Genomic DNA, 72,089 nt, shown 5'->3' on the forward strand with positions numbered 1-72,089 from the left:
ATAACGCTTCATTACTACGAGTTACTATGCTTGTACATGCACCCACTTGTACAAGGAAAAACTCACTCATTGCCTAAGTAGGCTGGCGACCGAATTATTAATTATAGTTAGCATCTACTGTGTGCACTTCTTGTCTATGCTAAAGGGTAATTATACTTTACATTTGCTTGACGCATCACTGTAGTTATTGGCTGAATATAAGTCCGATCTTGCTTCTATTAGGTACACGCGGTCAACTAATGTACTAAAATCCTTGTTTATAAGGTGAAGCCCGTGAACTTATTACAGTACAGGCTTTATGGAGATAACGTACGTCCGAACAGGACGGTAGTGTTACAAGTGGCTTCCCGGTAACAGGACATCCAGCTGTTGTCGGTTACAAATTAATGTAAAGATCGAACAGTGGATGTTCAGTGGCACGAATAGCAATAAAGGTCAGTAAAATAAACTGCAGTGGGAGTCAAGTATAATAGTGTGGTGTAGTTGGCATTTAGTATGGACAGAAACGTAGACGGGGTAGGTACGCCAAGCGAAATGGAGAATGCGGCTGGCAGTAGCTGGAGTTTACGCGGCCAGATAACAGATGGCGTTAGCGAAAGACAGTTGGCGTACATACAATACCACGAACATGTCAATGAACAGATTGAAAGGTTGAGATCGCCTCGGGCACAGCAAGGAATAAAACAGGAAGTAGAAGGTGATTTTGTAGATGATAGTGGGTACGTGAACGAATCCACTGACATATTTGATTCTCCACAGATAAAGAAAGAACCGAAAGAAACTTTTGAAGTAGGATCGGAACACACCGATTCCGTAGAACAAAACAGTGTGAAAATTTTAAACATGAACGATTTATTTGAACAATTAACCAAACAAATTGCAGGACAGAATGAGCAGCTTAAAGCACACGTTGATGAGCAACTCAAAATACAGAGAAGTCAGCTCAAAATACAGAATGAACAGCTTGAAACACACGTTGACGAGCAACTCAAAACACAGAATGAACAGCTTAAAACACACGTTGACGAGCAACTCAAAACACAGAATGAACAGCTTAAAACACACGTTGACGAGCAACTCAAAACACAGGTGGATCAAATTAAAGCACAGGTTGAAGGACAGGGAATTAAAATTAGTAAACAAATAGAACAGGTAGAACAAAAAGTGGGTAATTTAAGTTCTGTGGTAAATACACTGAAACTTGAAATTGATACCATTAACAAAAATATGGATACTATGCAGGAGGAAATTGGAAACATTAATAGTAGATTCGATGTTGAAATTCTCAACATCCAAGAGAAAGTAGAACCTCTGGTTGAAACTAAGGTAGACGAAAAAGTTTTCGGTCTCAAAACTGAGATCGTAAACGAATGTCAACACGGGATATCGCAATTGAAAAAGGTAGTTTTAGACACTGAAAGGGATTTAAGTAAAAAAGTATCCGGATGTGTTCAAAATTGTGAACAAAATACTACGAAAATTCAAGGCAGAATTTTCGATCTGGAGAGCAAAATTAAAGATAGGCCTGGTGTTGTCTGTAATGGCACACCAATTACGAAGCTGTTAGAAGGCGAGGAACGCTTCGATCCAGCCAAGAAACATAACGGGTGGCATCCGTTAGATTTTATTAAAAATTGCGAGAGAGTATTTCTTGAGCACTTGTCAGATCAGGAAAAGATAAACGTTGTAATTAGCGCCTTAGCGGGTGATGCTAAGCGCTGGGGAATAAATTTAAATACCGAACGAATGACGTTCGAAGAATTTAGGCAAAGATTTATGGAAGAATATTGGTCTGAACAAAAGCAGGACCATTTATGGCGGGAGTTTATCATGGCCAAACAGCATGATAACCGGGGTAGAAATTCTTTGAAAGATTTCTGTGAGTATTGGTACCGAAAATTGACACACTTAAGAGGTAGAAGATCAGATTCGGAAATTATCTGGGAGCTATATAAAAAGCTTCCGGAGGATTCAAAGAGGTATGTAGGAAGCAATCATCGTAGCTTCCAAGCATTTCTAGAAAGGGTCGAAGACGAAGACCATTTGCGCGCAAGTCGTGCCAATTATCAAAACTTTGGTAACCATAATAACCGACACAATAACGAACGAAATGACGGCGATGGATTTCGCGTCAATATAATACAGAGAGGAAGAGGCAGAGGAAGAGGCAGAGGAAATAATCCAGGTCGCGGTAGAGGGTATACCGCGCAAAATAATAACGACACGGGAAACTAATTTCCGCGAACGTTGCGGGCCAAACGGAAGCGGACAATACATACCGGACCCGATTTAAGAAAAGATACCGTACCGACCGTAATGTAATGAGACAGGCTAGGGTCGGACATGGAACGCCGCAAAGTGTTGTGGGGAAACAAGCGTCAGGTGCGAGCCAGAGTGAGTCATCTCTGCCGCACAGAGCACTACATGTTAACAGGCGAGTGGAGCATCAGAGGGCAACGGCCCAGCCTAGCAGAACATCTGTTCGGGAAGAAGCCACTATCAATATGGCAGCAGTAGGTACGAACGTAGCCGTAAGAGCTGAGGAAAATTTTACGAGTGATAATTCCGTGGCAAAGGAAACAATAAATGAAACTGTGAATACACAGAGAGGTGCGGTTAGCAGAGTTTGCGATAAGATAAAAGGCGATAATGAATTAGCAGAAGTAACTGATTGGCATGTGCAGATCGACGATCTGTACAAGGGCCTAAAGCAATGTGAGTGGGAGGATTTTAAAAGGGAGTATGAGGCGAAGAAATTAGTTGATGGAAAGAGAGATAGTAGGGACGTCCATAAAGTGACGTGGCCCAAATTTGAAGAGGGGAGAATAAATAGCGCCGCGCAAAGTACGCGTGCTGCCGATAGGAGGAAGGTTAATGATAGGAAGGATTTGGAGGATGAAATCCTCAGCATTGACGAAGAAATAACTTCTGCTAATAGTCCGCCAATAGTACAAGCTGCTACCGAGAGGCACCGTGGAGAAGGGGTAGATGATTACCTGAAAATAATTAAAGTCCACGAGAATTACACCGAATATGAAGTCACAATGGATGTGAATAAAGCTGATGATGAGGCCGTTTTGCCGAAAGAGGAGATTGAATTGAAATCCAAGCCTGACAACAATACAGAGGAAGAACTTAGTGCCTGTCTCAGAAAAGCTTTTATGTTAGAACCTGAAAGCGATCCGGAATGGTCGGATTCCGACGATAGTTCGGATGATGAAAGATACGCAAATACAGACGAAAATGAATGTACTAACGCTCCCTATTGTGCAAAAGTAGCGTACTTAAGTGAATCTGATGTTGAGGAAGAGAGTAGTGATGACTCTAGTGAAGATGAATTTTCAGGTGTAAAGGAAAATGAATATACTTTTACTGAAAGAGGGTACGAGAAAATCAGTGAAAAGAATAGGGATGCAGTTAATTGCGGTATTGTACCTAATGATGAAGAAACTTCAAAGCAAAATCCAGACGTTGATACCAGACAAAGAAAGAAAGAACCCCCGGACGACTTAGGGCTTATTTCGCGAAGAGTTCAGGTAATTAATGACTTTGAACTCCCGGAACCATAGAAACCGCCAGATATATGTGAAGTGAATGTTAAAAGCATATCTTGGGACGATGTTATTGTCTACCCGGATTTGCTCAAGGAAGACCACGGTAATGAATAACATTCGATGGTTAAACAAACTATAATACCAATTGAAATTTATAACGTGGAATTGCAAGTACTTCTTGATACTGGGTCTCAGATAAGTGCAATTTCTCAGTCATTTTTCGAACATATTTGTGATAGGCCTGGGCTAGTAATTATGTCAGTGACAGGTGTAAAAATTGTTGGTGCAACTGGTAAGGCTAGTAAGCCAGTAAAGAACCAGATTTTGGTTGAATTTAGTATAAAAGGACAAAACTTTGAACACGATTTTTTGGTTGTGCCAGACTTGAGTACTGAAATGATTTTGGGGATAGATTGGTTGGATAAAGAAAAGGTTATTATTGATTGTAGCCAGGGAGTGATCAAAATAAATAGTACATTTAGGAATTTGGAATTAAATTTTGAGGAAAGTGGGAAAGTGTTTGATTCAGAAATCGATTCTTTGTTGTTGGAGATCGACCAAGGGAATGATGGGTTGACAAACAATTACGAGGTGTACCATGTCCAGAGAATATTAAATGAGAGTGACGATCAGGGGCAGGAATTTAAGGGAATGGTGGAAAATTTAGAGGGAATATCTCCCGAACAGAAAGCAGAATTGCTTGAAATTTTAGATAGTAACCGCCCCGTATTTTCGGACAAACCTGGCCTAGTTAAGAATTTTGAATACCAGATTGAGACCATAGAGCATAAACCTTTCTTCGTAAGACCGTTTTCGATACCCATATCAAAGAGGCAGGCTGTTGAAGTGGAAATAGATAAAATGATAGAGTGGGGGGTAATCGAACGAAGCAGCAGCGAGTATAATAGTCCCCTTATCATAGTGAACAAAAGGGATGGGGGAGTGAGAGTAGTTATCGACGCCAGGACTTTGAACAAAATTGTAAAGAAGGAAATAGACAGACTTGAAAATCTGGACGAAATTCTCCAAAAATTTTATAACGTGAAGTATTTAACCAGTCTGGATATGACAGCTGGATACTGGCAAATCCCATTAAGTAAAGAATCCCGTAAATATACCGCTTTTCTATTTGCCGGGAAATGCTATCATTATAAAGTAGTGCCGTTTGGGCTTAGTACTTCTGTGGCAGTATTTATTAGGGCACTGGACTTTGTGTTAGGGAGAGAACTGAGTTCCCGGCTAACCATTTATGTAGACGATTTACTGATTGCTACAGAAGCATGGCAAGAGCATTGCGAGTTATTGCGGAAAGTTTTTGTTGCTCTACAAGCAGGGGGCATGACACTTAAGTGGAAGAAATGTGAATTTGTGAAATCGGAAATAAAGTGTCTGGGGCACATTATTACTACAAACGGCATTGGCAAGGATCCGGGAAAGTTAAGTGCAATATCACGATGTCCAGCTCCTAGAAATAGAAAACAGTTGAAAGCCTTTTTAGGTTTATGTGGGTTCTATAGAAAGTTCGTCAAGGGGCAAGTTTTTAATAGTCCTCATCTGAATAGTTTACTTAAGAAAAATAGTGCTTTTGTGTGGACTGAAGGGTGCATGAGAGATTTTGAAAAATTGAAAAACGAACTTTTGAATGACAATATTTTGCATCACCCCATACTATCAGAACCTTTCCATATGAGTACTGACAGCAGTGCTTATGGAATCGGTATAGAAGTTTTCCAAGAAATCTGTGAAGGAAAAAAAATCGAACACAGGACTATCGCATTTGCAAGTAGAACTCTAACAAAATACGAGAGGAACTACACTATTTCGGAAAAGGAAGCTTTAGCCATGGTAGGCTAACTCGTTGGGCTTTGTACCTACAACAATTTGATTACGATATTTGCTATGTTAAAGGTACTGAGAATTATGTGGCAGATGCTTTATCTCGATTGCCTAATGGTATGAGTGAAGTGCCAAATGAAAATGGTGAAGAGGGTACTTTTCAGATAAGGTATATGAAAGAGGTTTCAGGAAAGAGGAAAATTGAGCAGATATGTAAAAATATGAGATACCATCAGAATGAGGATTCTACCTGGAAATCAGTGAAGGTAAATTTTGACAGTGTACAGTATCCTCAAATTAAGAAATATTACAAAATTTATAAAGGCATTTTATATAGGAGGAAAGATTTAGTTACTGAGGAATGGAGGGTATGTTGGCCAAACCAGTTTGACACTGATGTCATAGATTATTTTCATTTAGCATTAGGGCATAGTGGGCCGAAGAAATGTTTGGATAAATTGAATAATGTAGTAGGGATTACTGGTAGTATAAGTAAGAAGGTAAAGGAACGAATTAAATCATGTGATGTCTGTCAAAAGGCCAAAGTGCCGAACAAAACTAGTAGGGGACCAATGCAAAGTACGTTGCCTGAAGACACTCTAGACTTATTATCGGTAGATTTATGTGGTCCCCTCCCAAAGACTTCGGGAAATTGTGCATATATTTTGGTGATATTGGAAGTATTTTCAAAATTTGTGAAATTATACCCCTTGAAAAAAGCAACAGCAAAAGCTGTATTTAATAGGATGGTCGAATACTTCAGGACCATCGGGAAACCCAAAGCAGTACTATCTGACAATGGACCCCAGTTCATATCCAAAATTTGGAAAGAAGGAATGGAGAGAAATGATGTGGAGGTTAAATATATCTCAGCTTATCATCCTGCTAGCAACCCGGTTGAAAGGCACATGCGAGAAATTGGGAGATTGTGTGGAACATACTGCAGTCACAATCATAGAGCCTGGGGCAGGTTTATATCGGATTTTGAGAATGTCATGAACACATTACATCATGAAACTACAGGATTTCCACCGGAAGAAATTTTGTTAGGCAGAAGTAGTAAAAGTTTAATTGAAGAAAAACTAGAGTTTCCACATTGTACAAGTTTGGGATTGGATCAAAAGAAAGAATTGGTGATAAAAAGGGTAAAGCAAAAAGCTGAATTTAGATCTAAAAGACACAATAAAAATTTAAAAGTTTCAAAATTTAAAATTGGAGATTATGTTCTTTTAAAAACCCACGAAAAGTCTAGTGAACTAAACCATGAAATTTCAAAATTTAAATATATTTATAATGGACCATATATAATACAGAATATTCCACACGACAATGCTTACTACCTGATCTACCCAAAATCCAAAAGACCTTTAGGTGTAAGAAATATTGTGGACCTGAAACTGTATGTTCCTAGGAATGAGTAAATGTGCTGTATCTTATGCTGAACCCAAGTTATTCTAAATGTATCTAATCTTTGTAAATGTCTGTATACCCTTGAAAGTGTGCTGATGTAGTTATGTGAGTTTCAGATTACCAATTGTACTGTAACTGTAAAAATGTATGGAGAAAAGGACTGAAAAGAAAGGATAAATGCTATCAGCCAGATAAAAGATGGGACTGTCAAAAATGAAAATGGGCAGTGTATGAACCATAATATGAAGGACTGCCAAATACTAATGAGGGCAGATAAATAATCGATGGAAATTTGTAAATGTGATCCAGGAGATATGACAATATGAAGTGAAAAGGACTGCCCAAATCCGCATAATAGGCAGCAAATATGTGTAGTTAATTTTCTGAATATATGTGTGTGTGTTTGTTTAGTAAAGAAGAAAATGGACTGCTATTCAAAGCAAGCAGCGACAAATTATCTTATAGTGTATACAAAATATGCAATTGTTTTTGCAGTTAAATGTTTGTATTCCAGAATTTTAAATTATTTCTTTGAGAAATTTAGAAAAAATGATTAAATTGCTATTTTAGTGAGGTTATGATGGGAAGTTGGATTGTGCAAAAGGCACTTGAGTAAATGGCAAGTAATTATTCTTGATGTGTTAAAAAAGTGTAAACCTATATACAATCAGTAAAAGGAAATATGTAGTATAAATCTTTTTGGACAATTAAGTAAAGATTCAGAACCACTGTATAATTGTAAGATTTAGTGTTCCCATAAAATTTGGACTTAAGAAAATTTTCTGGAAACAGGGGCATGTGTAACGACAACTGTACATATAATAATTTTTTTTTATGAATTTAGATAAATTAATGTAAGCAATGTTTTGAACTTATGTTTCGGTTCGTATCGTTATGTTAAAGAGACTGTGAGCAACTTTTGAAATGAATATTATTATTTATGTTAGATTTCAAATAATGTGGTAATAAAAGGAAAGTGTATTTAATGTTAAAACTATTGTAAGATGTGAAAATTGTAATTTATACACTTGGTCCATACGTAGGTAATGCATTAGGATATGTGTAGTAGAAAACCTGTGGTGAATACCCTACCTGTAGGGGAGCGGGAAAAGGTGGAGGCAGGCGAGGCGGGAAAACGCACACTGGCGCGGTTCGGCACAACGGGCACAGTATTACGGTCGGAGGCGAGCAACAGTCGGAAGTACACGTACTGTACCGAGGAGGCTACCCAGGAAAAGTGGATTCCATTGAGCCTCGGATGAACCGATTCCGACGACTACTTGGCATGGCTATATTCTGAGGCACTAAATTGGAAAGATTACGACGCTAAGAAGATGGAAAGTGCCGACATAGTGTGAGCCTTGGCCGAGCTTGTATGTGTGCCGCGCTGCCCGCTATCTCGCTGCCCGCCATCCGCCGCACCGACTTGCACAGGTCAAACATTTGTTTCATCTTTAGAAGTGTATCTGTGTGGACCAGTGTCGAAAATGTTTCTGACTGTTCAATAATAACGTGACTTTTACCAGAATTGCTTTAGCCATGACTTATCCTGATCACTGACCTAGACAGGATCCTTACCTCGTATTGTGCAACCCGAGTATCCTGAACTGAAAGTTTAAGGTTAGTGTTAACGAAAATTATCAGCAGATTAATCTATGCTATAAAGAAGTTTAAAAATTTCTATGTGTTATTGCAAATGTTGAGAAAGAACAAAAGTGTGACTAAATTGGAAGAGAGTTTTTGTTGGATTGAGTTAGCGATGTTATTTAATTAATCTGAGACAGAAATAATGACAGTTAAATAATTCAGAAGTGAGACAAAAGAGTAGTTATCCAGAGATTGATAATTTTGTGTGTTAATTTGCTTTCAGTACTTAATAGTTTCAGTATAACGACCATCACAGTTTCAGGGCTCCCCCCCCCTTCTCTTGTCCATTCTTTCAAACCTTGAAATGTGTTGATCAGATTTGACCAGTAAAGCTAAATTATATATTAATCCTAAGTGTATTAGTGTTTTTCCATCCTTAATAGTGACATAGTGTGTGTACTTTCGAGATTGCTAATGCTAGGGCAATCTATGCCCGATTTCAGTCTGATCAATATACAAAATGTAGTTCGTAGTAATCATTGCTGTGTGGTGTTGTGTAAATGTAGTTCATCCAAATTAGTACAGTGGATTTTTCCGGTTTCAAACTTTGCCATATAACGCTTCATTACTACGAGTTACTATGCTTGTACATGCACCCACTTGTACAAGGAAAAACTCACTCATTGCCTAAGTAGGCTGGCGACCGAATTATTAATTATAGTTAGCATCTACTGTGTGCACTTCTTGTCTATGCTAAAGGGTAATTATACTTTACATTTGCTTGACGCATCACTGTAGTTATTGGCTGAATATAAGTCCGATCTTGCTTCTATTAGGTACACGCGGTCAACTAATGTACTAAAATCCTTGTTTATAAGGTGAAGCCCGTGAACTTATTACAGTACAGGCTTTATGGAGATAACGTACGTCCGAGCAGGGCGGTAGCGTTACACTACCAAACGATCCCTTCTTCGAGTCGAGTTGTGCCAAAAATTTCTTTTCTCCCCAATTCTATTCAATACCTCCTCATTAGTTATGTGATCTACCCATCTAAACTTCATCATTCTTCTGTAGCACCACATTTCGAAAGCTTCTATTCTCTTCTTGTCTAAACCATTTATAGTCTACGTTTCACTTCCATACATGGCTACACTCCATACAAATACTTTCAGAAAAGACTTCCTGACACTTAAATCTATATTCCATGCTAACAAATTTCTCTTCTTCAGAAACGCTTTCCTTACCATTGCCACTCTACATTTTATATCCTCTTTACTTCGACCATCATCAGTTATTTTGCTCCCCAAATAGAAAAACTCATTTACTACTTTAAACGTCTCATTTCCTAATCTAATTCCCTCAGCATCGCCCAATTTAAGTCGACTACATTCCATTATCCTCGTTTTGCTTTTGCTGATGTTCATCTTATATACTCCTTTCAAGACACTGTCCATTCCGTTCAGCTGCTCTTCCAGGTCCTTTGCTGTCTCTGACAGAATTAGAGTGTCATCGGCGAACCTCAAAGTTTTTATTTCTTCTCCATGGATTTTAATTCCTACTCCGAATTTTTCTTTTGTTTACTGTAGTTCTTGCTCAATATACAGATTGAATAACGTCGGGGATAGGCTACAAACTTGTCTCACTCCCTTCCCAACCCCTGCTTCCCTTTCATGCCCCTCGACTCTGGTAACTGCCATCTGGTTTCTGTACAAATTGTAAATAGCCTTTCGCTCCCTGTGTTTTATCCCTGCCACCTTCAGAATTTGAAAGAGAGTATTACAGTCAACATTGTGCAAGCTTTCTCTAAGTCTACAAATGCTAGATACGTATGTTTGCCTTTTCTTAATCTATTTCCTAAGATAAGTCGTAGGGTCAGTATTGCCTCACGTGATCCAACATTTCTACGGAATACAAACTGATTTTACCCGAGGTCAGCTTCTACCAATTTTTCCATTCGTCTGTAAAGAATTTGTGTTAGCATTTTGCAGCCGTGGCTTATTAAACTGATAGTTCGGTAATTTTCACGTCTGTCAACACTTTCTTTCTTTGGGACTGGAATTATTATATTCTTCTTGAAATCTGAGGATATTTCGTGTATCTCATAGAGCTTGCTCACCAGATGGTAGAGTTTTGTCATGGCTGGCTCTCCAAAGGCTATCAGTAGTTCTGATGGAATGTTGTCTACTTTCGGGGCCTTGTTTCGACTTAGGTCTTTCAGTGCTCTGTCAAACTCTTCATGCAGTATCATATCTCCCATTTCGTCTTCATCTATATCCTCTTCCATTTCCATAATATTGTCCTCAGGAACATCACCCTTGTATAGACCCTCTATATACTCCTCCCACCTTTCTGCTTTCCCTTCTTTGCTTAGCACTGGGTTTCCATCTGAGCTCTTGATATTAATGAAAGTCGTTCTCTTTTCCTGTAGGCAATATCTATCATGCCCCTAGTAATATACGCCTCTATATCCTTGCATTTGTCCTCTAGCCATCCCTGCTTAGCCATTTTGCACTTCCTGTCGATCTCACTTTTGAGACGTTTGTATTCCTTTTTGCCTGCTTCATTTACTGCATTTTTGTGTTTTCTCCTTTCATCAATTAAATTCAATATCTCTTCTGTTACCCAAGGATTTCTATTAGCCCTCGTCTTTTTACCTACTTGATCCTCAGCTGCCTTCACTATTTCATCTCTTAAAGCTACCCATTCTTCTTCTACTGTATTTCTTTCCCTCATTCTTGTTAATCGTTCCCTAATGCTCTCTCTGAAAGTCTCTACAACCTCTGGTTCCTTCAGTTTATTCAGGTCCCATCTCCTTAATTTCCCACCTTTTTGCAATTTCTTCAATTTTAATCTACAGTTCATAACAAATAGATTGTGGTCGAAGTCCACATGTGCCCCTGGAAATGTCTTACAATTTAAAACCTGGTTCCTAAATCTCTGCCTTACCATTATATAATCTATCATAAACCTGTCAGTATCTCCAGGCTTTGTCCATGTAGACAACCTTCTTTTATGATTCTTGAACCAAGTGTTAGATATGATTAAGCTATGCTCTGTGCAAAATTCTACCAGGCGGCTTCCTTGTTTCATTCCTTACCCCCATTCCATATTCGCCTACTACGTTTCCTTCTCTTCCTTTTTCTAATACCGAATTCCAGTCACCTACCACTATTAAATTTTGGTCTCCCTTCACTATCTGAATAATTTCTTTTATCTTATCGTACATTTCTTCAATATCTTCGTCATCTGCGGAGCTAGTTGGAATATAAACTTGTACTACTGTGGTAGGCATGGGCTTCATATCTATCTTTGCCATAATAATGCGTTCACTATGCTGTTTGTAGTAGCTTACCCTCATTCTAATTTTTTTTATTCATTGTTAAACCTATTCCTTCGTTACCCCTATTTGATTTTGTATTTATAACCCTGTATTCAACTGACCAGAAGTCTTGTTCCTCCTGCCACCGACCTTCACTAATTCCCACTATATCTAACTTTAACCTATCGATTTCCCTTTTTAAAATTTCTAACCTACCTGCCCGATTAAGGGATCTGACATTCCCCGCTCCGACCCGCAGAACGCCAGTTTTCTTTCTCCTGATAACAACGTCCTCCTGAGTAGTCCCCGCCCGGAGATCCGAATGTGTGACTGTTTTACCTCCGTTTTTTTTACCTAAGAGGACGCCATCGTCATTTAACCATACAGTAAAGCTGCATGCCATTGGAAAAATTACGGCTATAGTTTCCCCTTACTTTCAGCCGTTCGCAGTACCAGCACCGCAAGGCCGTTTTGGTTAGTGTTACAAGGCCAGACCAGTCAATCATCCATACTGTTGCCCCTGCAGCTACTGAAAAGGCTGCTGCCCCACTTCAGGAACCACACGTTTGTCTGGCCTCTCAACAGATACCCCGCCGTTGTGGTTGCGCCTACGGTACGGCTATCTGTATAGCTGAGGCACGCAAGCCTTCCCACCAACGGCAAGGTCCATGGTTCATGGTACAGTTATCCCGTCATAAGTCCTTCAGCCGTGACCTGAAGTAATACACGATGGCTGCTACTCTCCGATCACAGAATGAAGTTGGAAGTTCATTCCTTGTTGTCGGAAGGCAGGCACAGATGTGAAGGGAAACGATGTTCTTGGTGAAGAATGAGGTGATACTCCATTGTGCTTATTAAATGTGATCAATCGGAACCCTGATGTCCCATGCAGTTCAAGAAAAGGCCACAGTCACTTCCGAATACCCATAAATCTGGATACTGAGCGATACGACAAGCCAACCAAATGGAGATCCACAACGAGTCTCCTTTCCAACACTGTAAGAAGCTGCTGACATTGTCACAGTAGGGTACCAGGCATCTCCGAGTACTTCTCACTGATCATTCAATATCTGACGCTGTTCACACTCGTCATATCCCCAGCCAGGCCTCGTAACAAAACTGCGAGCGACATTAATGCACTCTGGTGGCCGCTCTGGCTTGCAGATTGCAACTCATCCGCCGATGGTGTGTGAGTGTACGAAGTTGCCTTGACATCCGATTGTCTTCCTGGTGCTTCACGTTTCTTTTAGGCAGTGCAGTTTTATCGCCTGCTTACCTAGCCTAATTCCCTCAGTACAGATTCGTTTCATTTGGCTGCATCATTGTAACCTTGATCTGACTTTATGGTTGTTCATTTTATAATCTCTTTTTAAAACACTATCGATTCCATTCAACTGCATTTCCAATTATTCTGTCGCTTGTAGCGGTATTAAACCGTCGAAAACCCTCAACGGTGATTAAATCCATGATTAAATCTCTTTCGAAATCTCTCGTTGGTTTCCTTTACTGATTCCTCAGTGTATAGACTACATAACAACAGGGATATGCTACAGCCCTGTCGCTCTCACTTATCCGGTAAAACTTTAATTCATGTATTTCTACTGTTGTTAGTGCAGTCTGTTTTCTGTAGATAACCTTCTTGTCCAGGTTTTTTATTTATTTTATTTCATTTTTTTATCCCTGATGCCTTCAAAATGTCAAGAGATGTAAGCCATTCAACTTTTTTTCAAAAGCCTTCTATAAATCTAGAAATGCTATAAACGTAGATTTGCTTTTCTTTAACTTTCAAGAAGCAGCCTGAGTACAGCTCACGTGTTCCTCTATTTCTCCGTAGTCCAAAGTGATGTACCTCCAGTTTGGCTTCTGCAGTGTGTTTATAAACTGAAGACCGAGAAGCGTTTGACGTGGGAGAAGCGGTCATGTCCAGAGTAAACCCATAACTGCCGTACGGTTTCCCCCCTTGGAGTACAATGCAGGTTGAAGTGACTTGCGAAGATTATGCCCGTATGCCTTACTTAAATAAGCTATATTAATTAATAGTTTCTGTATTTCGCATAGTGTCAAGCCGTTAATTGGAAAGTAAACACTCCCATTTCATGTCTGTGTACTGAGTCGCCACTAATTCGGAAGTTGTAGGAGCTTCTACAGTATGTGGGAGCTTCTTGTTACGTACCTGGTTAGAGAGAGAGCGGATTCGTTTGATGTCAATTTATACCCGTTTCTTCATTGACCCTAAATAACTACCATAGCCCCTCAGAAGACTGCACGCCGTCTGACTGCGAACCTGGCACGTGTCGTGGTACCAAAACCATATAAGCGGGGCAAAGACAAGTGGGGAAACACTGTAGCAACAACAAGGGACGCAAATTGGGAAAATAAGTGACATAAGCAACTAAAAAGGGCAGATTTTTGTGGCGAGGCGCTTGCGAACGAAACGGCGTAGCCGCCCAGCTGTTCACGTGACACTGTTGTGAGTACGTGTGGAATGTGGTTGAAAGACGCTGCAACCACGACCAGGCGAAAAGCTGTGGGCCGTCCAGGCCTTATCACTTAAATTGCAGCTCCGGAAATAAACACAATCACAGTAGATGTTGTAGGATGTAAAATGCAACACCTTTCAGCCGTCTAGTTTCCAACTTATTTTTTTTGGATATCAGTTTCGGCGACTTACTGCGCCATCTTCAGGCCCCTGACCGATGTGTAGGAAGATTCCACGTCGGTTCTGGTCAAAACAGAGGCCAGCAATATTGGTAATAGTAAATTTCTGATTGCTATAGCGATCACTTCAACCATCATCTGCCGACAATGTCGAGGTGGAATCTTCGTACACGTCGGCTAGCGACCTGAAGACGCCGTAGTAAATTGCCGAAACTGGTAGCCAAATAACATAAGTTTGGAGACTAGACGGCAGAAAGATATTGCATTTGCATCCTGTATCGAAGATCCGAGTCCCGCAACCATCTCTGAAAAGGTGGACATACAAAGAATGAATGTTGTAACCTCTCCAGGGAAAATTTCTGAATGACACTTACATGAGGTTCAAATGGTTCAAATGGCTCTGAGCACTATGGGATTTAAATTCTGAGTTGATCAGTCCCCTAGAACTTAGAGCTACTTAAACCTAACTAACCTAAGGACATCACACACATCCATGCCCGAGGCAGGATTCGAACCTGCGAGCGTAGCGGTCGCGCGGTTACATGAGGTATTATGCTAAAACACAAACTGCTTATGATAACAGTATGCTCACACGACACGTGTATTTGATGAGTGAAGTATACTTCTATTTAAAATTTCCATGTACTAGTACTATGCGCTCATAGTTAACTGAAGCTGTCGAAAACTGTTCATTGCAAATGAAAGTCCGCATACAATTCACAGATTCCAACAAACAGTCTGTTCTTATGCTGCAGTTAGTATGCACACACCGTTCAAGTACGCCTACTACCTCGCTCGTAATGTCGAGCACCAACAACTGTTCATTCACTTTTCCTCCTCACCAGAGTTAAGCCAAAGTCTAATCAACGACTCACTTTTTCAGATATGAATTAGTTGTAGTCGGCCATCAAACAGTTCTTGATGTCTTCCCTACTTCACTTCTTTTCTTGCTACCTTCACCAGAAGATAAATTTTGCTTCTTCTTCCATCAGTCGACTCTTTTCTCTTCTTCCCTTGTCCTGCCTCTGCGGTCTTCGAATACCTCATATGTCCGGAGCTCGTGGTCGTGTGGTAGCGTTTTCGCTTCCCACGCCCGGGTTCCCGGGTTCGATTCCCGGCGGGGTCAGGGATTTTCTCTGCCTCGTGATGACTGGGTGTTGTGTGTTGTTCTTAGGTTAGTTAGGTTTAAGTAGTTATAAGTTATAGGGGACTGATGACCATAGATGTTAAGTCCCATAGTGCTGAGAGCCATTTGAACCAATACTTCATATACTTAATATTCGATAACAAGTTCGCGACAACATTCCACCAAGATGACAATACTCAGTCTCTGACAACACACTTCGTCGCGTCTGCAATTTCTCCAAAACCGCTTCACTTTAACTTCTTCTCATGGCAGAATTTCTTCTTGCAAAATTCTTCGCACATACCAGCCTGAATATTGCTTTAAAATACTTCTACTATCACTGTTACATGAACTGATCCTTAACAAATATGTCTACATCAAGTCAGTTTAGCATTAATTCGCTTCCGACCATCCTGATTTAGGTTTTCCGTGATTTCCCTAAACCGCTCCAGGCAAATGCCGGGATGGTTCCATTGAAAGGGCATGACTGACTTCCTTCCTCGTCCTTCCCTAATCCGATGAGACCGATGGTCTCTTCCCCCCAACAACCCAACTCCCCACCCATTAATTCACCACGGGGTAGCCGAGCGGTCTAGGGCGCCTTGCTGCGGTTCGCGCGGCTCCCCCTGTCCGAGATTCGAGTCCTCCCTCGGGCATGGGTGTGTGTTGCCCTTAGCGTAAGTTAAGTTAGATTAAGTAGTGAGTAAGCCTAGGGATCGATGACCTCGGCAGTTTGGTGCCATAGGACCTTACAACAAATTTCCAAATTTCCATTAATTCAGTTCAACTGTCTCCTTGTTCGTTATAAACATAGGCCACATAAACCACAATATTTTACATTAATATTATACAAAAGTACAACAGAAGAATAAATTTAAAATGTAATTTGAAATATACACAGTGAGCCGAGCGACAAGGTCCCTACCTCGCGCCCGTGGAGGATCTTTGGTTGGCGGACTTTGGACATGAGGGACAGGTTCCGGCGGGGGGGGGGGGGGGGGGGGGTGGACGGGAAGTAGAAGCTGAGCGGTCGCCGTGAGCAGTCGTGTTGTTTCTTTGGGAGGCGTGTCCAGTATTTCCGGCGTAGGCATTTTTCTAATGGAGTGCTCAGGGCCGGCCTTGCGGGATGGAGTGGTGTGGCGGTTGTCGCTGCTTGTTTGCCGCTGCTAGTGCTGTCCCGGGCTGCATCACGCCTACGTCTTACTTGAGTTCCCTGCTTGGGAACAGTGCCCTTGGATTACCACCACTCACTCCACGGTGAGCAGCGTTTGTGAGAATTCTAGAGAAACCCCTCTCTGTCATCGTTAGTATGTTATGTCGGAGCTGCTGGCTGCCTGCCCCCACCCACACCGCGTGGTTCGAAGTTTGTAGTCATATGGCTGAACGGTGATCAATTGGTTTTCTGGTAAAGGCACCGCCAATACTCGTCCATTTCTCTCCTCTAGGGTAATTGGTTTGCCTCTTAGAGTTCGCTCCTCATAAGAAATCTGTGGGCGCCCTGGGCTGAGCTCTAATGTAAGTGGGTAATCTTACCTAACAGCTGTGTTGGATGAAGGAGAAAGGTCCGCTCTGCCTTGTGTCAGCCACCCTATTTGTACTCAGTAGCAAAATCTATATTTTAAGCTGCAACAACCACCTTGCAGAATGACCCATAATAATTCCTTTAAATGCTTCAAAGATTAAATCCTACTGCGTTTTTTTTTTTTGCTGAATTGTTACAGCAGCTGTTTGATAAAGATAATTTAAGTGCCTAAAACGTTTCTAGATTATCTGGTTAGCATAGAACAGTTCATATAGCGACGGTTAAGGTGCTTGGTGACTTATGGAAGTTATTTCCTGAAGGCTACTTTTGAATTTGTTTAGGTGATTTTAATATTTCCTGTGTTTAATGCTTTAATAATTTTTGAATTTTGCCACACCTGCATTTGTATCTGCCATGAATGTGGTATCCTTGAGGGAGTGGAGCCCAAAGGTTTATTGTTGTGTCCTCGTACAGCGTAAGAGAGCTTTGCTATGTGTGTTGTTGTTAAATCACTACTTGGTTTGCTCGTAGGTTCCACGGATTGGTGCCCGTGGTCTACCGCTGAGTCCATTGCGGAGCCTCTGGCCTAGCGCCACGACCCGACGTCAGGCTAATCGACTGTAATGTATTCACGTTTGATATACTTTCCTTCTTGTGGCGGAAAAATCTTGAAACGTTGTTAAAGACTAAAGTGTGTCTCGAATAAAATTGTATTTCTTAAAGTCTATTGGTTGTAAAGAATAGAGATATTTGAACTTGGTTTTCTTTGAGGTCTATTTTGTTTTAAAGAAAAGGAACATTTACACTTGGTATTCTTTAAAAGCTTGTATTGTTCTAAAGGAAGGAGACATTTATGCTTTGATCTTGTAACATGTTATGAAAGACTTTTGATGTTCAATAAATTAGTTATAAGGACAGCTAAGTAAGAAACGATGTTCAGTAATTTTCCCAGCCATTCCTATAGGACCTGACTCTTGGTGTCCTTTATCTTGGGATACGTCCTTGTTGACCATATCACACATTTTGCGTCATAAAACATTAAGTAACATATCATTGAAAGTAAAGATAATTAAAATAACTGATAACATTGTTAAAGTGGTATATATATTAATTACAAGCTATGAAAATCTCCATAACAGTGCCCCATTATTTTTGGTATCTTACGTAGTCACTATGTTAGCTGGACTGCTGGCAGCACTTTGGGAATCACGACTGATCGGTTCTGCAGACTTCATGTGTTTATTTACAACCACTCTCTGCAATGCTTAATGCTCTTTGTCCATCAGCACATGAGGTTCACCGAGCGAGGTGGCGCAGTGGTTAGCACACTGGACTCGCATTCAGGAGGATAACGGTTCAAAGCCATGTCCGGCCATCCTGATTTATGTTTTCTGTGATTTCCCTAAATCGCTTCAGGTAAATGTGGGATGGTTGCTTTAAAAAAGCACGGCTTTCTTCCTTAACTAATAGGATGGGACTGATGACCTCGCTGTTTGTCCCCCCCCCCCCCCCCCCCCCGCCAAAAAAAAATCAACCAACCAACCAACACGAGATCCATTTGGTATTGGTTTAGTTGAGGTTGTTGCTTCACATTTCCAGTTCACAGTCGCATCACTGTCACTCTTCTTGGACAGCTTTAGAAGGATTGAAATATCCCTTTTGGATTTGTTACTCAGGTGACACCCAGTGTTGCTCCGAGTTCCATGGAAAACCACGATTTGGCTGCCCAAATCATCGTCGATCCGTCGCCATGTTGCACTTCTGGGACGCAAACTTGGACAGATGTCTAATACAATGTGCGACAAGACTCCTCCGTCCAAATGACTTTTCTTCCATTTTTCCATAGTCTAGATTTTAGGGCTTCGACATCAACTTTTCCAGTTTCGGGTATTTGTCTCACTCATGAGTGGTTTTGGAATTCAGTCTCCCTGCTTCTGCATCTCCCTTCGTATTGTTTTAGTACTGATTGGGTTCGCGAGAGCGACATTCAATTATGCAATGACTTTTGCAGCTGTCGTCCTCTTATTTTCCGTCACAATCCTCTTCAGTGACCCAACACACATTTCCGTCCGTGTTGTGACTTAGCGAAGGATGTTTCTCGGCTTTCCCTGCGTGTGATATAAATCTTCGATAAGGTGCCTCTTGAAACACGAAACACTTTGGTTATCTTGGTTACGGTAGCAGCCAAAATACGAGCACCAGGAATTTTCCCGCGTTCGAATTCGTTTAGCACCAATAATACTGCTCTCACTACACAGAACACTGATCTGGCTACGGTTGACACTTGCAAAGTTTCGAGGAGTCGGTCGTGATCAAATAAAACAGCCCAATCGGGAGGCTTGGCCAGCATCTGCTTTACGTTCAAGCAAGCATTTCTCATCCTGTTTCCATATTTTTCTCCAACACATGTATGTTACATAACAGATAGGATAGTTTTCGTAATGGATAGTTCCCATGAAATTCTGAATAATTCGGAGGAAGTGCCATCTATTTCAGGTGCTTGATTCGACACAGGTCTGCTGCGTCACCCTCTTCTGGCATTATTTTATGTCTATGAACTAGTGAGAATGCGAAAGAACAATCCCCACTACACACTAAACTACGATTTCCACAGCGTGTAAATAATGATCAAATGTGAGAACACCGAGGTAATGATATAAACACGCAACCACTATTCTAATATTAGTACTGATGTTATTACTAGAGCAATGCGGAATAAACAGTCATATACGAAAAGGTAGTATATTTTAACTCACATGAATGTCAATCGAGGGAACTTATGTCTACACTGCTTCTGGAGCAAATAATTTTCTAAAGAGAATCCCTACGTAGATTACTGGGAGAGGTGTCACAGTGGTTACGGCCTACGTTGAGTACATATCAATTTAAGTTTTCCGTGATTTCCCTAAACCGATAAACGCAAAAGTCAACTGAGTACTTGGTCTGTCTCTAACGACCACTTAGTGGACGGGGCCTTAAACCTCTTTTTTCGTTTCCTGGGTAAATTGTAGTTACTTAGAAATTACGCGTGAATTGGTATTAGAGAAATTGGCCTATTCCTAACAAGACGAACAGAAGCAGCCTCAGAGCGGTAGTTGTTCGCATGGTGCTGAGTACGAAGAAGAAAGAGCTGGTCTGCTAGCAGAAATTTCTGAGGAAGAGGCACTGGCCCGCATTACTCGGCTGGAATACTCGAGACTCGCTGCAGCGCCGTTGCGAAAGTTATGAGCTCCGAGGAAACGTAAACACTGCAGTGCAACTTCTCCAGCCGTTCCAATGTGCCCTGCCGCGCACTACTAGACTCCTGACCTCGCATTCAAGTTCTCAAGTCTTTTTATGCGAACCTCTTTGAAATCTTCACTTTGCAAGTCTAACTGACAGGAAAATAACGTTCTGATAATAGAAACGCTGAGCCACCACATACACTGCCGGGAAAGTGCAACAGTCTCAAGAACAAGGTCATTTTATCGGTAAGCGAGTTGACACGTGGTTCATCACTGTAGAAGTCTATGACAACAAAGTTAGACCAAATGAAACACACATGTCACAGTCAAGGATGCCCAAACAGTCACATCAATATTCAATGCATACCCATTCTAGCTCCAACGCAGGCATGTAGTTTCGCATGCAAACGATCATAAAAGTGCCGAATGGCACCCTGCGACAGATGGTCGCAAGCATCTTGCACCTTTTGTTGCAATTCGGGAGTGGTTCTTGCAGGCCAAGGAGAACGAGTAAGTTGCTGCTTCACGTACCATACACGTTCAATTGGCGACAGATCTGGTGATCTTGCTAACCAGGGCAGTTGTTGCACATCACGAAGAAGGCAGCAGCTTGTGAAAGTGACTTGTCCTGATGACAAAACACATCACCATCCTGCCTGTATAATGTAATGGGCAGTGGTTGCTTTACCATGCAGAAGCACCAAATGTGACCGAGAGTTGTAACTGATGGCCCCTCTGCGCCACGAAGCCTGGGATGCAGCCTGTGTGTCGTGGGAGAATATTGTCTGGAATAAGCAGCTCACCAACTCTGCTCTACCCACTTGTAGCTCCATCACTCGTATACGGACAGAACCTACTCTGATCACTGAAGTCAACAGAATGCCACTCCACTCTCCAGTCAGTTCCTTTACGACACCAGAATAGCCATGCTTGGCGGCGTCATTGTGTGGGCGTGGTTGTCGGGTCAGAGATGATCTTAATTCTGCTTCAAGCAGACGGTTTCCACTGATACTTCATGACACAGCATTTGCAACACGTCCCCGGATTTCGTCCCTGCATGACGATTGGTAGCCCATAACTGGTCGCAAAATCGCTGCTTTGACAATGAGTCGATTTTGACGTGCATCTGTACACCGCGGACATACGGAACCTGGTATACCGGTGTAGCAATGCTCCACAGATCACTGTTGAAGGCAGCGACGCACCACCGGTGCATTGTGCCCAACATATGCAGTAATCCGTCGATAGTCCATCCGTCTTCCCACTTTCCCACAAAGCGACCCCTTCAAATGGCTAAGCTGTTCAACAGCAGTACGTGCTCGTCGATATTCATTAGAAACAGTGTTGCAAACAGTCTTCACCTCTAAAGTCAGCGCAGTTACTGCCTGCAGAGTCAAAGCAGAGAGTGCATAGACAGGCCTCAGAGCGTCATCAGATTGCGGATGGAGGTGACAAATGGATCACTAACATCACAGTCTCTCAGTATGAATATATTGTGTCCTGGTGCGACCTTACGGTGTGTGGCGGGGGGTACCCTGTAACACTACTAACTACCCCCTTTTCTGTTCCACTAGCAAACAGAGCTAGGGGAAAAAAGCCATCTATATGCCTCCATGCGAGACCTAATCTCTCTAATATGATATTCATGGTTCTTACTAGAAATGTATGCTGGCGGTAGTAGAATCGCTTTGTAGCCAACCTCAAATTCCGGTTATTTAAATTTTCTTAACAATGCTCCTCGAAAAGAACGTTGCCTTGTAGCCGGTGATTTCCATTTGAGTTCCCGAAGCATCTCCTCAATATTTGCGTGTTGTTCGAACCCACCGGCGACAAATCTAGCAGCCTGCCTCTAAATTGCTTCGATGTCTTCCTTTAGTCATTACTGATACGGATCCGAAACACTCTAACATTACCCAACAATGGGCCGCACTAGTGTTCTATGTGCGATCTCCTTTACAGATGAACCACACTTACCTTAAAGTCACCTCTCCTTGAGGGTGTTGCACTTCTTTTTCGACAGTGTGTGTTATTTCTGTTTTAGTGGTCTCTAAATATAACTTTGTTACTAAATGTCCTTTCAGTGGTCTCTACTTATAACTTTATTACTACATGTCTTAACTGATATACTTGCTGCTTGGTGCCAAAATCGTTGTGTCTGATGATGAACATAAAAGGCCATCTCTTATTGGAGTGGTCAAAATGAATGTTGCACATTGGCGAAACTTTAATAGTGAACATTGTGAGCCAGAAATACATTACGATATCAATCTATTATCTTGTTTGTAATGTTATTCTACCGGAATAGCCCGTATTTCTGTAGTGAGGTGACAGTACATGCAACGAATGACAACCGTGTCAACTGTGAACATTGTAGTTCTTGTCATGTGTGTCATTACGAGAGTTGTGTCGCTTCAAGATGGTTCAGACAAAAATAACGTACGATCAGAGGCTCTGTATAGTCACTCTAATGGAGCAGGGAATAAGACAGGTGGACGTCACAGCGAATGTCGCCGTGAGTCAAAAGCGATGTCTCTAGAATCTAGAGCAAGTTTCTAGCGACAGAGTCAGCTGGGAATAGTAACAAAAGTGACAGTGAAAGAAAAACAACAGGTATGCAAAACCGATACCTGCGTTTAACATTTAACAGGAACCCTCAACACATTGCTACAAGTCTACGGCGGCATCTGGTGAACTTATTGGAGCGGTATTCAAGATGATTGACTACTATTCACGCCCCCACCGTCACAGTCTTGTGAACATCTTCCATGTGGGGCACAGAATTAGGCGGATGGAATGACCATATTTTTCCGGCCTCAGGTGCACTGAGAATGCATCAATTTAAAATGAGCGGTTTTAAATCGTCCTGTCCTATCAGGCACCTTACAGGGCCTCATACAGGCCGCTATGGAGGAATGAGACTGTCCCACAGGATTGTCGTAATCTGGTTATGACTATATCTAACCATATTCAAAAGTGTCTCCAATTACAAAGAGCGCCAGTTCGTCCATAAACAATGTGTTATACAAGATAACAGTGAAAAGAAACTGTCGTGTTGACATTGGAATCTGTTGCAAAGTTTCGTTTTTGTTTTTTAGTTTGTGTTTATCAAATTGAAATGTATTTATCTTCCTTATTTTTGTTTTTTTATTGCTGTAACAGACCAAAAAAAAATCAGTTATGTTTCTTATTACGTTCTGTATTGGCAATATAGCAATATGCAACATTTATTTTGACCAATGTTTTTTCTGAACTTCCTTTCGTTATTCGAGGCACGACAGCATCCGGCGACAAGAGCACATACTCTAGTGGCCATATCCACATATTTGCTCTTATGAGCACGTTGTTTGACTTATCTCTGTAAGTCTTGACCTTTGGCGGAACTACCATCCCTTCCACCTATGAAGAGGTAGTGGTTGCTGTAGCTAGACTTAAAAATACAAAGGTGCCCGTCCCACATGGAGTACTTTCGGCAACTTAAAAATACTGTCACATGGATCACCCAGTTTCTAACGGACACGCTTAACGACGCCTTACAACAAGGATAAGTCCCTGCTCTTTGGAAAACAGCCAGCTTGGTTATTACTAAGAAACCAGAGGATAGGGACAGAACAGATCCCAAAATATACAGGCCGATCTGCCTCCTAAACACGTTAGGTTAGGTACAGGTGCGGCTCCTTTGTGATCGACTACAATCACACAGGCAGCTCTTTGGCCTAAGTCCACACGAATGCGGTTTTAGGGTCAGAAGATCAATAGATGATGCAATCAACCGCACATTAGAAATAATATGCATGGCCGCAGATAAATATGCAGCGGCAATTTTAGTCGACATCGCAGGTGCTTTTGATAACGTTTGGCGGCCTGCGTTTTGCGCTAGGATGAGGGAATTACAACTACCAACTGCCCTGTATAACAACTCACTAGATTACTGCAGAAATAGGACGGATTCGGATGACAAAGTGAACTGGGTAGTTGCTTATGGAGATGACCTATTAGTTGTTGTATCAGCAAACTCACGATTACACCTAGAGAACAAAATTACGTATCTTACCATATGCATAAGTGATCGGTTCAGCCAAAACAAACTCAAAATAGGGTCAAACAAAACAATATATCTATTACTCAAAGGGACACTGAAACGGAACCCAATTATTTAACTATTAATTATGAATATATATTGACGAATGACTAACTTGCAGTGTGCGCACAAGACTGCCAATTGACAAAGGGACGAAACTGATGCATGGGATTGAAATGTAAAGTACCATGTAATAGCGATTACCCCTGAAGACGCATCACACACCTCTACTGGGAACCATAGTATGCTTTGTAGTAAGTGCAGGGGCGCACCCTCCGTGTCTAGTGCTTACGGAAACACAGTGAGGTGGGGACAGCGGAGCATACTGCTCAGAACGTCGACTTCCTTAGGCACCACATCAATAGAAGCCTTGTGTGTGGTTCTGAGGACTCGCCTCATTGACATCACTATCCGCCACAGGGCAGCGGCATATTGGCCCGTACCCAGCACATTTGAACCGCGTGGGCCTTAGGCAGAGTGCCTCGTGCAAAAACGTTCAAATGTGTGCGAAATCTTATGGGGCTTAACTGCTAAGGTCATCAGTCCCTAAGCTTACACACTACTTAACCTAAATTATCCTAAGGACAAACACACACACACCCATGCCCGAGGGAGGACTCGAACCTCCGCCGGGACTAGCCGCGCAGTCCATGACTGCAGCTCCTTAGACCGCTCGGGCTTCGTGCACATGTGTGGCATATGGTTCTCCTGAACACGTGGCATTAAATCGCAACACCCTCACACACGTAACAGAATATAATGACAGAAAAGGAATTTCACGCGATCCAGGCGAATGGTGTGCTGCAGGTAACATTGCTGGTAACATTTCAAGATCACTGCATGACCGCCTATAGACAAGAAAATCCATGCGGCACATCTCGAACAGACACACAACAAACACGACAACACGATCCGTGGAAGGACACAAACTCAAACGCAGCCAGAGACGCAAATGCAGAAAATTACACAAACACAACATTAGACTCACAATACAAAAAATATAACATCTAAAATAGGTAAGAGAATTATAAGAAAAGCAGACATAGCCCGTGATTGGTTCATGCACATAAACTACATTTTAAATTAATTACAGAATGTACGTATAGCCACCTCGGCTGCATAAAATTGTTGTCAAATTGACCATGGTTTCGACAGCTCTAAGGCGGTTTTCATCAGAATAAAAATTACATAGGATTACCTACAAAATATAATGACATGGCTCAATAATACAATATAATTAATAGGATTACTTCCATATACTGTGCCGGCCGCCGTGGCCGAGCGTTTATAGGCGCTTCAGTTCGCAACCGCACTGCTGCTACAGTCGCAGGTTCGAATACTGCCCCGGGCATGGATGTGTGTGATGTCCTTGGGTTAGTTAGGTTTAAGTAGTTCTAAGTCTAGGGACTGATGACCTCAGATGTTAAGTCCCATAGTGCTTAGAGCCATTTGAACCATATACTGTACAAGCAGTGTAATCACACCGTAGGTGAAAAACGTCTGAGCAAAAGTGCTCTTGTCAAATTGAAATCACAAGAATTAAAATTAAACTGTAAAAATGTAACACGTTTGTCAATTACAATAAAATGTTCCATTGATATACAATTGCAGTCACGAGGTCGCTTAGAGCCAAACAACTGCATCAAACCGCCGCTACCGTCAGACTAGACGGCTAACAGGCCAAGGCAGCCGCGAGTTGGACACGAAAACAGATTCGCGACATCTAGCAAGGAGTGATCGAATTACAGACAAGAGCAACTGAGGCATTGTATAGACAATTTGACATTACAGACAATAATCAGTGCATGACAATTACAACATATCGTAACGGTCTTATTTTAGAAATGAAATATAGTTCAAATGTACGTAGAAAAATATGAAACTTGTAAGGGAAACGATGTTTAAGAGTGTACACTGAGGAGAGTATCGCCATTCAGACCATTTTTAATTAGCGGCTCTATACCTTGAAAAAAGTCTTTACTGCATAATTGCATCTGTTCGTTCAGAATGAGACCGTCCTTCAGAGATAGGTGTTTAAAAAAGCTCTAGCTCCTCTAAGATGTTAAACCTAAAGCCTTTTTTCTCTGAGTGCAAGGCTGGTCGTCTTTTACATCTATAGGTTATGCCCTGTGATTAACGAATGGTCAGCGAAAGTTGAATTGTGAACGTTGGTGCCGGCCGAATTGGCCCAGCGGTTCTAGGCGCTACAGTCCGGAACCGCGCGACCGCAACGGTCGCAGGTTCGAATCCTGCCTTGGGCATGGATGTGTGTGATGTCCTTAGGTTAGTTAGGTTTAAGTAGTTCTAAGTTCTAGGGGACTGATGACCTTAGCAGTTAAGTCCCATAGTTCTCAGAGCCATTTGAACCATTTTTTTAAAAATTGGTGCCTTTTTTTGCCGAGAGGATGTTCCTTGAGTCTTGTCGCAATAGCTCGGCCTGTTTGGCCCATGTAATAGTTAAGACAACTGCCGCAAATAATTTTATAGACACCAGAGTTATTCCGGCCAGGGTGGCCGAGCGGTTCTAGGCGCTACAGTCTGGAACCGCACGACCGCCACGGTCGCAGGTTCGAATCCTGCCTCGGGCATGGATGTGTGTGTTGTCCTTAGGTTAGTTAGGTTTAAGTAGTTCTAAGTTCTAGAGGACTGATGACCTCAGATGTTAAGTCCCATAGTGCTCAGAGCTATTTGAACCATTTGAACCAGAATTATGCAGATTATTAAATATGATATGTAAATAATGCAAACGAAAATGACTAGTATAAGCAACGAGACCGTAATTACATCTAAGTAATACGTCATACGTGGAGACGAGGCTCGAAGTTTTAACTCAGAGACATCCCTCCCGCCTATGGAAATGGTAATGCACACAAACATACAACATAACAGCACACATGCAACATGTAGAACTACATGCAGTTACAGTAATGCAAATACTGCAATGGGTCTGCCCTACATAATCACATAAAAGATGGAATAAGTAGTAGGCCTACTAGTTTCTTGGACAGTAGAAACGTATACACATAGACTCACCGATGATGTATTTCATTTACTATTGTTGGAAGACAGTGTTTTATGGTACTTCAGATGGGACACGCTCGATGTTTCTGCCAAGGTCCTCCCACCTGGAATAGCAACACGAAGTATAGTTTATATCTTAAGGAATGTCTTAACTGTAAATAAATAAATAAATAAATAAATAAAATAAAATTATTGTTGATCGTCTTTTTCCCATACTTGTATTGTTTTTTTCTAAATTACAAACATTTATTACTTTAACATTCCGTTTCCTACAACAAATTAACTTTTCTTTATAACTCATTGTCGTTAATCTTACATATAAAATTGTGTTATGTACGATCTGCTTTTTTTAAAATATCAGGCAGCAGGCCTTAAACTAAGCAATAAGTGAAATGAAATGAATGACTCCCCCCTCAGCCCCCCCCCCCCCCCACCATTTCTCGTAATCCTTGAAATTCATCACATCGCTTCCAGTTATAAACACGCACAATTACAAAATGGCCCGCGGAGTGGCCGCGCCATGTCACGGATTGCGCGTCCCCTCCCGCCGGAGGTTCGTCCTCCATTGGGCATGGGAGAGTGTGTGTTGTTCTTAGTATAAGTTAGTTTATGTAGCGTGTAAGCCTGGGGACAGGTTACCTCAGCAGTATCGTACCTTAAGAATTCACACACACACATTTGAATTACAAAATGGAGTGTTTTAGAAGTTGCGAGCAGAGGTTTTAATTTCATTACTGAAGAAAAACAAATTCCTTGCTAATAATTTAGAAATTGTCTCTACAAATAATTAGATACTACGAAAGAAGTCTGTAATTATGTCAGTTTAGGGAATAAATATGCACAATGGCTTCCTACACTTTTCCTCATGTGCATGGTAGAATTGGTGGGATTCGTGTTGAATCGGTTCACAACAAGTCGCAGCGGTGGTCTAGGTGTAGCATCTTTGAACACTACTCAAAACGTTCGGGGGCTCAGGTTCGAAACCTGGCGCTGCTTAACTTTCAACTCAGAACTGGCGGCCGAAGACTTCCGGCGTAAGAAGTCACCTTCAATCTGCCAGCGGCCTTGTCAAAGAGAGCGGAGGAGCGAACAGAGGTTCAGGGCACTCTCTTTTCCTTGGGGTGGGAAACTGCCCCTAAAGGACGAAGAATCAGCAATGATCAACAGTATGGGGATGCAGAAGGCAATAGAAACGACTGAATTAAATACACATGACTTGTATCCACAGGACATCTGGCCTGTAATAAAAAAAGTCTGACGATGATCTCTCTATTGGAAAAAGATACCAGGATAGCCCCCCCCCCCCCCAATTCGGATCTGAGGGAGCGGACTGTCAAGCGGCAGTTGAACAAGAGAGAAAGATTCATTAACTAACGAGAGAACAATGTTCTGCGAGTCGGGGCGTGGAATATCAGAAGCTTGAACGTGGTAAGAAAGCTAGAAAACCTGAAAAGGGAGATAAATGTAAAGGCTCAAACTAGATTTAGTCGGGGTCAGTGAACTGAAATGGAAAGAAGACAAGGATTTCTGGTCAGATGAGTATAGGGTAATATCAACAGCAGCAGAAAATGGTATATCGGACGTAGGATTCATTATGAATGAGAAGGTAGGGAAGAGATTGTGTTACTGTGAACAGTTCAGTGATACGGATGTTCTTATCAGAATCGACAGCAAACCAACACCGAAAACGATAGTTGCGGTATACATGCTGACGTCGCAATCTGAAGATGCAGAGATAGAGTATCTGAAGATATTGATAGGGTAATACAGTACGTACAGGGAGTTGAAATCTACTAGCCATGAAGGACCGGAATGCATTTGTAGGACAAGATGTAGGAGGAAAGGTTGCAGAAGAATTTAGGCTTGGGACGAGGAATGAGAGACGAGAGAGACCAATCGAGTTCTGTAATAAATTACAACTAGTAAAAGCGAATACTCCGTTCAAGAATCACAAGAGAAGGAGATATACTTTTAAAAGGTCGGTGATACCGGAAGATTTCAGTTAGATTACATCATGGTCAAACAGAAATTCCGGAATCAGATACTGGATTGTAAGGCGTTCCCAGGTGCAGATATTAACTCAGATCACAATGTAGTAGTGAATAATTAGGCTGCAGTTTAAGAGATTAGTCAGTAAGTATCAGAACGCAAAGAAGTGGGACACAGAGATACTAAGGAATGACGAGATACAGTTGAAGTTCTCTAAGGCTATAGATACAGCAATAAGGAATAGCTCAGTAGGCAGTATTGTTAAAGAGGAATGTACATCTCTAAAATGGGCTATCACAGAAGTTGGAAAGCAAACTTAGATACAAAGAAGGTAACTGAGAAGAAACCATGGGTAACAGAAGAAATACTTCAGTTAATCGAAGAAAGAAGGAAGCATAGAAATGTTAAGGGAAAGTCAAGAACACAGAAGTTCAAGCGGCTGAGGAATGAAACAAATATAAAGTGGAGGGAAGGTAAGACGAAATGGTTGCGTGAAAAATGTGGAGAAATCGAAAAAGAAATGGTTGTCGGATGGACTGACTCAGCACATAGGAAAGTCAAAACTACCTTCGGAGAAATTAAAAGCAAGGTTGTTAACATTAAGAGTGCAACGGGAATTCCACGTTAAATGCAGAGGAGAGAGCGAATACTTGGAAAGAATACGCTGAAGGCTTCAATGAGAAGGAAGGTTTGTCTGATGTCATAGAAGAAGAAACAGGAGTCGATTTAGAAGAGATGGGGTATCCAGAGTTAGAATGAGAATTTAAGAGAGTTTTGGAGGACTTAATATCAAGTAAGGCAGATGGGATAGGTAAGAATAGGTAAGATTCCATCATAAATTCTAAAATCATTGGGGGAAGTGGCAAGAAAACGACTATTCACTTTGATGTGCAGGATGTATGAGTCTGTCGACTTACCATCTGACTTACGGAAATATATCATCCACACAATTCCAAAGACTGCATGAGCTGATAATTATCGAACAATCAGCTGAACAGCTCATGCATCCGCGTTGCTGACAAGGATAATACACAGAAAAATGAAAAAGAAACTTGAGGAAGTGTTACATGACAATCACTTTAGCTTCAGGAAAAGTAAAGGCACCAGAGACGCAATTCTGACGTTGCGGTTGATAAAGGAAGCAAGGCTAAAGAAAAATCAAAACCCGTTCACCGGACCTGGAAAAAGCGCTCTACAATGTAAAATGGTGCAAGATGTTAGAAATTCTGAGATAAATAGGGATAACTATAAAGAGAGACGGGTAATATACAATATGTACAACAGCGGAGAGGGAATAATAAGAGCGGACGACCAAAAACGAAGTGCTCGTATTAAAAAAGAGTGTAAGACAAGGATGTAGCCTTTCGCCCCTACTGGTCAATCTGTACATCGATGAAGCAATGATGGAAATTAAAAAAAAAGGTTCAGGAGTGAAATTAAAATTCAAGGTGAAAGGATATCAGTCATAAAATTCGCTGATGACATTGGTATCCTGAGTGAAAGCAAAGAAGAATTACATGATGTGGAGCTACCAGTGTAATGAGTGTAGATTATGGATTGAGAGTAAATCGAAGGAAGACGAAAGTAATGAGAAGTGAAAAGGAACAGATTGGTATACATTTAGCATATAACTGAGGACGTCTGTTGCACATACTAGTCTGAGATGAAGAGAACAGTACAGGAAAGGAATTCTTGGCGGCCCGCATCAAAGGAATCACAAGACTGTTGACCCCCAAAACTGGATCACACTATAAAATAGTAATCGCCCCGAAGCTTTGACTATAGTGATGTAAATAAAAAAAAACATCACTTGGTACAAGATAGGGGCTATAAGGCGGATGCAACACACAGGTAACGCTGAATTGGGCCAGAAAGTAACTGCATGACTCGATTTGCGACGTGGGGCCGCTCATTGTCATCATGAAGTCGCCGCTCAGTTGGAGAAAGTTCTGGCCCCTTCCTTGCAATGTACTTCCTCTATTTAGCGAACAGTGACGTGTGGTATGCTGTTGTAACAGTAATGAGAGGAATAACGGCCTGCTGGTAACTTATTCCATGACCATTAAAAAATTTGATCGCGGTTACTTTGCTTGCAAATGGAACAACTTTTTCCTTTTTTGATGCCGGAGAAACAGGTGATTTTCACACTGTGTCGGCTCATTTCCATTCAATATCATAAAGATGCAACCATGGCTCATCACTGGTGATAACTGACTGTAGAAACACATCCCCTCCACCAGAACAGAAACGTAGGACCTTACGGCTTTTCTCCATTCGCAGTCATTTGTTCTGGGGTCTGCAGACTGACACAAACACGAGTAATATTGTGGTGGTCATGTATAATCGTAGAAACACTGCACTATGAAATTCTCAACACTTAACTGAAGTTACCAATACTACCCGTCAATCCCCAGGGACCAACACAACTGCTGTGCTCATGTTGAATTTAAAGAAAAATAAACGCCAGGCCCACCTTGCTTAATTGAGACAAGTCGGTCTTCTTGGAATGTCTTGAATCCGTAAACACTGTTGCACGAGGTAGTGCATGTTCACCGTACGCTTACTGCAGCTTTTCGTAAGTTCCAGTGGCTATATGGTTTAAACGAACACAGAATTTTACTGTTCCTCTCGTGTCAACTCCATTGTTTAATTTGCGAAATGGAAAGAGCATCTAGAAAATAGAGCATTACTACCAACCTACCGATACGATGGTGCTACCACTTACGGACATTTTACCTAAAAAAAACGTCCTTTTCGAATATTCGTGGCACAGACAGGAAACTATCATAGCAGCCACAGGAAAATATCAGACTCAGTCTTTCTCGATCAGTCCTCGTACGAAGGGCCAGAGATGTGGCATCGACTTGAGAGCCAGCCCCAGGGCGTAAATGTCGATACAGACAACCTAAACCCCAACTGTCGAACTGCAAAGAATAACTTACTACATAGGCGCACACACGCATGTAGAGTACACCCAGCGTGACCCGTATTACTGACTGCCGCGCCGAGTACCAGGAAGTGCCCGAGAACACACACGCCATGAAGTGGCCACTGCATGAACCAGAGCCGAAGGAAGGTGACGAATATCGTGGAAATTCAGTTGCTAGCATCTGCGCCTTACAGCCCTCCTAATGGTAATTTGTTTTGTGTCCTACATACAAAAGAAACTCCTCATTGCACCCCCCTGAGATTTGGTGGTGAGGTGGTCCAGTGAAGAGCTCGTGAAAAACTGAACATAGATCAAGAACTAAAACACGAAGAAAGTGTTCTGAACTGTGAAAAAAAAAGCAAAATAGAAACAGCAAACGGTCCAACCTGAAGAAGTGAAATATCTGTAGAAACTGAACAACCGTCGTGTACTGATTAACGCCGGCACGGTAGCTCAGAGTGTTCGGTCAGAGGGCTGGTTACCCTTTGTGATAAAAAAACTGAGTAAAGGAATCAACGATGAACTTCAACGGTGTCATGTGACATCCGCCCAGACCAAGCGCAACGAACAATACCAGACAAAATTAAGAGCAATGAAAAAAAAAAAAAGTGTCCGCAATGTTGGACTGTGAACGCGACAAGCTGTGTACAGACCTCTCTCCTGCCACTTATTTTTTACTTTTTTTCACAACATTATGAACTGTCCGTCCGGTCATTGTAATGTTTGTTCTCGTTCTGTAGTCTCGGATGTTGCAATATTATACATTGGTTATAGAATAGGAGCTATGTGGTAATAATACGTTTCCGCCGCAACTAAATGTGATGGATAGTGAGAGCAGGGGAGACACCACATGGATGTTTCACAGAAATGAAAACAACTATTAAACGGGTGTGAAGTATGTTACAACAAAGGAATTGAAGAATGAAGACTTCAAAAACGTTAAAAAAATATGTTTTGACAGAGCACAGAGAAACTGCGTGATATGGGAACTGTAGCGTTTATTTGTTGCAGCTTATGTGACAAACTATTATGTTTTCATCACTTCCTTGGGAGTGATCATGTTCACAAAACATGTAAATCGGGCAAGGAGGCATATTCCACTCACTTATCAGGCGTAGAAATGTTCAAATATGTGTGAGTTCTTAAGGGACCAAACTGCTGACGTCATCGGTCCCTAGACTTACATACAACTTAAACTAAGTTAAACTAACGTATGCTAAGAGCAACACACACACCCATACCCGAGGGAGGACTCGAACCTCCGGCGGGAGGGGCCGCGCAGTAAGTGACATGGCACCTCTAACCGCGCGGCCACTCTGCGCGGCGTAGAAATTAGATTCGTCCATGAGAGATTCCTATGACACGTTTACTGTCAGTAATGTCGTATATGACACAACAGACGAGTTTTCCGGTGCAGGATGCGGTTGACTTGTCACTTTGTCATCAAACGTTTGCGGTTCCCATTCGAAAGCCACTTCCTTTCGTATGCCAACAGAGTAATTGTGCAGAATGAACTGTCATTATAGATCCATTTCTTACACCTCGGTGTTGCAAACGGACGTTACGCCACGATAAAGACACAAATTTGAATAATTCTAACAGCGGTAATAAATAAATAAAAAATAAAAAATAGGCACGACGAAGGTCTCAAAACGGCTCGCCCATTATACAATTCAACACCGCGACCACTTAACCACTACGTCTTCGCTTTTTCAGAGCTGCACTACAGGGTGAAAAGTATTTAACCCGACAAACTCTGGGAGGTTGTAGGGGACATCAAAACAAATATTTTTGCCTAGTGTCATTTTTTCCTATGAGGAGTATTTAAACCGGTAGAGGAAGATTTCTCTGGCGGCAAATTAATTAAACCAAAAAACACTTTCCCATTTTTTATGACCAAGAGACAACACATTAACACAATCCAATTTCAGTTACAGTAGTTTTTCAAAAATGCCTCCATGGACACGTAAACAAAGGTTACACCGTCGGATCATGTTCTGTCTGACACGGGCAAAAACTCCAGGAGTATCCTGAATTGTTCCTGCTGCTACCACTATCCGGGCAACCAGATCCTCTTCTGATGCAACAGGAGTTGCGTAAACAAGGTTGTGCATCTCTAACCCACACAAAAAAGTCCAGAGGGGACATATCTGGGGAACGAGCAGGCCATGGTATAGGACCACCTCTGCCAATGCACGTTTATGGGAACTGTCGGTACAGGAATCGACGCACACGACGACTGAAATGTGCGGGCGACCGGTCATGTTGGAACCACTGCGTTGTCTTCTAGGGAGTGGGACGTCTCCCAGCAATTCTGGCAATGCTCTAGCGAGAATATTGTAACATTGTCTGCCATTTAATGGCCTAGGTAGCAGATACGGCCCAGTTAAACAGTCGCCAACAACATCGACCCACAGGCTAACGAAGAACCGCACCTGATGAGCGCTAGTGACTGTGGCATGTGGGTTATCCTCACTCCAAGCATGCGAATTGTGCGTATTGGAGACTCCATCACGCCCGAACGTTGCTTCATCGGTAAACAACACAGAGGATGGAAATGTAGGATGCATTTCACACTGTTCCAGGTACCACTGCGAAAACTGCTCTGGGTGGATAATCAACTGGTTCCAAGTTGTGGACACGCTGTAAGTGAAATGGACGTAAAAATTGCTCTCGAAGGACTGTTCTTACATTCGTCTGATTCGTCCCCATGTTGCTTGAAATTGGACGAAATCTGACTGAAGGATCCCGCTTCACATGCTGCAAGACAGCTTCCTCAAATTGCAGCGTTCTTACCGTGCGACGGCTACCCTGTCCAGGTAATCTGCTAAATGAACCGGGCTCACACAGACGTTGGTACATAGCAGCAAAGGTCGTGTGATGCGGGATATGGCGATTAGGATATTGTTGTTGATAAACCCACTGTGCAGCTCGTCCGTTGTGGTGCGCTACGTAGTACGCACCAACCATATCAGTGCACTCACTCCGAGTGTCTCGCTCCATTAGTAAACAGAGACAATGCACTACTACACTGGTGGACAGCAGCTGCCTACAACTGAAGAGCATAATACGGCCCCTAACAACTCAAGAGCGTAATACGGCCTCCACCGGTTTAAATAATCCTCATAGAAAAAAAATGACATTAGGGAAAAATATTTGTTTTGATGTCCCCTACAACCTCTCAGAGTTTGTCGGTTTAAATACTTTTCACCCTGTATGTTGCACTTCTTGTCCTGGGAGCGTTCAGTTTCTATTTTTCTTTTTTTTCACAGTTTAGTACAACATCTTCCTGTTTTCATGCTTGATCTGTGTTCCGTATTTGACGGGCTGTCCACTGGGCTCTCTTAACCCTAAATGCGAGGGAGCGTACGATGGGGAGTTTCCCTCGTTAGTCTTCATTAACTGTTACAGTAGCACCTGAAGATGGGATTAGTGGCCTGCAACATGTCTTTATTCACATAAAGCAGCTTTGAAATTACAGCTTCAGCGGCTATTTTCACCACGAACAACCCAATAACAGTTGTGGATGTCCCGTTAAGAATATATTTTAGCATTGTTGTATTGCATACTATCTCGGCGCGCTCCCACCTAGCGCCATCTGTCCTCAGTCTCCATCCATGTCCTGCATGCTCGCTAACTTCAGATTCTCGCTGGAGTTCGAAAGTAACAGTACATCGGCACTGGAGATTCTAGATTCATTTCTCATCGAGGTGAATCAGTTATATGAATGCACGGTGTCTGTAATTTCTGACATGTCAAAAAGCGGTACAGGCTGTAGTTGATTGGACGGGCATTGCTAAGCAGGGAGAGAGAGGAAGAGTAAATGTGTGCAATATATGTTACCTAAGCGTACATGGGCGAAAGCACAGTCCAAAATCTACTGTGTGTATGTAAATAATCTTTCAAACGATGACTATAATCTCATCAAAATTAAAATCCATTGATAATTTCACACACCTAAGACTAAAAAGTATAAAGTAATTTCTCATAGTCTTATACAAATAGCCCTGAAAATTCGTGCTTTTAATGTTTAATAGCTGTGACAATACATGCCAGGTTTATAACAAAAAACGTGGGGCGCGTACAATACGTAACTGATACATGAACAGTTCTTAGCTGCTATCTATTGCATGCTCCCCTAGTTTTTGTTATAGTAGGTACTGCGTTTTGACAGCTGTTTAAAATCCACAATCTCAAATTTTCAGGAGTTCCTGCATGGGGTTAGGAATTTGTATGAGGCTGGGAAAAATTATTTTATACTTTTTCGTCCGACTTAATAAAGTGTCATATTAAACATTTATTTTCATTTAAATGATTGTTGTATGCTTCCATGGTTGTAGCTAGTACAAACAACTGACATTACTTTGCTAGCAGTGGCACATTGTCGCTTCTTTAGTTTGTGCTTCGTATACCTACCAGCTTCTCCAACACGGTAGTCTACACTTTGCTCTACTGGTGTAATCCGCATTATCTGTTCCACAAAATACTTGTTTGATATCGAATCCCCCCACACACAAGCAGCTTCAGAGCTATTCGCCAAGGTCCGCAGATAACCATTGTAGTAGGATGGGGTAATTAGATGGGAAAAACAGTTTATAAAATTCTTCGTCCTCGTCACCTTCATGTATATCCTGTGGGACTGGGATAAGCTAATACTCATAATACACTCCTGGAAATGGAAAAAAGAACACATTGACACCGGTGTGTCAGACCCACCATACTTGCTCCGGACACTGCGAGAGGGCTGTACAAGCAATGATCACACGCACGGCACAGCGGACACACCAGGAACCGCGGTGTTGGCCGTCGAATGGCGCTAGTGGCGCAGCATTTGTGCACCGCCGCCGTCAGTGTCAGCCAGTTTGCCGTGGCATACGGAGCTCCATCGCAGTCTTTAACACTGGTAGCATGCCGCGACAGCGTGGACGTGAACCGTATGTGCAGTTGACGGACTTTGAGCGAGGGCGTATAGTGGGCATGCGGGAGGCCGGGTGGACGTACCGCCGAATTGCTCAACACGTGGGGCGTGAGGTCTCCACAGTACATCGATGTTGTCGCCAGTGGTCGGCGGAAGGTGCACGTGCCCGTCGACCTGGGACCGGACCGCAGCGACGCACGGATGCACGCCAAGACCGTAGGATCCTACACAGTGCCGTAGGGGACCACACCGCCACTTCCCAGCAAATTAGGGACACTGTTGCTCCTGGGGTATCGGCGAGGACCATTCGCAACCGTCTCCATGAAGCTGGGCTACGGTCCCGCACACCGTTAGGCCGTCTTCCGCTCACGCCCCAACATCGTGCAGCTCGCCTCCAGTGGTGTCGCGACAGGCGTGAATGGAGGGACGAATGGAGACGTGTCGTCTTCAGCGATGAGAGTCGCTTCTGCCTTGGTGCCAATGATGGTCGTACGCGTGTTTGGCGCCGTGCAGGTGAGCGCCACAATCAGGACTGCATACGACCGAGGCACACAGGGCCAACACCCGGCATCGTGGTGTGGGGAGCGATCTCCTACACTGGCCGTACACCACTGGTGATCGTCGAGGGGACACTGAATAGTGCACGGTACATCCAAACTGTCATCGAACCCATCGTTCTACCATTCCTAGACCGGCAAGGGAACTTGCTGTTCCAACAGGACAATGCACGTCCGCATGTATCCCGTGCCACCCAACGTGCTCTAGAAGGTGTAAGTCAACTACCCTGGCCAGCAAGATCTCCGGATCTGTCCACCATTGAGCATGTTTGGGACTGGATGAAGCGTCGTCTCACGCAGTCTGCACATCCAGCACGAACGCTGGTCCAACTGAGGCGCCAGGTGGAAATGGCATGGCAAGCCGTTCCACAGGACTACATCCAGCATCTCTACGATCGTCTCCATGGGAGAATAGCAGCCTGCATTGCTGCGAAAGGTGGATATACACTGTACTAATGCCGACATTGTGCATGCTCTGTTGCCTGTGTCTATGTGCCTGTGGTTCTGTCAGTGTGATCATGTGATGTATCTGACCCCAGGAATGTGTCAATAAAGTTTCCCCTTCCTGGGACAATGAATTCACGGTGTTCTTATTTCAATTTCCAGGAGAGTAGATGAATTACCATATTCTTAAGAATTTTGAATTGCAAAAATCATACTGTTTGGCTTGTGAGTACATAGGGGTTGGCTTCCTGACTATGTGGATGATCGTGAACGCAAATATTCAGGATTCGTTTGCACACCAGTTCTAAGACGTTTTTTGAACTCGTCAGCCTTCTGACTGGTTTGATTGGGTCCGCCACGAATTCCTCTCCTGTGCCAACCTACGTCCTCAATTATTTGCTGGATGAATTCCTATCTCTGTCTACCCCTTCAGTTTTTGCCCTCTACAGCTACATCTAATATCGTGGTAGTCATTCCCTGATGTCTTGACAGATGTCCTATCATCCTGTCCCTTCTCCTTGTCAGTGTTTTCCACACCCTCCTTTCTTCTCCGATTCTGCGTACAACCACCTCATTCCTAACCTCATCACCTGTAGTACCACATCTGAGATGCTTCGATTCTCTTCTGTTCTCCTTTTCCAACAGTCCATGTTTCACTCCTGTACAATGGAGTGCTACAAACGTACATTCTCAGAAATTTATTCCCCAAATTAAGGCCACTCTTTGATGCTAGTAGACTTCTTTCGGTCAGGAATGTCCTTTTTACGAGTGCTAGTCTGCTTTAGATATCCTCCTTGTTCCGTCCGGCATTGGTTGCTTTCCAGAATGACATTTTCACTCTGCAGCGGAGTGTGCGCTGATATGAAACTTGCTGGCAGATTAAAACTGTGTGCCCGACAGAGACTCGAACTCAGGACCTTTGCCTTTCGCGGGCAAGTGCTCTACCATCTGAGCTACCGAAGCACGACTCACGCCCGGTACTCACAGCTTTATTTCTGCCAGTATCTCGTCTCCTACCTTCCAAACTTTACAGAAGCTCTCCTGCGAACCTTGCAGAACTGGCACTCCTGAAAGAAAGGATACTGCGGAGACATGGCTTAGTCACAGCCTGGGGGATGTTTCCAGAACGTCAGCCGCGACGTCAGAACTGCCTCTCTAGTGCCTTTACCTTTGCTAAAGCCAAACTCATTGTCATCTAACACATCCTAAATTTTCTTTTACATTCTTCTGTATATTACTCTTGTCTGCAACATGAATGCATGAGCTGTTAAGCTGACTATCCGATAACTCCCGCATTTGGCAGCTCTTTCAGTTTTCGGAAATGTGCGGATGGTATTTTTCCGAAAGTCACATGGTAAGTCGCCAAGACTCATACATTCTACACACCAACGTGAAAAGTCGCCACTCCCCCCCCCCCCCCCCCCCCCCATGGTTTTAGAACTTCTGATGGAATTTTATCTATCCCTTCTGCCTTATTTGAACTTAAATCCTCCAAATCTCTTTGAAATTCTGATTCTAATACTAGATCCACTATCTCTTCTAAATCGACTACTGTTTCTTCTTCTATCACGTCAGACAAAGCTTCCCCGGCATAAGGGTCTTCAGTGCACTCTTTCCACCTTTCTGCATTCTCCTCTGCATTTAAAAGTGGAATTTTCGTTGCGCTTTTAATGTTACCACAGTTGCTTTTAATTTCACCGAAGGTTAGTATCACTAAACTATTTGCTGAGTCAGTCTTCCCGACAATCATTTCTGTTTTGATTTCTCCACATTTTTCATGCAGCATTTTTCATTTAGCTTACCTGCACTTTCTACTTGTTTCATTCCTCAGCTACTTGTGTTTCCGTATTCCTCAATGTCCCTGAACATTTTCGTACTTCCTTCTTTCATCGATTAACTGAATTATTTTTTCTGTTACCCATGGTTTCTTCGCAGTGACCTCTTTTGTACCTATGATTTTATTTCCAGCTCTTGTGACTGGCCGTTTTGGAAATGTCCAGTCCTCTTCAAACGTACTGCCTACTGAGCTATTCCTTACTGCTGTATCTACAGCCTTACAGAACTTCAAACGTATCTCGTCATTTCTTAGTACTTCTGTATCGAATTTCTTTGCGTATTGCTTCTTTCTTACTAATCTCTTAAACTTCAGCCTACTCTCCATCACTACTAAATTGTGATCTGAGTCTATATCTGCTCCTGGATACGCCTTACAATCTAGTATCTGATTTGGGAATCTCTGTCTGACCATGATGAAATCTAACTGAAATCTTCTCTGCCAGGCACTTAAATGTGATTTGCAGAGTATCCATGTAGATGTAGATGCAGATAACACCCGGCCTTTTACAAGTATATCTTCTCCTATTGTGATTCTTGAACACAAGAGGAGAACAGAGTATTCGCTATTACTAGCTGAAATTTATTACAGAACTTAATTGTCCTTTTTTCACTCTCATTCCTTGTCCCCAAGCCTACATTCTCCAGTAGCCTATTCTTCTTCTCCTTCTCCTTCTCCTTCCCCTACAAACTCATTCCAGTCTTCCATGGCTATAAGATTTTGATCTTCCTTAACATTCTGTATTAACCTATCAATATCGTCATATACTTTCTCTATCTCACCTTCAGCTTGTGACGTCAGCATGTATACCTGAACTATCGTTGTCGGTGTTGGTTTGCTGTAGATCCTGATAAGAACAACCTTACCACTGACCTGTTCACAGTAACAGATTCTCTGCGCTACCTTCCTATTCATAAAGAATACTACTCCCGTCATATCATTTTCTGCTGTTGTCGATATTACCCTATACTCATCTGAGTGGAAATCCTTGTCTTCTTTCCATTTCACTTCACTGACCCCTGCTATATCTAAATGGAATCTTTGCAATGCCCTTTTCAGATTTTCTAGCTTCCTTACCACTTTCAAGCTTCTGACACTCCACGCTCGACTCATAGTTCGTTGCCTTCCTTTGGTTATTCAGTCTTTTTCTCATGGTCACCTCCCCCTTGGAAGTCCTCTCCTTAAGATCCGAATGGGGGACTGCTCCCGGAATCTTTTGCCAATGGAGAGATCATCAAGACACTTTTCCAATTACCGGCCACATGTCGTGTGGATACATGTTATTGTCTTTAATGCAGTGGTTTACATTCTTTCTACATACTCATGCTGTTGATCATTTCTGACTCTTGAGCCTAAGGGCAGTTTCCCACCCCAAGGACAAGAGAGTGCCCTGAACCACTGTCCTCACCTTCGGCTTGTTTGACAAGGCCGTTGGCAGAATGAAGGTGACCTCTCATGGCCGAAGTCTTCAGCCACCAATGCTGGCTATTAATGAAAATTTAAGCGGTGACAGGTTTCGAACCCGGGGGCGAGGACATTTTGATTACTAATAAAATAGGCTACCCCCTTTTTTGTATCTCAGTTTTTGTTCGTTGTTGTTCGCGGCGGACACTGCATGACACCCGTTTGAGTTCGCCTGTGCTTCATTCACTCAGTTTTTTTTCTTTTTCTTTTTTATTACAGAGGACAGCTAACCCTCTGAGCGAACGCGCTGAGCTACTGCGCCGGCATCACCTAGATCACGGGTGCAGACTTTAGGATCTTCTGGGTCATTTAACATGACTTTTTATACCTGAGAAATTCCAAGCTCCATCGTGGTTTGGATTTTATGTTAAGCTACAGTTATCCCTGTAAATATTTGAAGTACTCGATCCTGAGATCGGAAGTAACGAGAGGCACCTACTTGCAATTGGACAATGATTAATAAGGCTCTGGGATGTCCAGATGACTGCTTTGTTTCTTCTATGAAAGAATAATCGTAAGAATTATTAATGTTAGGGGTTTCACCATCACGAGAGGCTGAAACACCAAGTACAATTTATTCATATAATCTCAATAACCTCTCACCCAATGAAACCTCATCGTTAAAGGGTGACGAGAGGTTGGTGTGTTACCACTCACGAGCACTACGATTGATAAAGTTGTGTATTCAGTTGAAGAGGCATGGTGAGACGTATTCGTTAACGCCACACACGTTCATTTCTACCACATGTGCAGCCGCGTTAGATGCACTGTGGCTGCCAGAGAGGGCAGTTTTGTGTACTAATTTTCGTACCTAGTACAGGGAGAGAGCTGGATGTTGTGCTGGACACTTCGACAGTCGAACCCCATCTGCACTGATGTAGGTCACGACAGTATGTTCAGCATGAAGTCTTGGACCAATTTTTTGACAGATAACTTTACGAAGACATTGCATATCGGGCGCAACCACCCACCTTACTAGGTCAGAAATGTAATGTCTGCTATGAAAATTAACCATAGGTGGTCTTGTCATCGCCAGTGACATTCCCAAATCGCCAACAAATTTAATCATATATTCTTCCCGCTGTGCTGTACATGCACAATAAATAAAATTTCGTTGTTTGCTTTTCTTCTAGGTGCTGCAATTTCAATTGCCTGTGGTGCAATAATCGTAGGCTCAAGAAAGGCGTCTTATGAAATACAATGGATAATGCGTGACTGAAATAATGAATTACAGATTTTCAACAAACAATCATTTCATGAAGGCAGTTGTTAAAAACAATCGTTTCATAGTACCAGAGGCAAAGTGAGACTTACCTATCCTTTGACTACTTAATTAACTCATTTGTAACTTAGTGAACAAGGGAAATTATCGCTATAACAAAGAAGCGAAACAATTTTAGCTAACACGAGCCTTTTCTGTCTGCAGGTAACATTACCTTAGTAGCAGACTCTGAACTCTGTTTGCGCAGGCTGCTATCCATAATTGCAGGCGTGAATTAAGTAAAGCTGAAGATAAACACGAGGAAAGCTAACTTCATCTTAGCACACAGAAGGAGCAGGTGGTAGGAAACGAAAGAACTGGGCACTCAGAAAGGCACCAGTTAGATGAACGTTGCTGTTTGAGTAACGCCACTGTTCATAACAATAGGCATCACAATGACGTGCAAAGAAAGAACGTGCAAACGTTCTGAATAAAGTAGACCGTATTATTGCAGGAACATTCAAGTACCACGAACTGCTGGATTCTGTATTTGTAAAACAACAGTGGCAAATCTTCAGGCAAAGAAGGAAAGCTAAGGAGAAACACTTGCCGAAGTGAAGTAATAGGACGTTCAGTGTCCCACATTGAAGAATGAAATATTAAGCTCATAAGCTATGTACCAGACACAGAGAATTTAAATTAACATGGTTTACTTAAAAATAGAAGACTAAAACTCAAAAATTGTTCTGAGAAAATTACAAATGATAAATGTATACAGTGGAGACGAATCGATAGGAAAATATCAAAAGTTTCGCACCTAGTGTGGATTTATGCATTTTGTGTTGACACTGCGCGTAGCACAAGTAACATCAAACCCAGACACCATTTAGCACCACACATGTTTTGTTTGATTTCCAGATAATTGAGTTCATAGTGACGCCAATGAGATGGTCCAATTTTTTAAATGAACAAGGCACTGACCGCAACAAAAGCCTTTATTCGATGTAACTCCTACGCACTTAAGTGAGGGGAGGTAGGCTGACCTCAGGAACAAAACCTACTGTCATTACATGTCCTGAAATGATTTCCTGAAGGAGAAACACTCGGTTTTCAGATGGAAATACTGTAGGACGCTACAGCGCAATAAATATATAGTTTCGATCTTTTTTGTGTTTGGGTAAAGAGGAAATTTTGTAGTGTATGAGCCTAATGATTCTCGTCATATTTGGTTGTGAAGGAAAACAAAAATGCACAAGTTGTGTTAGAACAGTTCATACAAAAACAAATCTTTTTTCCTTGAATGGCTGGCACAAAGAGTTTGCCTTTGTTTCTTCAACAAAAGGTAGTTGAGAAAGGCCAGTTCTTTTTGTTGCCCATAGAAATGTGCGTTGCTTACTATTTTATAAGTCATGACTACTTGCAACCGATTAATAAAGCTAGAGTCCTCATGACCGTCCGGGTGCACATTGCGAGGGAAGTTCTCTACCAGTGGTCCTTTAATATTAGCGGCAGAAAATTGTTGCCATTGATGGATCAGTAGCAGGTCACTTGGTTACCATCAAAATGAAAGACATACCAAAACTCACTAGCTCTCTGACCCGTGAGGACTGTTCAGTTGAATATTATTTCTTGCTGTTTAGTGGACCTTGTAAAAGATAACTGGAGGGTCCTATGCCATATTGAACCAACTACAAATTTTGACATTTTAGGTTAGCTATTGATAATGGTGCAGAAAATTATAAAGATTCATATGGCAAAACGAACCAGGACTCTTGAGGGATACTGAGCGATTTTTTTTATGTTGGCACTTCTGGAGTGTCTCAGATGCACGTTTACCTCTGGTGCCAGAGTGAACTAAATCCAGTAACAAGATGGCAGACGAAGTTGCATACAGGAGTTCAGAAGAGTCAAATGACAGTAATGTTGACATTGAGTGTGGTTACAGCGACGAAAATGTGCCATACTCACGTCAATAAAGTACTGAAGGTATGTTTTATACTTAAAACTGCATAAATTTGGCTAAGAATGGTGTACAACATTACCTCGTTGCATGCGATTATTGAAGGCTACTGTCATATGCAAAAGTGAACTAACTACATGATGATGTGCTGTGCTACCATCTAGGGAGTGAACTGTGAACTACGTAGTGGAATACTCACAACTACCGATAGGGACATGTTCCTGATCGATTATTACAGTCGCTGAACATCGAGAATGCCTTCAGCGTTAGGAACGTAGTTGGTACACTTTGGCAAATGAAATATACGAAAACGCATCGTTTTGACTGCACATCTGTTGTCAACTTTTATTTAACTGTTTTACTTGCTAAATTGTATTCGTAATTATGTAAGTGGAGAACATGAACGCCATAGTTTTACATTAAGAAACATTTTATTTTTTGCAGAATCCAAAGAACCAATTAGGGTGGAGCACAAGAAAAGCAATCCAGGCAACTGGAAAAAGAATGTTCGGAAGACTCGCAAAAACAGCGGAAACGCACTTGCATCATCGACGGGACAATCAGTAATGAGAAAAACGTTAAAGGATTACCGCTGTACATGTCGTCGCAAATGTTATGAAAAAGACTCACTGCAGGATCGACAGTTATTTTTTGATATGTATTACAGTGATGGACGGTGTGAAACACAAACAGCTTTGATTGGACGGTCCGTAAAGTCCTTCAGGACAGAAGGTCAAATGCTGAAGGTCCCCTAAGAACATTTACTCAACATTACTTTATTCCTACCACATCAGGTGATGTGAAGGTTTGCAAAAATATGTTCCTAAACACACTTTGTGTTAACAGTGCAAAGATTCACAGAGCCCTTCTGAAAGTGAAGTCTGGTCAACTACAAGACAGAAGAGGAAAACATGAGCCACATAATAAATTTCCTGAAGAAAGAATTCGTCGCATCAGAGATCATATTAATTCATTTCCATGCTATAGGAGCCACTATTGTCGGAAGGATTGTCCCGATAGGAAGTATCTCTCCTGTCACCTCAATTTGAGCTTAATGTACAGGCTGTATAAAGAGCAACTGATAGCAGAAAATGCAGAGTCTGACATTGTGTCACAATCGTTGTATGAAAAAGTTTTCAAATTTAAGTTCAATCTCTCATTTAAATTGCCACACAAAGACACATGTAAGAAATGTGATATCTTTCAAATTAAAACCAACTCTCTAAAAGCACTAGAGAACACTTCTGACAATGTGATAGCTCTTGAAGATGTAAACATGGAAAGAGAGCTACATCATCCACAGTTTGACCTTACAAGGGCAACACTACGAAAAGACAAAGAGAAAGCAACAAATGGTGAATGCACAGTCCTTGCGTTTGATCTGCAAAAGACAATTTCGCTCCCAAAAGTTCCCACTGGTGTAGTGTATTACAAACGTCAACTTTCTTGCTTCAGTTTGGGTATCCATGATATGGGTACATTCAAAGGAACTACGCACCTTTGGCATGAGGGAATAGCAGGTCGAGGACCAGATGAGATAGGATCGTGTCTTATGAAACACCCAAATGCTAATCCTACGAAAGAAACTGTTGTCTTTTGGTCAGACTCATGTGGTGGCCAAAATAGAAATTTCAAACTGGTAACAATACTAATGCATATCGTTCAAGATCCTGCTCAGCATGTCAAAGAAATCATTAAAAATTTTTAATCCCAGGCCACAGCTATCTGCCCAATAACACTGATTTCAGTCATATTGAGAACAAGATGAGATGCAACCAAAACATTTAGCACATGCATGAAATCCAGAACATAATGAAAACATGCAGAAACAAAGGTTCGGTGTGGTGGAAATCAATCGTGATGATTTCTTCAGCTCTGACAGCATAACATCAGTTTTAAGAAACAGGAAAAAAGTTAATGGACTAACTGTAGCTTGGATGAAAATAAGATGCATCAGAATAAGCAAAGAGAAGCTCAACGTAATGCAGTTCAAGTACACACACAATGATGATGTGGAGTACTATGAAGCTAGTTTCTTTTAACGAGCTAGAGGTCGGACACACAATCTTCACCACATAGCACTGATCCCTAGTATCCCAGAGGAAGACCACTTACGAGTGCAAAGGAGAAAGATCTTGAGTCAATGCTGTGCTTCATTCCCCCTATCTACCATGATTTTTACAAAAACTTCCGAAGTGCTGCAGAGATAGCTGGAAATTCCAGTGAAGATGGGTTATCAGAAGATGAACGAGATTCCCGAAAATTCTGTATAAAATATACCAGACACAGTTTCCTTATAGTATATGACCTTTTCTGTTGAAGAATGAAACAAGACTGCTATAAACGTAACATGTGTGATGAAACAAAAGTGCTTTAATAGTTACATCTGTACTGAGACAATGTACTTATTCAAACTTTATTTCACTTCCTTATAATCACCATAATTTTTTCAGACCTGTAATAGGTGCATTTTGATTGAAAAGCCAATAAACAAGATTCATCATATGTCAGCAATCTGTTGAAGATCATTTACTGCCCTCAGTATCTCATCAGATTTTTTTTTCTGTAGTTGAACTTTAGGCTGAATATCTCGAAACATGTAATTTTTAGTTGGTTCACTCTGGCATAGGACCCTCCAACTTAACTGTTAAATTAACCCCCTGTAATGAGGTTGTCGATGATGAAAAATGAAACTTTAACCATCCTTCTAGGCAAATTTGGATGTTTACTGGTTACTAGTTTTGTTCATTCATTTGCTAATTTATAGTTTACTATTTAAGTATGGTTCACATTGTGTTAACTATTTATGTTTTTGATATGAATGTATACAAACATTAATTTTAAGCATTTTAGAGTATTTTGTTCCCAATATACGAAATTACTTCACACAATCTGGCACATGTTTTCTTGGTATTATTTTCGGTTGTATGTGTCTAAAACCATTGTCGGAAAACATTTAAAATGCATAAAGATAAATTTTTAAGAGTCTTAGGCATGTTCATTGCACAAGCCAGAGTCTTCGTTCACCGTTTCATTGGATAGTCTTGACTGATATTTCACCATAAATATTTAAAATTCACAATTAAAATTACTTTGTAGCTTCCGCATCTGACAGAGTTTGACAACAAACATCAACCTTCGTTTGTGTTGTGTCACTGGAATCGAGATGCTTCAATGTAACAAACAGAGCTACCTCCTGTGACTTATGAGAACTGGCAAGAAATATAATAAAGCTTGTAACGCACAGGATGCCTGAAATACATTGCCGGAAAAAATAGTACATTATATTAGAGATTTCTGATTCACCTGAGATTTATTGCTGCAACGGTGCATATAGAGTACATGAAACGATTATATCTACAGATGAATAGCACAAGCGGTTCTGAGTTACCAGGTACCGACCCATGCTGAAACACCCACATTAGTAAGTAGTGTAGCCCCAGGGACGTCAAAACAGGCGCTGACTCTGGCATCCAATTGATCGTACAGATAGCGAATACTATCCTGGGATACGTTATAGCTGGCCGCTGTGGCCGAGCGGTTCTAGGCGCTTAAGTCTGGAACCGCGCGATCGCTACGGTCGCAGGTTCGAATCCTGCCTCGGGCATGGATGTGTGTGATGTCCTTAGGTTAGTTAGGTTTAAGTAGTTCTAAGTTCTAGGGGACTGATGACCTCAGATGTTAAGTCCCACAGTGCTCAGAGCCATTTGAACCATTTGATACATTATACCACGCCTGCTCGACGTTTTTACACAGCACGTCGTTCTTTAAGAGTTGTTGGTTGACGAGTCACACGAGTCAATTCTCGTCCAATCACGTACTCGAATGGCGACATGTCCGGAGATCGTGTTGCCAACGGAAGTTTCTGCACGTCTTGCAGAGCAGGTTGAGTTTCACGGGCACGTGTAGGCGAGCATTATCCCGTTGGAACAACACATCATCTTCCTTTTGCTAGAATGGCAAAAGAACGGGTCTAATAACACTCTGCACTTATCGTGTGCTGGTTTGCGTCCCCTCCAGAAACGCCAAAGGTGTTTGTTGAGAGTTGTAGCTTATCGCAGCTCTTACCTCAAGGACTAAATGGTTCAAATGGTTCTGAGCACTATGGGACTTAACATTTGTGGTCATCAGTCCCCTAGAACTTACACACATCCATGCCCGAGGCAGGATTCGAGCCTGCGACAGTAGTAGTCGCGCGGTTCCGGACTGAGCGCCTGAACCGCTAGACCACCGCGGCCGGCACCTCAAGGACTGAGGTGGGACCAGGATGTCTTGGACGAGAGCACTGTAAGAGACAGCACTCAACAGGACTACATCGCAAGAGCAAACGACCATCACTTGCCTGCAGGCGGAATCTGGTTTCATCGCTGAAGACCACCGTGCACCATTCCATCTTCCAAGTGCGCCTCTGAAAGCACCAGTCGCGCCATGCACGTGATGATGTGGCATGATAGCAAGACGGGCCAGAACTGTGCGTACCTGTAGTCCCATTGCAAATAACCGGTTTGCAACAATTCGTCTTAACACATCTGGATTCACAAGCCAACTTTTCTGTGATGTGGTAGCTGTACAATCTACCACTGCTGCCCTTACGATAAGACAATCCTGGTGGAGGGGGGGGGGAGGGGGGGAATGCTGTGTGAACGTCCAGAACCTCGGCTACATGTGTGAAATATTCATGTGATTACCGATACCAGCAGCGTTGCACAACTGACGCAGCACGTCCGACTTACGTAACAGTTTTTCGAAAGAACCATTCCGCTACTAGGAAGGCCACAATCTGACCCCTTTCATTCTCACTTGGCTGTAGGAAGCACGAGTGCGTCTCCATGGCAAGGTTCCTTGCTTGCTTTACACGTTTGCACCACAATGAGCCTTCTTTCTGTAAGCATGTCCTATTAGAGAGTAGACACAGATGGCACACTGGTAGCTATGCCATAACTCTATCTGTTGGCGGCCGACGCTGAAACCATTATCAACACAATTACTACCCATCCAGTGGCAGATGCCGTCATCGGATCAAAATCGACGTCTTCTTTCCATGTGCACTAATTCTTTCCGTCAGTATATGTTTTTACAACACGCCGTTATTTCATAATAAAATGTGTACTCTGTTTTTTCTTTGTCAAACGTCCTGTATTTTCCTAATCAAGGACTTAATCAGATAGGACATATATTTCCCCAACATATTGATGCGTAAGCCGGGCTGCCATGCATATGAGCGTAATAAATATGTTATTGATGGATGGAAGCTGTTGTGTCGATAAGACAGGCCTCTGAAGATGAGAAGAGTCACACTGCGAAAATCTTGGCGTAGGAATTGCGATCTGTTGTGATGGAAATGAGGTGGGGGCGGTGGGCGTTGTTGTTGCACCAGGAAGGACGGACAAACAGAGATGAAAAAGATAAAAAGGATGTATAATTTTTGTATCTCGCCATCTTGTTTCAGCGTCTCACTATTCAAATGACCAACTCATAATGGGAATCTCAACGCAGTGTACGAAGGAATAATTCACAGCTGAACCTGGTTCGTATTTATGATGCACGAGGCGGTCAGCACAGGGAGAGGCAATGCGTGCGAATATCTGCTGGGCGCGGATCCGATATAATTGCCTACCATCTTGCAAATGGGGCGCGATGGAACTGCAAACACGCCGCGGCGAATACCTAATTTCGCAAGTGTATTTGCAGTGCGCGTTGCTTACATAGCGGCGTTTGCTCTATCCCGGTGCAAACAGCTGGACGATGTTTTTGCCAGTGGTTGACGAATGTGGGTTCGTATGTGAGGGAGAGAAAATTAGTGTGCATTCAGTACGTTTTCTGTTGTTCGTTTGATGACACACACACCATGACAACCTTCTTCCACGAAGCTACAAAAGTTTGCATTCATACGACATGCATCTAACGATTCACGTACGAGGACAGCGTTTCAGTTTCATAATCCTCGTCCGCGCTTCCCTTGCAGGGGCAGAATGGGCTGTCATTATGTATACGAAGAGCGCACTGTAGGTTAATACTGCAGCGCTGAAAGGACGTACTTAATTCCAGAACTATCAACAGGCACAATAGGCATGCTTCACTGATACCTATCTCGTCTCTGCGTTGAATGGAGCCGAGACGCAGTATTTCTTTGACGAGAAAAGTAATATTTCTTGCCTCCTTCCCGGTTACTACAACGAACCTATGGCGGTGCTGATGTTGACTGTGATTGGTTATTTCGATCTTGAATAACAGGAAAAAGTGAATGTCTGAAATTATAGCTATCAAGTGTATTAACTGTATTGTTCATAATAGAAATGCAAAGAGAGAACTGTTATAGAATGTGTTAGGAAGAAGGGGCATCTTATACGTGTAATTCAAAAGATGTACAATAATACAAGAAACCAAATTATTGGGGTTTCTGGAAAAAGAACAGAGGATGTTAACTTAGGAATTCGATAAGTTTGCAGCCACTACTCTTATATAAATACATTGACGAATTTGTACTGAAATGGAAAAGGAAACTACAGAATTACGCACATGCTTTTAACAAACAATATTTTATAATGCTGATATTGTTTATAGATGAGCAAGTTCTATCCTTGAACAATGAAGATAGTCTACAGAGAGCTGCCTACGAGCTACAAAAGATATGTCACACATGTAACGTATCGGTTGTTGCTGTTGTGGTCTTCAGTCCTGAGACTGGTTTGATGCAGCTCTCCATACTACTCTATCCTGTGCAAGCTTCTTCATCTCCCAGTACCTACTGCAACCTACATCCTTCTGTATCTGCTTAGTGTATTCATCTCTTGGTCTCCCTCTACGATCTTTACCCTTCACGCTGCCCTCCAATACTATATTGGTGATACCTTGATGCTTCAGAACATGTCCTACCAACCGATCCCTTCTTCTAATCAAGTTGTGCCACAAACTCCTTTTCTCCCCAGTTCTGTTCAATACCTCCACATTAGTTATGTGATCTACCCATATAATCTTCAGCATTCTTCTTTAGCACCACATTTCGAATGCTTCTATTCTCTTCTTGCCCAAACTAGTTATCGTCCATGTTTCACTTCCATACATGGCTACACTCCATACAAATACTTTCAGAAACAACTTCCTGGCACTTAAATCTGTACTCGATGTTAGCAAATTTCTCTTTTTCAGAAACGCTTTGCTTGCCATTGTCAGTCTACATTTTACATTCTCTCTACTTCGACCATCATCAGTTATTTTGCTCCCCAAATAGCAAAACTCCTTTACTACTTTGTCTCATTTCCTAATCTAATTCCCTCAGCATCCCCCGACTTAATTCGACTACATCCCATTATCCTCGTTTTGCTTTTGTTGATGTTCATCTTATATACGCCTTTCAAGACACTATCCATTCCGTTCAACTGCTCTTCCAAGTCCTTTGCTGTCTCTGACAATTACAATGTCATCGGCGGACCTCAAAGTTTTTATTTCTTCTCCATGGATTTTAATACCTACTCCGAATTTTTCTTTTGTTTCCTTCAGTGCTTGCTCAATATACAGTTTGAATAACATCGGGAAGAGGCTACAACCCTGTCTCACTCCCTTCCCAACCACTGCTTCCATTTCATGTCCCTCGACTCTTATAACTGCCATCTGGTTTCTGTGCAAATTGTAAATAGTCTTTCGCTCCCTGTATTTTATCACTGGCACCTTCAGAATTTGAAAGAGCGTATTCCAGTCAACATTGTCAAACGCTTTTCTAAGTGTAAAAATGCTAGAAACGTAGGTTTGTCTTTCCTTAATCCAGCTTCTAAGAGAAGTCGTAGGGTCAGTATGGCCTCACGTATTCCAATATTTCTCCGGGATCCATACTGATCTTCCCCCAGGTCGGCTTCTACCAGTTTTTCCATTCGTCTGTAAAGCATTCGTGTTAGTATATTGCAGCCGTGACTTATTAAACTGATTGTTCGGTAATTTTCACATCTGTCAACACCTGCTTTCTTTGGGATTGGAATTGTTATATTCTTCTTGAAGTCTGAGGGTATTTCACCTGTCTCATACATCTTGCTCACCAGATGGTAGAGTTTTGTCAGGACTGGCTCTCCCAAGGCCGTCAGTAGTTCTAATGGAATGTTGTCTACTCCTGGGGCCTTGTTTCGACTCAGGTATTTTAGTGATCTGTCAAACTCTTCACGCAGTATCGTATCTCCCATTTCGTCTTCATCTACATCCTCTTCCGTTTCCATAATATTGTCCTCAAGTACATCGCCCTTGTATAGACCCTCTATATACTCCTTCCACCTTTCTGCTTTCCCTTATTTGCTTAGAACTGGGTTTCCATCTGAGCTCTTGATATTCATACAAGTGATTCTCTTTCCTCCAAAGGTTCCTGTTGATCTCATTTTTGAGACGTTTGTATTCCTTTTTGCCTGCTTCATTTAGTGAACTTTTATATTTTCTCCTTTCATCAATTAAATTCAATATTTCTTCTGTTACCCAAGGATTTTTACTAGTCCTCGTCTTTTTACCTACTTGATCCTCTGCTGCCTTCACTACTTCATCATTTAGAACTACCCATTCTTCTTCTACTGTACCTCTTTCCCCCATTCCTGTCAATTGTTCCCTTATGCTCTCCCTGAAACTCTGTACAACCTCTGGTTTACTCAGTTTATCCAGGTCCCATCTCCTTAAATTCTCAACTTCAGTTTTAAACTATCGTTCATGACCAATAGATTATGGTCAGCGACCACATCTGCCCCTGGAAATTCCTTACAATTTAAAACCTGGTTCCTAAATCTCTGTCTTACCATTATATAATCTATCTGAAACATGTCAGTATCTCCAGGCTCCTTCCATGTATTCATCCTTCTTTTATGATTCTTGAACCAAGTGTTAGCTAAGATTAAGTTGTGCTCTGTGCACATTTCTACCAGGCTGCTTCCTCTTTCATTTCTCTCCCCCAATCCATATTCACCTATTACGTCTCCTTCTTTCCCTTTTCCTACTACCGAGTTCCAGTCACCCATGACTATTAAATTTTCGTCTCCCTTCACTATCTGAATAATTTCTTTTATTTCATCATACATTTCTTCAATTTCTTCGTCATCTGCAGAGCTAGTTGGCATATAAACTTGTACTACTGTATAGGCGTGGGCTTCGTGTCTATCTTGGCCACAATAAGGCGTTCACTATGCTGTTTGTAATAACTTACCGGTACTCCTATTTTTTTATTCATTATTAAACCGACTCCTGCATTACCCCTATTTGATTTTGTATTTATAACCCTGTATTCGCCTGACCAAAAGTCTTTTTCCTCCTGCCACCGAACTTCACTAATTCCTACTATATCGAACTTTATGACCAAAAGTCGTTTTCCTCCTGCCACCGAACTTCACTAATTCCTACTATATCGAACTTAAACCTATCCATTTCCCTTTTTAAATTTTCCAATCCCCTTCTCGATTAAGGGATCTGACATTCGACGCTCCGATCCGTAGAACGCCAGTTTTCTTGCTCCTGATAACGACGACCTCCTTAGTCGTCCCCGCCCGGAGATCGGAATGGGGGACTATTTTACCTCCGGAATATTTTACCCAAGAGGACGCCATCATCCAGTAAAGCATAGCATACAGTAAAGCTGCATGTCCTCGGGAAAAATTACGGCTGTAGTTTCCCGTTGCTTTCAGCCGTTCGCAGTACCAGCACATCAAGGCCGTTTTGGTTAGTGTTACAAGGCCAGATCAGTCAATCATCCAGACTGTTGCCCAGACTTTTGCCCCTGCAACTACTGAAAAAGCTGCTGCCCTTCTTCAGGAACCACACGTTTGTCTGGCGTCTCAACAGATACCCCTCCGTAGCGTTTGCACCTATGGTACGGCTATCTGTATCGCTGAGACACTCAAGCCTTCCCACCAACGGCAAGGTCCATAGTTCTTGGGGGGAAGCGTATCGGTACCAATAAAAAGTCCATTAGTCCGTCTCCATCTTCCTTCCCTTTCATTTCACCTCCTCCTTCCCCTCTCTCTGCCCATCTGCTTGATCCCCTCTCTCTGTCCACTTCACCCGCATCCTCCTTTGTTATAAAGGGGAAGGTTGAAGAAAATAAGCATAAATGGTTGCAAATGGAAGAGTCAAGATGAAAACTAAATTTTTGGCAATATGTTCCACACGATATGAGATGCGCTGTAAGAACAGCAAAAAGGTGGAAGGATAAAACGTAGCTGCCGCAGGCCGAGGAGGGCCTAACGCATGACAGAAGAAGAATGCAATAATGACGTCCGAGCAGTTTCAGTTTATTGCTGTTCATATAAAATTCATTTCCAGTCAGTGTTGAGTGTTAATTGCGCATGCACTTTAGAAACCACCGTTTTAAATTTCTTTTATTGAGGAAATCGGTATATAGCATGATCGATCTGAGCAAGAAATTGTATTGTCTTTGCCGTGTTGATGATAAAGGGTATGTTACGAACCTTGGAAATACATGAGTTCTCACTGGAATCGTACATGTTATTTTATAGCTAAGATTCGATTTGATCTGATAGTTGTAACTTCATTGCGAACGTCTGAAAGGGGTAAAATGTGGATTAAATTTTGTTTTACCCGAAAGTGGTGTTATCTAAAGCAATAGTTACAGCTTACAAAACAAGCAAGAAAATGGAAGAACACTGAGATTATCTCACGGGTTGCCTCAAAACTGCTTCATCACATTTCAGTATGGTTGTACAAAGACAGAGAAAGAGCGATTAGGATTTCCAAAGGGGACAGCGTCGACAAAACCCACGATAATATTGTGGATTGCTGGTGAGTTGTATTCTCGGAGATATAGCTGTGGATTTACTATCGACATCATCTATGTGAATCATGCCCATTGGGAAAACGGTAGAAAAACCTGAACGGAAGGGAATAGAAGCATCTGAAATGTGATGCTGCAGAAGAATATATAATCAGATTTACTGATAAGCCAGTCGGTGAAGAAAGTAATATATGGAAGACACTGTGAAGAAGAACAGACAGACTGAGAAGACATGTGTAAAGGCGTCAGGGAATAACTTCCATTGAACTAGAGAGAACTGTGGAGGGTAAAAACTCTAGGGGAAGACAGAGACTGGAATACATCCAGCAAATAATTGAGGGTGTACGGTGCAGTTGTTACTCTGAAATGAAGAGGTTGGTGCAGGAGAGAAATTCGTGGCGTGGCGCATCAAACCAGTCAGAAGATTAGTGACACAAAAATTTCTATATAGTTAGAATCGTAAGCTACTATACAGGTACACAATACTGCAGTTATATTGAAGATGTTCTATCATGCAGTATCCATTACGTCGTTCTAAATTAGGGAACGGCGTCATAAGCCAAAATAGACTACGATGGCCCCAAGAGAGTCTGATTGTACCGTTAGTGTTCCGATATCTATAGTCGACACGCGCAATTAGAGAATTGTCAGAAAATGCAGGAAAAGAAGAAAACCATCACTGCGTGATCTACTGAGAGGTAAGTCTCAACGTAAAAATTTGTTTGTTTGCGTCTGCCATCAGCTATAGGTACTGTACGAGTATTGATCGTAAGAGGCGGAAACCGTCTCAGTGCTCGAATAGCGGCTAGTCACTAGAATCATCTTTAACGTCAAGTAATTAGGGTAATCTGTACGGACAGATTAATGCGGAACATCATGCAAAACTAGTGATTGTACAGGAGATATTAAAATGATTTATAGGAAAATCCTGCGTAAACGTATTTCACGCACAAAGGAGATTCCTTACGATATTCACTTACTTCACATCCTTTAGGATTGTTTCCTGTCAGATACGCTGCACTGTCTGCAAAAATTTGGTTAACATAATTTTTTCTTACAACGAAGCTGTTTTATTTTTGATAACTTGCCAGTTTTGCCATTGTGAGCACTTACACGTTAATGCTACAAAACATCCAGCAGATACATCGTATAAAATACATAATCATAACATTACATGTAGTACTCCATTGCATCGTTAGTGAAACGATGAAAAAGAGAGGAAGCACCTACATATAACACGTTTATGCATCACTCTTAGAACAGCCCAAACCATTAAACGGACGTGTCCACTGTACAGGTCAACGAAACCGCAATGAATATCCTGATCTCATCTGCTTACAAAATTTAGATAAACGAGGAAATAATGTTACACGATGTCTACTTGCACAGTATATCATCGTAAAAGGTAATGTTATAAACAGCATGCGCCCATGCTCGTTACTGCGTACACATTGCGCGAGACCGAAATCTAGTTCAAAGGTAAGTGTAGTCTTACAGAACATCGATGTAAGTCGGGTATCTGTATAATAGAATGACGTATCCAGAAAAATAGGCACCTGACTTAGACTGCGTATCCATATTTCATCATTAAGTCAGAACAACTTCTAAGTGGGATTTAGGATGATTCAGAAATGGTGAAAATCTGTGTCTGGCATTTAGAGACAGAAGTGCAGTAGTGTGTGTGACACCACATAGTCTAAGAGGGTGACAGTTGTAAGATGTGTGCCATACGTATTTGAGAAATAATAGTAGTTTTCGTATTATTGAAAAACAGAAACTGTGGATCTAATGAATTAATTTATTTTGTTGATGTAGATAATACTGCAGAACATAGTTTGCGTGTTTATGGATTATTATGAAATTGTACTCCTAACCCACGATGAAAGAATGTGTTAATACACACTGAAGAGCCAAACTACTGGTATGGGCATGCGTATTCAAATACAGAGGTATGTAAACAGGCAGAATACAGCGCTGCGATCGTCATCGCCTATATAAGATAACAAGTTTCTGGCGCAGTTGTTAGATCGGTTACTGCTGTACAACGGCAAGTTATCAAGATTTAAGTGACTTTGAAGGTGGTGCTATAGTCGTCGCATGAGCGATGGGACACAGCATCTCCGAGGTAGCGATGGAGTGGGGACTCTCCCGTACGACCAGTTCGCGAGTGTACCGTGAATATCAGGAATCTGGTAAAACATCAAATCTCCGACGTCACTGCGGCCGAAAAAAGATCCTGCAAGAATGCGTCCAACGACGACTGAAAAGAATCGTTCAACGTGATAGAAGTGCAACCGTTCTGTTGACTGCTGCAGATTTCAATGTTGGGCCATCAACAAGTGTCAGCGTTGAATCATTCAACAAAGCATCATCGATATGGAGTTTTGGAGACGAAGGCCCACTCGTGTACCCTTGATGACTGCACGACACAGAGCTTTACGCCTCGCCTGGGCCCGTCAACACCGAAATTGGACTCTTGATGACTGGAAACATGTTGCCTGGTTTGACGATTCTCCTTTCGAATTGTATCGAGCGGATTGACGTGTACAGGTATGAAGACAACCTCATGAATACATGGACCCTGCATGTCAGCAGGGGACTGTTCAGGCTGGTGGAGGCTCTGTAACAGTGTGAGGCGCGTGCAGCAGGGGGGGTTATGGGACCCCTGATACGTACAGATACGACTCTGACAGGTGACACGTACGTAAGCATCGTGTCTGATCACCTGCACCCATTGATGTCCATTGTACATTCAGACGGACTTGGGCAATTTCAGCGGGACGATGCGACACCCGACACGTCCAGAATTGCTACAAAGTAGCTCCAGGAACCCTCTTCTGAGTTTAAACGCTTCCGCTGGCCACCAAACTCCCCGGACATGAACATTATTGAGCATATCAGGGATACCTTGCAACGTGATGTTCAGAAAAGATCTCCACCTCGTAGTACTCTTATGGATTTACTGACAGCCCTATAGGATTCATGGTGTCACTTCCCTCGAGCACTGCTTCAGACATTAGTCGAGTCCATGCCACGTCGTGTTGCGACACTTCTGCGTGCTCGCGGGGGCCCTACACGATGTTAGGCAGTTTACAAGTTTCTTTGGCTCTTCATTGTAATAATAATGATAGTGCATGCTTAGGTGTATTAGCCAGTCGTGGAGAAATAACAGTCTACGTTACTTAAGAATACGTAGCCTAGGTTTAACACTAGAACGGTGGAAGGGGTCAAAATGACACCTGCCATACGTTTTTCGTTCATTGTCATATCTAATTTATTTACTTCGTTAATGAAATTATATGACTTTTCTAATTTTTTCTCCTCTGTCTGAAGAGGTTTTAGTATTTACAAAATATTTTAATTTTCTTCGCCATTTGATTCGGTATACCTAGAACGGCGGAAGGGCTCAATGTGATAACACTGTAATTTCTCTTCCGAATATAAGTAAATTATCCAACAATACAGTGTCAACAATGAGCACTAACGCAGAGCAGTTGCTCCTCATTGTTGCAACTTGGCAAGTGTACATTCCAGTCCGCCACAGCTTATGTTATGTCACTCAGGCAGTCTTTGTCCGTGAAACAGGTTTTCGTACATCTATCGTCAGTGTGGACTTTCTGATGAAAAAGTTCAAAAAATGGTTCTGAGCACTATGGGACTTAACATCTTAGGTCATCAGTCCCCTAGAACTTAGAACTACTTAAACCTATTGACCTAAGGAAATCACACACATCCATGCCCGAGGCAGGATTCGAACCTGCGACCGTAGCAGTCCCGCGGTTCCGGACTGCAGCGCCTAGAACCGCACGGCCACCGCGGCCGGCGATGAAAAAGTGTTACATCTCTTAGAGAATTCCGAATTTGAGTCGGAAATTGACTTCACTGATGAAGATGATGATTTTGTACGTGACACAAGTGAAGATGAACACATTGTGAACGAGGGGCGATTAGTGGAAGATGATTCAGATGCTGATATACGTCAAGCATCACCTCCTTTATCACAGCAGATGATTGCAAGGGATGTAACCGTGCGGGAGATTGGAAATTATTCATCTTCTGGAAGAGGGTCAGCTGTGAATGTTCTGAAGGAGAGAGGAGGTCCCACTGCTTCAGCTTGCCAACGAGTGGACAGCTCTGTCATCAGTGCCTTCCGTCTTATTTTTGATAAAGCAATTCGATGTTCAAATGTTCAAATGGTGTGAATTCCTAAGTGACCAAACTGGTTAGGTCATCGGTCCCTAGACTTACACACTACTTAAACTAACTTAAACGAACTTATGCTATGAACAACATACGCACACCCATGCTCGAGGGAGAACCCGAACCTCTTGCGGGAGGGGCCGCGCAGTTCGTGACATGACGCCTCAAACCGCGCGGCCACTCCGCGTAACCAATGCTATGTCTCATGAAGAAATACACAGAATCAAATGCTCAAAAAGTACTTGAGGGACCGAAGAAACTGATAGCCATCATGTATGTTCGGGGTGTACTAAGCACAAAAGGTATGTCTGTGCATCCACTGTCTCTGGTTGCACTCCTGGGGGCCTGCTTTTATCAAGGACATTATGCCAAGGGACAGATTTCAGGCGCTTCTCAGATTTCTTCGTTTTGATGAAAAATTAACCCGGGCTGAACTCCTAGAAACCAGCAAATTCGCTCTTGTATCTGAAATTTTGGGAAAATTCATTGAAAACTGTATTTGCACTTACCGCCCTAAAGAAAATAAAACCACTGACGAGCAACTGTTACCAAGCAAATCAAGATGCAGGTTTACTCAGTTCATGTCCAACAGACGAGACAAATATGGCCTCAAATTCTGGTTGGCTGTTGATGTAACGACAAAGCATATGTGTAATGCTTTCCCATACCTCCGCAAAGAAGACATGCAAAGATAGGAACAACCACTTGGAGAGTACGTCGTTCTGCGTCTCATGGAGCCAGTTGTAAATCAAGGAAGAACTGTGACCGCAGACAACTTCTTTACGTCTCTTCAACTTGCTAAAAAACTCAAAAGAAAAGAAAACTGCATTAGTTGGTATAATGAAAAAGATCCGCAGCGAAATTCCCAATGAAGGAAAGAAGCTGAATGCTGAAATACACTCCACCATAATATTGTACAATATTGGCAACACAGACTGCAGCTTGACTGTGTACCAAGGAAATAAGAATAAAAAAGTCATTCTTCTAAGTACGCTGCTTGCTCAAGTAGCAATAAGCAAGGAAGGAAAGAAAAACCTGAAACTGGAACATTATACAATGCAACGAAGTGGGGGGGGGGGGGGGGGGTGGATGTGGTCGATCAAATTACCTGTAAATATACTACGAAGGATGCATGTAGGAGTTGGCCAATGCACGTCTTCTACAACATACTGGACATGGCGGCAATAAATTCATGGGTCATCTATAACATAGTAACGAACAAGAAAATGGAAAGGCAGAAGTTCGTACTTCCACATGGCAAATGAACTTAAGGGAACGAAAGAGCAAGAACATCAGGCACAGGAAGAGGATACGGGACGAAAGTCACCTAGGAAGCGGAGAAAGTGCCAAATCAGCCTCTGCAAAGGCCACAAGACCAGCGAAATCTGTGTGAAGGGCCACAAAGCCGTGTACAGAAAATGTGCGTGTAAAACAGAAATCACCTGTGCTAAGTGTATCTAGCAGCTTCAAATGATTTGAGAGAAAAGTAATATAGAGCTGTTTGTAAAACACATGTGAGAGTAAAATGCACCAAATATACTAAATGTGTGTAGAAGGCTGTATAAATAGTTAACAAATTAAACTCTACAGTCAAGAAACATGTTAGCAGTAGCAACAATAAAATTATATGATACACGTATTCAAATAAAATGGTAATTATTATTTATAATTGTAAATAATTGTTGTTATTATTAAAAATAAAGTATGGATCAATTAACATTAAGATGTACTTGTTTAAGTAAATACGTAAATATTTTATGTGGGGTCAAAATTACCTATTACCGCTGTTTTAAGAATGTCAGAAACTCCGCCTTTCTAGTATTAAGAGAAAGTGATTTTATAGTCTGGAGACTTTTACTACTGCTCGTCGGTCTGGGACCGTCACCAAATTCGAGTAACAGTAGAGACGGAGAAGGCTCGAGAAAGACCTTCTCGCTTTGTCAAAAGTATCTCTAGAGACGCGGGAATGCTCAACAAACTTATGGTGTAGCTAAGAAGTTAACATCAGACATTTCCAGAGTAATTAAGAATTTCGAAACAAGACTTTTGATGAGTGATTTTTGTCCAAAAGTTAAGCTTGATCGAGAAGTGAGAAAAGTTCCCTGAAAAGGATGTACAAAAGTAGATCAAAAGAAGAATGGCATATGTCCGCATTCCAAACTTGTACTTATAAAAGTTCTGAAACAAAAATTTACGAAAACGGAAAAGAATCTCAATGGGAAATTATTTTCTACAAAAAAGGAAAGAGCATAAATATTAAGTGATATAGCTTTAGCTGTCTAAAATGCCTGCCGAAAATGCTGTACAGTGCTTTTCGTTAACAGAGATGAAGGATTTGTTAAATATTAAGGAAGTGGCTGCAAGACACCCAGATTACTCGGCTGTCCACGAAAACAGGTAACACCGCGAAACTAGCGCTGTGCTGCTAGCTTTTTCCGTAACACTTAGCCCATTTAAGATTTGACTGTAAACCACTGCATGTGTAGCTCTCTTCGCATAGGCTCACAGAGTTCACAGTTTTAGCGAACTGCGAACTAGTCGTCCCTTTGCGTACTGTCAGTTTGGGAAAACTGTATCTCAATATCATAGACGATTTGGGGGAAATATTTTAGGGTAGCCATTTACAAATTTGACGACGTACATTGATTACATGGACAGAAATCACATCGTCATATGTTCATGTACGCCTCCCTACCGGATCATTGCGTGTACCTCCCACATATAGTCTGAAAGACGAAAATAAATGCCTTCAGCATGCAACACTTTCTCTTACTGACCTGAAATCACTCCATCCAGTATACTTAAAAAAATATTACGAACTGCTATATCCTGCCTACCTCTCAAAAATTTGAAAAAAACCACTTGCTAGAAAGTAATTTGGAATGAATGATCCTTCTGAAACGAACTACTGGTTTTTAGAGTTCGATAACACTAAATGAGATAGGAGATCAAAGTGTGCAATTTATTGATCTTCAACCATACAACTACCGTTTTTCTTAGCTTGTATTAATTAGACTGCCTGTAATTTCTCTCTCTCATTTTTTACATTCTCTAGAAAGACAAATTAGTAAGTAATAAGGAATGTCCTGTCGAGAACATAGTCACCAGCAGTGGACCACAAACAGATAGACAACAATGGTGAAGGATACTTGCTGTTAATTCCATTTCAGATATCCTATCTACGCACTATCCTTACGTGACTCACAGAAAGCATGACAAATAAAATTTTAAATGGGTGGACGGCTTTCTGAACTCCACATTCCGAAAGAAGCTCATTTTCATACAGTAGAATTGAATAAGCGATAGATTTAGTTATATATAACTTAATTATAGATTATCTCCTTATTTTACTTTTCAAATTTCTATGAAGTGTGTCAGCAATGTAATTAGATTCTCCTGTGTTAATTTCGGTATCCATTCCTACTTGGAAATCTGAAGTAGCAAATGAAATAGCAGTTTGCTCAACGCTTTTCAGAGGTTTAAACCTCCATCAGGAGGTGGATTTATGTGGATTTCTATGGCATTTACATGTTGTGTTGCAACTTTGAGTAACCTACGGCGCTGTCGAGTAGAGAAAAATCCACACTGTTTCAGTACATGGCGCATAGCTTTTTGAAGGTCAGGACTGTTGAACCAAATTGTAAATGTGAAAGTAAAACCAAAAATAAAAATATCTCCCTTATTGGTAGGTTCCTTTTCCTTTTCTATCACCGAGCGAGGTGGCGCAGTGGTTAGCACACTGGACTCGCATTCGGGAGGACGACGGTTCAATCCCGTCTCCGGCCATCCTGATTTAGGTTTTCCGTGATTTCCCTAAATCGTTTCAGGCAAATGCTGGGATGGTTCCTTTGAAAGGGCACGGCCGATTTCCTTCCCAATCCTTCCCTAACCTGAGCTTGCGCTCCGTCTCTAATGACCTCGTTGTCGACGGGACATTAAACACTAACCCCCACCACCACCTTTTCTATCATCACATTTTGTAAACAAATGCAACCAAATGCAAATGCAGGCAAATATCCACACAATGCTCCAGAATAGTGTTTTGCTTTGCTGTATGTTTTTTGCACTTAGATTTCAAGCTCTGTCCTTGCTCCGTTCAGTGTTTACAAAATTTGATAGTGTGTTTTAGATAATACGACAACAAATGAAACCTGTGACCATTAGAGACATTTTTATTCTTACATTTATATTTTCACTCGAATGTCAACGAACGTTGTAAAACTGTGACTTATGGAATGCAATATTGTATTTTTTTTTCTACTAGGCAGTGCCACAGGTTATCCCGAAAACGTAGCACAACCTATGCATGACACAAAAATACGCATAACATGGTCGTGTACCTAGGAGGATTAAACGTCAAAGCACGTTGTGAAAATAAATAAATATGGACTAGTAACAATTGTTTCATTTGATATCAACAACAGTCACCTTAAAAAAAGGAACGCATTTGCAAATAAAGTACTTTCAGCAATTTAAGTTATTTCTGCTTGCTTTATTTTCAGTTTTCAGCCGGTAGGTTCTCATCCTTACAAGAAATCTCTTTAGCCTTCTTAGTCAAAGAATTGAAATTACGCCCTGTGGTCATGACTCATTTCATGGAACTCATTGGTACCTTTCTATTATGTTGCCTCAGTATCAGCAGCTGTTTCGCTATCGTTTAATATCACTGTCGTACGTATATAGTAGGGGTGAGTCATGAAACATTTTACAGACTTTCACCAGTAGCCTAGTAAGTGATAGAAATTTAATGTATTCTCTTAATCCGTTTTCAAATGATAGCGTTCGCTTTATGTGTGTTGCAATCTCTTTCAGAAATTACAAAAACTTGTTTATTCAATTTGTAAATGTTACGATCGAGAAAATCTTGTTAATACGGTATGTAATAACCTATGTGTTACGTTGTTACTCAACTACATACCAACAGTCAGTAAGTGATGTCACATCAAGAAGAAACATTATCAAAAAATAATTATCAGTTAACGTATTTTGAAATAGATGGCTGTACCGTAGATGCAACCACAACGGAGGGGTATCTGTTGAGAGGCCAGACAAACGTGTGGTTCCTGAAGAGGGGCAGCAGCCTTTTCAGTAGTTGCAGGGGCAACAGTCTGGATGATTGACTGATCCGGCCTTGTTAACATAAACCAAAACGGCCTTGCTGTGCTGGCACTGCGAACGGCTGAAACCAAGGGGAAAATTCAGCCTTAATTTTTCCTGAGGGCGTAAAGCTTTACTGTATGGTTGAACGATGATGGCGTCCGCATGGGTAAAATATTCCGGAGGTAAAATAGTCCACCATTCGAATCTCTGGGCGGGGATTACTCAGGATGACGTCGTTATCAGGAGAAACAAAACTGGCGTTCTGACGAACGGAGCATGGAATAATGTCAGATACCTTTATCGGGCGGGTAGGTTAGAAAATTTAAAAAGGGAAATGGACAGGTTAAATTTAGATATAGTGGGTGTTAGAGGAGTTCGGTGGCAGGAGGAACAAGATTTCTGGTCAGGTGAATACAGAGTTATAAATACAAAATCAAATAAGGGTAATGCAGGAGTAGGTTTATTTGAATGCATTATTGTAGCCAAGATAGACAGAAGCCCACGCTTACCTCCGTAGTACAAGTGATGTGTCGACAGAAGTGCCGACACAGTGTGATTTGAGGGGACCGCAATGCACGCTATAAACACACGAAGGATGGCGTGAGGTCTGAAACAGGATACGTAATGAATGCTATAAAGAAAAGTACGTAGCTTTTGGAATACTTAATTTTAATCCATCCTTGTTGTATACATCGTTCTTGATGAGACATGCTTTATACGATAAGTATCAATTGCTCTGTAAGGCTAATGGCGCCTTGCTAGGTCGTAACCATTGACTTAGCTGAAGGCTATTCTAGCCATCTGCTCGGCAAAGGAGCGAGGCTTCGTCAGTGTAGTCGCTAGCAAAGTCGTCCGTACAACTGGGCGAGTGCTAGTCCGTCTCTCGAGACCTGCCGTGTGGTGGCGCTTAGTCTGCGATCACTGACAGTGGCGACACGCGGGTAAGACATGTACTAATGGACCGCGGCCGATTTAAAGCTACCACCTAGCAAGTGTGGTGTCTGGCGGTGACACCACATTCCTCCCCCGCAAATCGGCGAACGGTCGTTAGATAAGGCTGTAACGCCGGAAATGCATTTCCTCCTATTTCCATCTATTGTACTATTATTTTTTTTCCTTGTTTTGATACCTCAAGATATGACATTTCTGTCTCTTTATATATTGTAATTGTTTTACTGTTTGTATATATATATTTATGCACTTATGTCGATGTATAATTGGTTTGTTTCGTAGATATTATTTGTTTTTTTACGCTGGGTCTTGCCTAGGGAAAACTGCTATCGAACGATTACATCGATAGGTCGTGTGAAGAATCGAAGTGTGTAGGATCTTTGGTAGTGTTAACTCTGCCGCGTGGAGCGCGGGCAGAGCGGTGGGAGTCTGGCTGGAGTAGCGAGTGGAGGAGGTGTTGTGTGACGCTCCCGCGAGTTGCCGCGCTTTCCGGGTTCAGCAGCATGTAATTGCGCTCGACTTGCGATGATAGTTTCTGACATGGTGTCGCGGACGGGAAGCATTAGCTGGCAGACATCAAGAGCCCGTTTCGTCTGGTGACCGTGTCGAGAAGAAGGCGCGCCAACATCCAGCTTCTGCAACAGCGACGGCCGACAATGACTGACTGTCACCACCTCCTCGATCGGCGACTTCAAACCTTCAATCAACCAACAAGGAAGACTAAAAGCACGTAAAGTTTCAGAACTGTATGGCAGACCTCAGCTTTTCAAATTGTTCCATTTGCCTCGCAAAATTACAGCAACTTAGCATGAACCTTTGTTGCTCATTGTTCCAATTGCATGGCCAAGCAGGGTCCCTTCCTTTTCCGAAATGAACCCGAGTGTCGTTGAAATTCAAACGCCAGCATAATTCCATTTCACTGCATTAATTTTAAAGTTCAATTTAAGTATTCATAGCTGGCTACAATAGTTAGATTACACAAGCACAAATTAAGAGTGCGAGTTTTGTTACCGTATTTTAGCTTACCTGTGACTGCAGCTCAGCTTGGTACATACTAAATTTTACTATTGTTAATTGTTCAGAATCGTTTAATTCAAGTTCAAAGTTAAATCTCTTCTTTCTAAATTGCGTAGATTCAAGTAGCTTTAGAAATGATTGTTGAGGTAGTCCAAGACTAACTGTATTTCGATGTGCTTCAGAAAGAAAGCTCACTATTAACTTCAGTCACTAAATTAACTTTCGATTTTCCGGTTTCATTAATTCTTTTGCTAAATTAAGTGTAGCGAAATTTATTACTTCTGACAAACTTTCAGTTTTCACACTACATGTGTCAACCTTCAGTTGCCACGCTTCTAGTGCTAATTATATGTGTAATAACCTTTCTTTTTCAGTTATTATAGTAATTTTCCATAGGACTGGCGACCGTAATTTCCCCCAAATCTCAAATGTCTAATTACTGCTAGTTGATTGTTAACGTAACGGCCGCACATTTACTTTCTTTATTAACTTTATCCCTATTTCAAAATTAATTTCCACCAGTTTCACTTGCATTTTTCCTTTCATTTAGATGTAACCCTTTCCTCCCTATTTACCGACAGGTTAACTTCAGTGACGATTGCTTTTCCAAAATTCCCATTAGGTACACGCGGTTTCATTTTTCACTGTCATTAAGGTCGATAAGTGAGGGGGAGGTTACACGTGGCGACCTGGTGACAGGACAATCTTCAAATTTGAGGTTGTTCTGGACACGAATTTGCATTGTACAAATCTCGTAACAAAGTACTGGTTACGAAATGGTCGATACGTCAGCGAGAATATTAGTGTGAGGAATCCTAATTAGATTTGAGATTTGGCATTTATATTGAAAATTATTAAAATGAGTGAAGGCAACAATTACCAAAATTTGGTAGGCTTGGATAAGGAACAATCGGTCGAACAGTGGGGAACGCGCACCGCAGTACCCATTGTTCAGGGACAGGCGGCTAGCATGAAAGACGCGACCGCCGAAACGAAACAAAGAGCAGAAATGGAATTCCACACTTTAGAAAATGTTTCGGAGTCGGAAGTGAAAATCAAATGCGAATCCCTTGATGATGAATATGGGGGGACAATTAAAGAGGAAGCCGCTACGGAAGTAAAACCGGTAGTTTCTGGGAATTTAACTGATTTATTGAATGTTTTGATTAACGAAATCAAGAGTCAATCGGCCAAGCAAGAAGCTCAGTCTGAAAAAATTGAACGAAAGCTAGACAGTCACAACAAAGCTGTTAATGTTGTTAACAACAATGTTGGAGTTGTTAACACAAAAGTTGATAAAATCAAAGAAGATATTGTTGTGATTAATAGCGAAATCGGTAATCTTAAACAGGAAATGATAGGCGTTCAGGCGGAAATTGCGAGCATAAATACTCGTTTTGATTCCGAAATTAGCAGAATCGAGAAAAGTGTAGGAGACGCAGTTGCTCCGATCATCGAGAATAAGGTGACGGAACAAATTCAATTAGTGAGAAAAGAGGATCAACAGAAGGTGGAAACTTTAAAGGCTTTAGTATCCGAAGTAGATACCAAAGTGAGGAAGCAGGCTAATACCTGTCATTAAGGTCGATAAGTGAGGGGGAGGTTACAAGGCTTCCGCCCGCCGTGGGGAGGACCCCATGTTGGCGTATGCGATGAGGTGGGGAGCCTAACAACAGGCGAGGCTGTGCCACCCGCACCCGGCCATTCGGTCTGAGGGGAGCTAGGAAACGCCTGAAAACCTAGTCCAGGGTGCACGCCAACATGCAGTGTATGCGCCCGTAAAGAGGGTCGACCTCCATTGCGTCGGGGCACCCGACGCGCGAAGACGCCATGTGGTCCGGAGCGGGCAAAAGTTCCATGGCGGAGGACATCTGGTCACGGGAAGGGATCGGCGGCGCGAGACCCAGGGAGGCGCCAGGCGGTTGCAGCGACGCGCCTACTGCGGGCGTCGCCGGCGGGAGACCAAGCGGCGACGGCGGCGGCGGCGGCGGCGCATCGCCATGGGGCAAAATGGAAGGCAGCGTCGGTAACACCTGGGGATGAGGCGAGCCAGTAGATGGGTCCCCAGGGCGCTGACTGGACGGCACCGTCGCTGAAAGCAGACGGGGAGCGGCAGACTCCGGGCGACGACAGAGGCGCAGCTGATTGAGATGTCGACGCACCTCACCAGAGGCCCCCAAAACCAAATACATCGCGCGGCCGAGGCAGCGAAGAAAGCGCCCTGCGAGCCAACGCCGTGAACCTCGAAAGTTGCGATAGAATACAACGTCGCCTGGAGCAAAAGCAGGAGTCTGCCGCTGCACAGGAACCTGATGCGGCGGATGCAGCAAAGACATCAAGGTTCGATGAGGACGACCGTGGAGCAACTCAGCCGGCGAGCGACCATCTCGGGGCTGAGAGCGATACGAAGACAAAAAGAGCAACAACGCGTCCTCCCGAGAATGCGACTCTTTCAACTTCAACATCTGTGACTTGAAAGTCCGGACCAATCGTTCAGCGGCACCATTTGACTGAGGCGAAAACGGCGCGGATGTCAGATGTTGAATACCATTGACCTCGCAGAAAGACTGAAATTCTGCAGACATGAATTGTGGGCCATTGTCGGAAACAATAGTCCGCGGAAGACTGTCAATGCAAAAGATAGCAGACAACGCTTGGATGGTGGCAGATGACGTCGTGGAAGACATCCGGACAACAAAAGAAAAATTACTGAAGGCATCTACCACAACCAACCATCTAGCATTTCACAATGGACCAGCAAAATCGATGTGCAAGCGTTGCCAAGGGGAAGTGGCTTTTGGCCATGCAAAGAATTTCCGCGGCGGTGCGGATTGTTGTTCGGCACACGCCATGCAAGAAGAGCACGTATTCGTAATCGCAGCATTGATTCCGAACCAAGTACAGTCCTGACGAGCAAGTTGGTTCGTTCGCACTATACCCCAATGTCCTTGGTGAAGAAGCCGTAAGACAGAGGACTGTAACGAACGTGGGACCACGACTCTGGACTGATCATTATCAGAACGCAACAACAAAACACCACGTCATACAAAAAGTCTCTCCTTGTGAGCAAGAAATCGGCGAACCAGCGGATCCTCAATCCGCGACTTCGACAAGGGCCATTGAGTAGCAACAAAACGCAAAACGGTAGCAAGGACAGGGTCAGCAGCTGTGGCTGTAGCTACACGACGAAAATCAATCGGAAACGATTCGACCACGTCATCGGTTTCCGAATCAATGAACATGCAAGCAAGTTCGGAAGAATCGAATGCTCTATCCTCAGCAACAGGCAAACGGGACAACGCATCGGCATTGCCGTGCTTAGCAGTGGACCGATACAAGATATCGTAGCGGTACTGCGAGAGGAAAAGTGATCAGCAAATTAATTTCTGCGCTGTACGTGGAGGTACAGGTTTGTTCGGATGAAAAAGCGATGTCAAAGGTTTGTGGTCTGTGATGACGGTAAAGTGACGACCATGCAAGAAATCATGAAGCTTTGTAACACCAAAGACGAGAGCCAAAGCTTCTTTCTCGATCTGTGAGTAATTTCTTTGCATAGACGAGAGCAATTTGGACGCAAAGGCAATAGGGCGATCATGCGATCCATCTTTGTGCGCAAGCACAGCACCGATCCCGAAATCCGACCATCACAAAAGGGGTTTCTGGGGATCGAATGGCATAAGGCAAGTATTAGAAAGCAACGCCGATTTCAACTGGCGAAAAGCGCGTTCGCATTCCGTCATCCAGACGAACGGAACACCTGTACGGCGTAAGCGATGAAGCAGAGCTGAAATGGAAGAGGCCTTGCGCACATTCACTCACACCTTGTGATTCCAAATCGTGTAATGTTCTTGCGACCTCATCACGCAATGCGTGAGGAACATTGCGCGCTCTGAAAAATTTCGGTTGCGCGTTGACTTTCAGTTCCAAATGTGCTTCATAGTTCTTAGCGCAACCAAGGCCCGGTGCAAAAATGTCTGCAAATTCTTCACATAGACGAGAAACGCTGGCGGAAGGCAGAGTCTGGTTCACTGATAGGACCTGATTGACTATTGACAAGTTAAACAACTGAAATAAATCTAAACGAAACAAGTTCACTGCAGTAGAAGAACGAAGAACGTAAAATGACACAAGTTTTTTTTGTCCCTTGTATGTTGCAAGAAGAGTGCACTGTCCTAACACAGGGATCTGCTGTCCTGAATAACTATGTAACTGAACAGTTGCGGCACGCAACGGAGGTTTGCCCAGTTGTTTGTACGTGTCGTGATTGATCAATGAAACTGCAGCTCCGGTATCGAGCTGGAACAGTATCACTTTGCCTTCAAAGTCCAAGTCTACAAAAAGTTTATTGTCCTGCCGACGACAAGAGCGACTTTCTCGTGCAATTGGAACTGATACAGGTACAGCATCACTTGCTAATTGACGTGATTTCCGGCGACGTCGACGCACACTTTTTGTTGGACGAACACAGTCACTGTTAGAGAAAGTGGCACTGGACGGAGTGGAAATAAACAACATGAATGTCCATGGGCGAAGGTTCACGAGCCTGAGTATTCGTGGTTCGATTCCGGCGCGAAGCAAAGGGCCTGGAATCGTTGTGAGTGGCCGATCTGAGCTTTTTCTGGCAAACACTCTGAACATGTCCGTTTTTATTAAAGAAAAAGCAAATAGCTTGGCGTGACGGGCAATTCTCACGCGAATGTCTAGTAGCACACCGCGGGCATGATTTCACTGCATTTGCGTGCTTGCGCGGCACATGTGGCTGCGCGGACGTGCGCGAGGGCTTTTTACAGTTCTGTGCAGCTCGCCCAGCGGGCCGGTTAATGTGACACACAGCTGGCGAAGTTGCAAATGCTTCCTGAGCAAAGTCAAATGTGTCTTGCCTATCCAATATGTCTATCACTTGTTGAAGGGAGGGATTGACGAGTTTCAAAATTTGCTCCCGTATACGAACATCAGAAACGTTCTGTGCAATTGCATCACGCACCATAGTATCTGAATAAGGGAGTCCACATTCACACTCAAATCCACAATCCCTTGTAAGGCCTTGCAAAGTTGCAACCCACTCCCGATTAGTTTGACCGGCCGTACGTTTTGTACGAAAGAACGTATACCTTTTTGCAACTACATTAACTGTTTCCTTGAAATAGGCATCTAAAGCAGACAAAATTTCTTCGTAGGACAGAGTTGCTACGTCGCGTTGGGGAAATAATTTCACTATCACACGGTACGTTTGCACCCCTACACACGCCAATAAATGAGGCTGCCGCTCTTTACCTTGAACTCTGTAGGCGGCGAGATGAAATCCAAACTGGCGTGACCACTCCGTCCATGTCTCCAGAGCCGCTTCATAGGGACGAAATGGGGGTGCAACTGCATGTTGTGGCTGCGGTAGCGGTGAAGCGGCGGCCGCCGCATCGTTTTGCATTGCACGTTGACCCTG

This window comes from Schistocerca serialis, chromosome 5 (genome assembly GCF_023864345.2).
Source record: "Schistocerca serialis cubense isolate TAMUIC-IGC-003099 chromosome 5, iqSchSeri2.2, whole genome shotgun sequence".
NCBI lineage: Eukaryota > Metazoa > Arthropoda > Insecta > Orthoptera > Acrididae > Schistocerca > Schistocerca serialis.